The 72,089-nt window shown below is 34.9% G+C and overlaps 4 protein-coding genes across 7 annotated transcripts; 2 read left to right on the top strand and 2 right to left on the bottom strand.

The window, feature by feature from the left end:
* Nucleotides 1–942: 942 nt before the first annotated feature.
* LOC127260354 (nudix hydrolase 18, mitochondrial-like) lies at nucleotides 943–4,062 on the bottom strand. The gene is made up of 5 exons (XM_051288079.1): nucleotides 3,474–4,062; nucleotides 2,632–2,749; nucleotides 2,445–2,528; nucleotides 1,849–1,977; nucleotides 943–1,586 (listed from the first exon to the last, which is right to left on the bottom strand). The coding sequence occupies exons 1-5, from the start codon at nucleotides 3,560–3,562 to the stop codon at nucleotides 1,425–1,427; spliced, it is 582 nt and encodes a 193-aa protein (XP_051144036.1). The 5' UTR covers nucleotides 3,563–4,062; the 3' UTR covers nucleotides 943–1,424.
* Nucleotides 4,063–32,959: 28,897 nt separating this feature from the next.
* Nucleotides 32,960–37,400, top strand: LOC127260257 (uncharacterized). Its single transcript, XM_051287969.1, has 2 exons — nucleotides 32,960–33,259; nucleotides 37,272–37,400. Exons 1-2 carry the CDS (start codon nucleotides 32,960–32,962, stop codon nucleotides 37,398–37,400), a joined length of 429 nt encoding a protein of 142 aa, XP_051143926.1.
* Nucleotides 37,401–43,924: 6,524 nt separating this feature from the next.
* LOC127260299 (uncharacterized) lies at nucleotides 43,925–45,106 on the top strand. Of its 4 annotated transcripts, none has more exons than XR_007840695.1 (3): nucleotides 43,925–44,054; nucleotides 44,614–44,697; nucleotides 44,795–45,106. XR_007840695.1 is itself a non-coding variant. In XM_051288018.1 (2 exons), exons 1-2 carry the CDS (start codon nucleotides 43,976–43,978, stop codon nucleotides 45,034–45,036), a joined length of 321 nt encoding a protein of 106 aa, XP_051143975.1. In that variant the 5' UTR covers nucleotides 43,944–43,975; the 3' UTR covers nucleotides 45,037–45,106. The 4 variants fall into 4 exon arrangements, 1 of the variants encoding a protein (XP_051143975.1); XR_007840693.1 differs by having other exon boundaries at nucleotides 43,936–44,054; nucleotides 44,606–44,697; XM_051288018.1 differs by lacking the exon at nucleotides 44,614–44,697 and having other exon boundaries at nucleotides 43,944–44,054.
* Nucleotides 45,107–65,265: 20,159 nt separating this feature from the next.
* Nucleotides 65,266–68,308, bottom strand: LOC127260288 (glutamine synthetase). Its single transcript, XM_051288008.1, has 10 exons — nucleotides 68,072–68,308; nucleotides 67,249–67,288; nucleotides 67,054–67,157; nucleotides 66,806–66,961; nucleotides 66,620–66,707; nucleotides 66,371–66,499; nucleotides 66,166–66,240; nucleotides 66,021–66,074; nucleotides 65,721–65,918; nucleotides 65,266–65,649 (listed from the first exon to the last, which is right to left on the bottom strand). Exons 1-10 carry the CDS (start codon nucleotides 68,143–68,145, stop codon nucleotides 65,497–65,499), a joined length of 1,071 nt encoding a protein of 356 aa, XP_051143965.1. The 5' UTR covers nucleotides 68,146–68,308; the 3' UTR covers nucleotides 65,266–65,496.
* Between the last annotated feature and the right edge of the window lie 3,781 nt (nucleotides 68,309–72,089).

Genomic DNA, 72,089 nt, shown 5'->3' with positions numbered 1-72,089 from the left:
CTGGTCAGTTACAGCAACCATCTCGCCAACTGCATAACCCAACCAACTAATCCAGCGACTAACTGGTCGCTAGACCAAAAGACTCCTTGGCCGCCCCTACTAAGCGACCAAACTACTGTTCACTTAAGTGGGCAATCAATTACCAAACCTTACTTCGCCTGACCTCCGTAGCAGCCGACTTTACTTGGTCCGACCACGGACCAACCGACTACAAACTATCCGACTGCAAACCATCCGACTTATTGATCCGACCTGCTGACTATCCGACCTGCGGACCTTCCGACCTACGTACCGTCCGACTCGCATACTATCCGACCTGCGGACCTTCCAACCTGCGAACCAACCGACCAGACCAATCGACCGAGGACCAACCGACCTGCCTATCCGACCGCAGATCTTCCGATCTGCCGACCTGAGCGCAAATTTTTTCCTTTTCCATCCGACTTCGTGTCTAGTTTCCTTTAAAATTCTGCTATCCTTATTTTTATTATTATTATTATTTTTTGTGCGTAACAATAACATTAAAAGAAAATAATATGAACACTTTTTTTTTCCTATAAAATAATATGCATTTTTTGTTATTTTGATTCCCAAATGACTTCGTGTAAATTTAAATAAAGATATATATATATATATATTAACATATTTTGTGAATGGAGAAAATAGATAAACTTTTCAAATTTGGCCAAAAATTCTCGTCGGTCAATAGTATAGGATATTCAAAATTACATATTTAATATTTCACAATTTTATACAACTCTACAGACCAAGACATACACGCGGCTATTCACAAACAATAAGGGTAAAAATGAAGATTAGATAGTCATTGTACAATAATATATAATATATATATATATATATATACACACCCAAGCCAAGAATGTAGTGACAAAATAAACATTCATGGAAACGCATGAAGCAGCAAAGGAAAGGAAAGCGACAGACAGTAAACTATTATTATTATTATTGTTATTACTATATCATCTTGGGAGCATACAGGAAAATCCTTCCTTCCTAGTTTGCAACTTTGGGAGAAAAACAATCACAAAAGGCGGCATGAAGCATCAAACATTACATTGCACTACATACAGAGATGCATGCTAATAAATTAGAGGCTCTTCTCTATAAAACAAATGAACTACTACTACTACTACTACAGTACAGTCCAGTCCAGTCCAGTCCAGTCCAGATTATAAGAATAGTTATTAATTATGTTGCTGGCTCAAGTTGAGGAATCTTTGTCTCCTAACCAAACCACAATTACAATTACAATTACAAATGGTCACAAACAGCAGCCATCAATCAATTATTTGCCAGCTTAGCTTCTCTTCTCTTCTCTTCTCTTCCAGGACAGGACAGGAATTTTACTACTTTGTATCTACTTTTGTCAATTTCCAATCCTCACTCACAATGTTCCATTGTTCCTACAAGTTAGACTTCTTCCTGCCTTTTTGGCTAAGCGAACCAGTTTCTGCCTCGCTGCCGCCTTGCACTTTGATTTGCATTGTCAGCCGCTTCACCAATAATTCTAAGGCTTCCTTCATCCACCAGTACTGACAAACTTTTCTTGCTTCTCTTACACTTACCTGTCCCAATTCACACATTCGCATCATTCATATACAACTCAACATATTTACTTACACAAGACCATCCCATCCCAAATCTAAACCTCAATTTAGCGCCCTTTGAAATACAAAACGACAATATGTTCAAATAACTACTACTACCAGTATTTGTTTTTTCTGGGGATTTTTTCCAACCCTTCATACTTCAGGAGGTTAGTAGCAAGCAGCAGCAGCAGCAGCAATCTACCGATAATAGAATTACAACATTGTAGAGTATTCTTACCCATATTCTCTGGCGGGAGTTTTTCTCAGGCCATAATTCAAGTTGTTCCTTCACGAGCAAGGGGAACATGTGGCTCTCACACCACATGTCATTGTTTTTGCCGCTGAAAGTCCAGTCACCCAACTTATGCTGCATTCAACATAGTAACAAGACAATACAATACAATGTAAGGCCGGGGAGGAGATTGAATAATGACTTTGGCAACTACCAAACACCCTCCACTTTTAAGGTTTTCCCATTTAGCATTCAGCACATCAAAATCATCAATAACCAGCCAAAAAATGCATCTGCACAGTACTAATAGTTCTTTGGCCCGGAACTGAACTTACACAACACCACTCATGAGAGGCAAATCAAACAGTTCGTATATATACTGCCGAGAACTACAGGAATACAGTATTTTCTAAATGTCTTAGTCATTGCCTTTCCTTCCCACCTCCTAAAGGGACTAATCCTTTAAGTTTCTTCAAAACTGTATTAAATAAATCAAAGTAACTCTTCAAAACAACAGGTAAGAGGGTTAGATTCAAACACTTATTTTAATTCTGCAAACATCAGCACTAGCAAGTGATCAAATCAATACAGAAAACACTGACCTCAACATCCCCTACTACCCCGGCTTCCTCCACTGTTTCACGGAGGGCAGCATCTTCCATGGATTCATCTTTTTCCCAACCACCCTAAGTAAAATGATCATAGGACTGTAAGTTTCTTGCGGAAATTAAAGAGACTAAACCATTCAGTCCAATCTTAAAATCAAATTTGTAGTTGACTATGAACTACCTTTGGAAACAACATCCCTTTTCCTTTTCTCTGTGACGTGATGACAAGGACTTCGATTTCATCCTCATCCGATATATGGGGCGTCCCATTGCCACACTTATATCTGTATGGAATACATCTGCGAAAACATGATAAATAAAGTCACAAAAGAAAATGCTCCATATTATATAAAAGCAACAAAATATCGCAAAATACTTTGTTATCTAGGAATAATTGAGGAGGTCTTGATTATTAAGCTTGTCTCACTTGGATCCAAATCACATACAATAAATACAAGCATGACAGATTAAACAATCATGTTGAGAGAGGGATAATGATGATAACAACATATACTAAAGAAATATATCTATGGATGATTGAAACTTGGTTGTCGCAACGACTCGGAAGCTTCGTGGAATTGCACTGCACCGTCATTTATCTAGTCAACATGGAAACCGACGTGGAAAAGCCCTTGAGCACACTTGCCTTGCCAATCATGTTCTGCTGTCGTACTAGTCTTACTCTACTCCCCACAAAATTCATTTTCTAATAAAAATTTTGAACAAGCAAAAACAATAACATGTTGATGAATATGCAAGAATTACAAATTCCCACAAAAATCTGTGTTCATCCTCTCCCCCATCGCCTCATAAATCTGGGCGGGGCGGGCGTGTGCGTATGTATGTTTATCAAAACAAATGTAGAATTTCAGGAGCAAACAAGCAAGCACTCCTTTCTTCCTCAATATCTGACCAAGTATACATGAAATCGACTCGAAAGCTCCGAATTACTAACAAAGAAAGAAAGAAAATTCGAGAATCGATCGTCCGTGCAAATGGCAAACCCATTGGAGACTTACTTACCCTACAACTTGACGGTGCCCCAGAAAATTGTAGCGCTGCATATGCCTTCCAGTGCGGGAAACGAGAGCAATCATATTCTTCAATTCCATGAATTTACCAAACAGCTAACCGATGATCACTCGCACACAATTACAAACACATGGGAGGCGAAGAGGTTTAGGTTCAAAAATAAAAAGAAGTTGCAGCAGAGCAGAGCAGATAAAGGTTAGCCTCCAAATTGTGAAGGAGGGATGGCTGGGCTATATATAAATACAACTGCAGACTTGCAGCAAATGAAGTTGAAGTGAGAGAGAGAGAGACAGACAGACAACAATGGCAGTTTTAAAGTCTCCTGGACCGGGACAGCCCCACAGGTTCTGAGGTACCCCACCTCAACCATCCCACCCCACCGTGAAGGTCGGGCCGGGCCTAGCAGGTCAGTGAGTCAGTGAGTTCATGAGAGAGAGGGTAACGAAACGTGTAGCTGACGCGTCAATTGTGGAGAGCATTTGCGTTGCGGCTGTGGATAATGATTGATGAGTAGTTAGGGACGGCAACAGGACGGGTTTGGGTCGGGTCTGATCATAAAATATATATGGACTCAGGATTTGGAACAGATCCGATTGGATCCGGAGCTAATTGAATCCGAATTTGATTCGAAATTATTTGATTGGATTCGACAAATCCGACTGGTTCGATAGTTTTAGAATTTTGAATATAAACAGAATTCGGATCTGGATTATCAGACCTGCCTAAATAATTATTTATTTATTTTAAAACAAATATAAAATAAATAACAACAAATAATGAACAACAACAACAATAATAATTCAATTAAAAAACAAATAATAATAAAATTAAATATTGCATATTATGATATATAATAACCAAACATGTAATCTTTTGTGCATTCATAGTAAAAAATCTAAACACATACACAAGTCATCAATCACAACATAAAATAATAACAATCTTCATTGTTTATCGTCATCTTCTTCTTCATGGTCAAATGCTATTGAGCATCCGGAAGTCAAATTGCCACCTAAAATAATAAATTAATAAATAATATAAGTCTTACAATATAATAAAATATAAATATATTAATTAAAAATATATTAAAATTAACTTACAATTTGCTTCATTCCATAACCAATGTCGAGCACATACTAATGCTTCCAAAGTAGAAGGATTAAGTCTACTACGCAGGGTTAATAATTCTTCCACTATTACTGAACGTAGATTCGGAAGCAAAAGTAGAAATCGGAATAGCCAAAATATCATTTCCCATCTTCTGTAAGTAAGGATACTTGACTCCATTCGTCTTCCACTAACCCAATATATCAAAATTTTGTGTCTTCGGTAAAAAGCTTTCTTCCAAATAAATATCCAACTTCGACATCATAGAAATCCTAGAAGAATCATTCATATTTGCCACAAATTGATCGTATTTCTTCAATGGATCTAGATCAAATGCATAAGTGGAAACAACATTGCGAGTCATCGCACCCCCCAAATCCAATATTTCAACATCAACCACCGAGCTCATATCCGTAGAAGACGTGGCTCTAGATTGGTAATCAATTAACAAATCTTAACAATTTTGACGAACTTGATTAACTTTGATCTCAGTTTCATCACCATATATCAAATTAAAATAAAATTCAACCAACTTCAATTTGTACCTAGGATCCAATACAATAGCAACCCCAACATGATATGGCAATCACTATAATATTTTTCATACGTTGTGTTGGCCCGACCAATAACAACACTTTACAAACATTTTTTTTCGTCATTTCTTGAACCAATACATTTGAACTCTTCACCTATTCATCTAATTTTGATTTTATCTCACATATATGAGCAAAATAAAAATTTGATGTAGGATAAAGAGTTCCAGAAAACAACTTTGTCACCTGATAGAAAATTTTCAACTTTCCACATATTTCAATTGCAATTTCCCAATCCTCATTACTTGGCTCGCTACTGTAATTTCTCTCTCGGCATTTAAGTCGTGGGAACACATCTTTATAAATAATAGTTGTTTCTAACATTAAATAAGTAGAGTTCCAACGAGTTTTGCAATCAAGAACTAACCTTCTAGAACAATTAATATGCAATTGACGAGCAACTTCTTCAAATTTCTCAATTCTAGAAGGTGAAGCATTCCAATAAATCACACTATCACGCACTTTTTCAATTGCACCACTAATTATTTCCAACCCATCTCTAACAATCAAATTTAAAATATGTGCAGAGCAACGCATATGAAGTACCTTTCCATCCATCAGCATATCTTTTGATGACATTTCCCCAAAATTTGTTGAATCATCGAATCATTAGTAGTACAATTATCAACCGTAATAGTTGATAATTTCCTATCAATATTCTAGTCCATCAAAGATAAAATGAGGACACTTGATAAGACTTCGGCGGTATGAAGAGCTGGTACATAAACAAACCTATGAAATAAAAAAATTGTTCGTAAGTTTCAATTATCTATACAAAAAAAATACAAAAATACCAAAATAAAAAATTATTTTTAAGTAAATATACCTCAAAATGACATTCTTCAAATTCCAAAAGTCATCAATATAATGTCTAGTAATTGACATAAATCCTTTCTTATTATTGCTTGATGTCCACATGTCCGTTGTGATAGCAATTCGACTATTAAACTTGTCAAATATCTCATAACACTTGCTTTTTTCAATCTCATAAATCTTAAAAATGTCACATTTCAAAGTGTTTCTTGTAATCATGTTAAAACATGGCTGAAGATTACCAACAAATCTTCGAAAACCAATATGATCGACCATTGTCAATGGATAATTATGCAAAATTACCATTATTGCAAGATCGTGCCTTGAATCTTCTTGATTAAATATACGGGTTTCAAGTGCTTGACCTCCACCAAGTTTTTTGCTTCCCATCATCATAACACTTTGTCGAATGTCCATTTTCCTTGGTCTTTTTTACAGACTTTTTAAAAATGTTTCTTCAAATTTGTCGTTTTATAACCACTCGGTGCTTTGAGACAGGCTTTGCAGTAGTTGCTTTCTGCATATATCATAGTATCAATCTTTTTCCTTTCAAAATGATCCCACCATTCCGATGTCCTTTTTCTTTTACAATCGGTAGAGTCATTAGTTTCCAAACTATCATTGTTAGTATTTTCTTCCAGAGTTTCTTGTGTATTCATATTTTCCTGAATACTGCTAACCGACGGAATAGAATTGTCAGCTCATTCGAAATCCATCTACAAAATAACAAAATAATGCACTTGAGAACTATGAATTATCAATTAAGTTTTAAAAAAAATTGCATAGGCAACAGATAAGACAACAGGCACCACAGAATTTGAATTCAAGAAACACTACATTTGAATCAATTTCTAATTTTATACCAAATAGATTAATAACATTATGAAATATCAAATTATCAATTTTGTTTTATTATCATTAAATGGTAAAATTGCTTATAACTCCCATGTTGTTTTAAAATTCAGCGTAAAATCTCCCTGTACTTTAAAAATTGCATGGTACCAACGAAAGAATAATAATAATAATAATAATAATAATAATAATAATAATAATAATAATAATAATAATAAATAAATAAATAAATAAATAAATAAATAAATAAAACACCATCATCTTGATTCAGTTTTGAATCGACCGACAAATAAAAAAAATTCAATCACCACCCTAGATTTCGAACTCAACCTGAACAAAATTTTCTTCTTAACAATCGTTGCTGCAATTTAGAACTCAAAATGAACAAAAAAAAAGTTATTTTTTCATTCATGTACTTTTAAGTTTTTTATACCAAAAACCCAACAAATAATAGAAATCAAAATCTCACACACCAAGTAAAATTACACAATAACTTACCCTTATACAAAAAAAAATAATGCTTAATGATGAAAAATTGAGTTGGAGAAAGGATTAGACGAAGAAGAGATAAGAAATCGACCAAGAACTTGCCGTGACAGTGTCTTGCCTGCGTGGGGAGGGGCTGTCGTGAGAATAAAAGAGGGGAGGGGGTTGCGTGAAAAAAAAAAGAGGGGAAGAGGCAGTGCTACTAGGTTTTATAAGGGAAAATACAATATAATTCAGTTTTTTTTTAATTAAATGGCTGGTCGGGTTCGGGTATTGGTTGGGTCTATGCTCGGACCCTGGACCCGACCCGACCCTTAATTTTTTTTTTTAATCCAGACCCAGACCCGACCCTGGACCCGAATATTTGGACCCGACCCCAAATAAATGGGTCGAATCCGGGTCGGGTCTCGGATCTACCCGGACCCATTGCCATCTCTATTAGTAGTAATTGTAATTATAACTAGAATCGTAATCGGAAAAAGATGTATTTTTTTTAGGAAAAAAAATGATTTTTTAAAAGCATTTTAGGAATTTTTTTTATATTTTTGTGTGATAAGAACATATTTTTATCTATATATTTTGTACGAAAGTAAATCTTTTATAATATTTTTAAAAATATAAAGAGGCTTGCAGGAAATTTAGGGTAAGTTTTGAAATTACATTGCAGTTACAGATAATTTTGCCTAATTGTAATTATGAGTTTGTACTTAATGACTAATGTATTTTGTGAATTTTGACGATGTTGTAGGCAAACGAGAAAGAAAACAAATAAAGAATATAGTGGTTCGGTGACAGTGTTTCAACTTATGTCAACGGACAAGAATCGGAAAGATTTTATTATACTGATTCAGAGAATTACAATCATTGTCATACGGATCCAATGCATTCTTTTCGATCTTCTACCCCCTTCCTGTCTTATTAGGAACCATAGTTGTTTATTTATAAGGACTTCAAAACACCCTAAACCCTAGGCCTATTTATAAGAGAAACCCTGTCAATTTAAACAGTCTTTTCGCTTTGATTCCAGGTCAGGTAGACCGCTAAATCCAAGTCACATTTCAAAAATTTCCATCTTGACTTAGAATTTCTCCAACCGCCAAAGGTTCCTCAATATTTCTTTCAGTCGTCTCCTTTCTACCAGATGCCCTGAGGGGACTTTACCTCCTGCGAATATTCACCAAGTTCAAGCAGTGCTCGAACTTCTCCGTTGGTAGCGCCTTTGTCAACATATCAGCTGGATTGTGTTATGTAGCTATTTTCTGAGTAGAGAACCTGTCTTCCTCTAGAACATCATAGATAAAATTCAATCTTACATCAATATGTTTGGTTCTTTCGCGATACACCAGATTTTTAGTCAAACTGCAAACACTCTGACTATCACAGGATAACACTGGTTTCTCCACCTTCAGACTCAAACTTTCCACCCGACCATGTAGCTAGATACCCTCCTTAATACCTTCAGTCATTGACATGTATTCTGCCTCAGTTGTCGACAATGCAACCGTAGGTTGTAAAGTAGACTTCCAACTTACTACACATCCAAACAGAGTGAAGATGAACCAAGTCAGTGATCTTCGTTTCGCCAAGTCACCCCCCGTAATCAGAGTCTGCATAGCCAACCAGGCCATCACCATGGCCTTTATCATCATATACCAGACAAATATTAGACACTCCTTTTAGATATCGCAAGATCCATTTTACGACTCCCCAGTGAGCGTTACCCAGAGTAGCCATAAATCTGCTCACCATACTAACAGCATAAGCGAGATCCGGTCTCGTACATACCATCGCATACATAAGAATTTCAACTGCACTTGAATATGGAACCATCTTCATGTAGCTAAACTCTTCATCTATATCCGGTATAGTGCTTCGATCAAGTTTAAAGTATGCCGGCAAAGCGGTACTTACCGGTTTGGACTGATCAACAGAGAATGCCTACAAAACTTTCTCAATATACTTTTCTTGAGAAACTCATAGCCGTCCTGCTTCTCTATCATGCCAGATCTCTATACCCAATATTTTCTTTGCCGCACCCAAATCTTTCATCTCAAACTCACTCTTTAGTAGAGCTTTCAAGTCATTAATTACATTCATGTTTTTAGCTGCAATTAACATATCATCCACATACAACAACAATACACAAAGGAATCACTAGAAACTTTCTTTGAGTAAACACAGTTATCAAACTAATCACGAGTATAACCATTAGACACCATGAAGGAATTAAATCTCTTGTACCACTGCCTCAAAGACTGCTTCAAGTTATATAGAGATTTCTTTAACAAGCATACTTGGTCCATTTTAGAACTTTCGAACCCCTCCGGTTGAGACATGTAAATCCGTTCCTCTATATTAACATGAAGGAATGTTTTTTTTACATCAAGCTGCTCCAGTTCCAAATCAAAAGCACCCACCATTGCCAAAAGAACCCGGATGGTTTTGTGTTTCACCAAAGGAAAAAAGATTCCATGGTAATCGATTCCTTCCTTCTGTAAGAACCCTTTTGCCACCAGTCTCGCCTTGAACCTCGCAGCTTTAACACTAGAAATTCTCTCATTTCTTTTAAAGACCCACTTGCATCCCACTGGCTTCACCTCTTTGGATAGAGCAACGAGATCCCAAGTCTTGTTCTTTATAAGAGACTGCATCTCTTCATTCATTGCTATAATCCAGTTTTTGGCATCTTTACTCGCCACAGCTTCTTTATTATTTTTTGGCTCATCAGAGCCAAGATCATCACCAACCGCCGATGCATAAGCCACATAATCCATGTAATATGAATGCACATCCTGCAAACCTAGCTGGTTTCTGAATATTCCTCTTTCCCTTTCTAACTGCTATGGAATCTTCAACCCCAATACCAGTGTCATCAGCTTCCTTCTCAACCGGTTTCCCATAAGGTTTTGACTGATCTGGTTGATCTGATTGATCAATAGTATTATCCTGCTGCTTTACATCTAACACAACTCCGTCATGAGTCTCAAACTCCACCATTTGGTCAGCACCACAATCATTTGTACTTGCAATACTTTTACAACCGCTACTCTGATCAAGTATAGCAGATTCATCAAATGTTACATCTCTGCTAATAAGAAATTTACTAGGATTTTTACCTTCTGTAAACCACAGTCGATAATAACCTTTGACTCCTATTGCATACCCTAGAAATATGCATTTTACCGCCCTCGACTCCAGCTTACCATAATTCACATGAGCATATGCAGGACATCCAAATATTCTTAGATTAGAGTAATCAAAGGGTTTACCGGACCATACCTCTTGAGGAGTCTTTAAGTCAATTGCAGTTGATGAAGATCTATTAACCATATAGTTAGCAGTGTTAACTGCTTTAGCCCAAAATTTCTTAGATAAGCCAACAAATATGTGCATACACCTAGCACGCGCCATGAGGGTTTGGTTCATACACTCTGCAACCCCATCAAATGGAGCGTTGCAGAACTCCAACCCATTATCAGTTCTTGGAGTCTTGATCTGTTTACCCGTCCATTTTTCAACCATGGTCTTCCACTCCTTGAACTTTCCAAACACTTCATCTTTAGTCTTCAGAAAGTACAACCAGACTTTTCTTGAATAATCATATGTGAAAGTGACAAAGTAAGAACAACCGCCATACAATTTCACCATAGAGGGGCCCCATAAATTTGAATGAACATACTCCAAAATTTTTTTTAATTGTGATGACTGGTACTAAACCTCACCATGTGTTGCTTCCCTTTTACAAAAGCCTCACAGAATTGAATTTTACTTGTCACATCCCCACCAAATAAACCCTGATTGCTCAACACAGACAACACGGCTCACTCATGTGACCCAATCGAGGATGCACAAATTTGTCCTCTCATTACGTTTATCCAAGGACTGGGATACCGCCGCCGTTCCCATCACTGAACTGCACTATAGAAAATAATTTCTATGCTGCAGTTTTTCCTTCATCATCACCAGAGCACCTTCCAGGACTTTCACCCACTCATCTTTACCATGATATTTTAAACCATTCTTGGTTAAGGTGCCAAGAGAAATCAAATTCTTTCTGAGTTCAGGAACATACCAGTAGTCAAATTTCCTAACGGTCATGCAATTTTATCTGCACTATCCCGCTCCCCTTTATGGCTAGAACCACATCAGCACCTAACTTCACCGTTTCATTCCACTCATTGAAAGAAGTGAGTAGATCACGAGAGAGCATCACATGGTGAGAAGCACCGGTATCCATAATCCAGGTATCAACAATACTAGCACTACACACTGTCAGAAGTTCACCAAGGGCCCCATAATCAGAGTTGTCTTGTACCACAACAGCACTGCCACTGTTACTCGACTCAAATTTTGTATTTCTCTTCTTCTGTGAACAATCTCTTTTAATGTGCCTCTTCTCCTTGCAAAGATAACACTTAACTTTGCTAGAGAATTTTGATTTTGAACGTGACCTCCCATTCTCATTACTCATCTCATGTGGTCTTCCTCTACCTACAAACAAACCTGAACCAGAACCCTCTTCCAGAGAAACCTTTCTTTTCAATTCTTTGGACATAAGAGCATCTTTCACATCATTAACAGAAATTTTAGTTCTACCATATAGCATAGTATCTACAAAATTCTCATATGAACCACGTAGTGAACATAATAAAATTAGGGCTTGATCTTTATTATTTATTTTTACCTCAACCCCTTGAAGATCAAGAATAATACGGTTGAAGGTATCAAGATGATTCTTTACCTGAGTACTTTCGGACATCCGAAGAGTGTAAAGTCGTTGCTTCAGATATAGCTTGTTCGTGAGAGAGTTGTTCTGGTACTTATCAAACAGTTTATCCCATAGCCCAGAAGCCGTCGTCTGATCTATAACCTCCCGTACACCTCATCAGTAACTGACAGCAAGATCACAGAATAAGCCCTTGCCAAAATCTTCTTCTTCATCTCATTCTTTGTATATTTAGGAAACTTGTCTTTCTCTCCAACACAACCGCACATCTCTGTTGAACCAGAAGTGCCCTCATCTTGACCTTCCAGAGCGTGAAGTCATTCGACCTATTAAACTTTTCTAGATCAAACTTATACGAGGACATCTTCAATCAATCAGATATGACTCTGATACCACTTGTTATGAGAAAATGAGAAAGAAAACAAATAAAGAACATAGAGATTTTACGCGGTTCGATGACGGTGTGTCAACTTACGTCCACGGGCAAGAACCGGAGAGATTTTACTATATTGATTCAGAGAGTTACAATAATTCTCATAGGGTTAGGAACTATAGCTGCTATTTATAAGCACCTCAAAACACCCTAAACCCTAAGTCCATTTGTTATTAATTAAGATGGATCCAAGAGGAACTCTGCCAATTGAAACATTCTTTTCACTTTGATTCCGGGTTGGGTAGACCTCTAAATCCAAGTCACGTTTCAACATATGACATAAAAAAACACGAGTTTACTTTCAATTATGATAAATCATTTTTTTCAAACTCGGGCTGGAAATCCAACCGACGTATAGAGATAGATGCATTTATTTGTGTTCCCCAATAACTTAGGATAATTTTAAATACTTCATCCGTTTCGGATATAGTATGTTACTGTACACACATAAATTAAGAAGAGTTATAGTTAGTAAATAATTAAGAAAGTATTAGTAAAAATAATTATAATATAATAAAATAATTATATATTAACATTAAGATAACTAATTAATATAATTAAAAATTTTAAAATTATAAATTTAATATTTTAAAATATGATTAAAGTGTGTAGTATTTTTTCAAAAAAAGAAATTGACGTTATACGTGGGACGCACGGAAATGGAAAGAGTGACATTATATGTTTTATAAATATTATTGAAAAATTATACTCCATTCGTCCACCTCTAAGGGTCACATTTACTTTTTGCGTCATTGTACTTAACATTAAAAATATCTTTATATTTGTATATTTTTTTTTTTACAAATAGCCTTCTATTAGTATTATAAGACACTAATGGAAGTATTTTTGCAATCTTTTCTTAATTTGTACTATGTTTTGATATAATTATTAATATTCAAATATCAACATACAAAAAGTAAATGAAACTCTTAGAGCCGGACGGACGGAGATAATAATATACATATTAATTCAATATAATAAATATATTTTTTTATTTATAAAATTATTTTTTATTTTATCAATACAATTTATCATCGTATTTAACATAAAAAGAAAAGGAAAATCATCTAAAATAAGAAATGAACAAACTTATAATCAATTTTTTTATATAATTATTAGTAAAACATTGATTCTATTTACCTACGAAATTTTTTATATTATTATGAACAATAAGGCTCCCAACACAAAGTTTTGAATTAAAAAAAAAAACTTAAAATATAATGTGATATTTTATAAAATAAAATTATATCTTATGGGATATTTTTGTAAAAACTACTACTATATATTAATCGTTAAATGTTAAAAAAAACGCATGTACAAATAGAGTTTAATTTTTTCAAAAATTATGATTAATTTTTTCTTTAATCTCACACAATATACTATCAAATAATTTATTATTATTATTTTTAAAACTTCAATCTCATATTAATATATATTTTATATTTTGTGTTGTCACAAATTGATATAGTCTTACTAGACCCGTTCCAAGTTTTCTTTAAGCTCGGAGCAAAATTAAAATAATACAATCTAAAATATACAGTGTTTTATACTTCATCCGTTTCAGCTATGATGTCCACTTTACTATAGATATGAGAATTTAGGAGGGGTAAAATTAGTAAATAATTAAGAATGCATTAGTCAAAATAATTATTGTATAATAAAAATAATTGTAAATTAAGATTAAAATAACTAATTACTCTAACTAAAATAGAAAAATTAAAAATTTTAAAATAAGCTTAAAGTGTATAATAATTTCCAAAAATGAAAAATGATAAAATAAATGGGACAGACTTAAATAGAAATGTGAACATGATAAGTGAGACGGGTGAAGTATTAACATAATAATAAAATTATTTTTTTATATATTAAAGAATCAAAACATAAATATAATTAATGTGATATTTTTAATATAAAATTAATTTTTAAGTATAATATACAAAAAATTTTATTTAATAATTTTTAAAGAAATTTTTTTATAAATAATAAAAGCCTTAAAAAATATTCTCCAAACAAAAGTATTTATTTAGTATTTTAGAATACATAATTTTTTTTAAAAATATTACCAAAAAATGTAGTAGACTATACAAATGTAAATATATAAACATTAAAATAAAAGTAACAAAAAATATATAAAATATTACTACCTATAGTATCTTCATAATTTTACATAGTTTACGACAAAAACATATAAAATTATAAAATTAAACAAGCACACTAAAACATATAAATAATGCATCATTAATAAAATAATTAAAAAGTAATATAAAAAAATAAATACAAAATAAATTTTTGTATTTAAAAACTTATACATCATCTGCCCATAATCTGCCCCACATATTATATTACACTTTTTATTTTCGTCAATCTCATATATTATGTCACTTTCTATTTTTGAAAAGTATTTTAGATTTTAATCATATTTTAAATTTTATAATTATAATTTTTAAAATTTTTATTAAACTAATTAGTTATTTTAACGTTAGTTTATAATTATTTGTTTTATAATATAATTAATTTTACTAATATATTCTTAATTAGTTAGTAATCATACCCTTCCTAAACTCTCGTGTTTACCGTAAACATGACACCATATATGGGATGGAGAGAGTATTATATATTTTATAAATTTTTTTAATAATAATAGTTGTTGAGTACAAAAATAAAATTAGGCTTTGAGCCTATGTAGGATGAATGGGTGGGCCCAGTGATGGCCTAGTGGTGGGCCATATCCATTCGGTTGGGTTGATTGCTGGGCCAAACCGACCGGACGGTTGGTCTTGCAGACCGTAAACTTATCCGAACTTGGGCCTTGGGGCGGTTGGTTGCAAAGGTCACTGACATGGAAGTGGTTTTGGACAACTTAGAGTGATAATCGACATAGAAACGGTTTTGGACGGTTCAGATTGGTAATTGACGTGGAAACGATTTTGGACAGTTCGGATTGGTTACCGACATGGAAGTGGTTCTGGATGATTTAGATTGATGCATATATTAGCAACTCAAATGAGAAAGAGCAGGCATCTTCAATCAGACATAATTCCAAGAATCTCATTGAGGGTCATATTTATTTACTGTTATTTTACACTTTCTTCAACTCTTTGTTTATCGCTTGAGAATTTATAGTTCCAGGCTTTACTGTTCAAGTTTGAAATATATTTTCAAATTTTAATTTTTATTGTTGAAATTACCATCAACAATTTGGCGACCACAGTGGAAGTTCAAAGCGAACTTATTGATCCTACGTCCAACAAGCATTTTATACAACTCCGTTCTGGTCGAATAGTCACTAAGAACCTCATGGTGGGTTTCCAGTCTCAAGGCCTTAGTACAACCGTTGGGGCCACTTCGACAACACCAACGACTATCCCCACCATGGGGGTCTCTCAAATACCATCTGAATAGTTAAATCATGTTCAACAAATGAACAATCAACAAACAAGAACAGTGCAGATAATGTTGCAAGAGCAAAAAAAACTTGATGCGAAACATGCTAGATCAAGTCTTGTCGAGAGTTACGCTTCACTCCGCGCCTTCACCTCCAGGATTGTCTCCTTTGCACCTTCAGACAAACTTCGTAGGGTTGTCATTTGTGGACAACACCATTCCAAGTGCTACAGCCCCTACTAGGACAGAGAGAGGAAAAACTCCCCTCACTTTTCCAAACAATATTCTTCTGGGGACTCGGCCTGAGTCTTTTCTGACAAGTTTATAGTGGTCATCCTCATGATCCCATTCCAGTTCCGGATCATCATCTGTTCAGACTGGACCCGGACGAAATCGCACACATTCTGAGGGTCCACTTCATTATGATTCCACAGGTCACCAATCAGCCCACATATCAATGATCGTTCCCTGAGAGAATCATCAAGGAACATCCTATTCCCATGAATTATCGACCTTCCGACTTTCACGCATTCTCGGGGGAGGATGGTTCATCTACTATTGAGCATGTGGGACGCTTCACGGCTCAGTTGGGGGAAATCGGTAATAGTCCATTTCATAAGTTGCAGTTGTTCGGTCTATCCTTGACCAAGACAACTTTCTGTTGGTTTGTCAACCTGCTATATGGGCAAATACACACATAGGAAGGATTGGAGACAACCTTTCATGCCAAGTTCTTTAATCCTGTTCCGACAGTGTCTTTAACATATTTGTTGGAAATGAGACAGATACCAGAAGAATCTTCTGCGCAGTTTATAAAAAGGATATGTTTAATGAAGGGTAGATGTCTGACTGTGATAGAGGAGAAAGAGATGACCAATCTCGTGGTCTGAAACATGCATGGATAACTACGATAAGCACTAACCGCCCATCATGCTGAAAATTTGGCTAGTCTAGCTTCTAAAGCTAGGCGTTTGGAGTCATTATTTAGGGAAAAAAAATCATAATTTTGATGCCACAAGGTTCAACAGATGGCTAGCATTGAAGTAGAATCATACATCCCAGATACCGATCCAATGGTCGAAGTAGAAGAAATGGCAACATAGATAGTCAGTGGGAAACCATATGTTTTCCAAAAATTGAAGCATATGCCGGGAACAAAGGGAAAGATCAACCAAATTTTGATAGTACCAAAGCAGATGAGTTCTTTGATATCCTCTGGCGGATGGGCAAATTTGAATTCCTAAAGGACATCGATTGGGAACAAAAGAAAAAATTAAGGGAAGGTCTTACTGCAAGTGGCATAATTCCTTCATTCATAGTACAAATAAGTGTACACATTTCAGGAAGGAGATTCAAAGGGCTATCAAAACTGGACGTTTCAAATATGTCACATTGGAGGTAGAGCAACAACTGTTCCCTAAAGTGACAATGACCACAATTGGAATTGCTCCAGATGAAGAATTACAAAACAAGGCAAGTCCGGAGGAAAACCAGAATAAAGAATTCAAGTTGAGTATAGACTGAATTGCAAAGAAGTGGGATCGCCCCAATGGAACTTATGAGGTAGAACTCAAAGTTCAGGTTTTGGTACGAGACTGGCCAATGAGGAAACCCTGTCCCGTTAATGATAAATAGAGTTGAAATAGGAAGGCATTGCTAGTTAATATTAATCCTCAATTTCCAGGTATGAATCATACTCAAATTCGGAATGCTAAACATAGATATGCTGCCAGACATGGTCTTCGTACCAAAGGAAAAATGACCCTTACTTCGGGGTCAGAATTTGGGGTCCAAACAGAAGTTGAGATCCAAAAATCTTTGGATATTCTTACGGAACATAGAACTATCAACCAAATGAAGGATCAAGAGAGGCCTGTCAAGAAAGTGAGGTGTTACAGACGTCAATATTGTAACATAATCAATATTGATACAATTATAAGAGACGCCGCCAAGGAAGGCCTGTGTATCTAGTTTTTTTAATTATATATTGTGTTCTTTTTTAATAGTTATCTTTTTCCTTTTTATTGTATATTTATTTATTTTTCTAATTGATTTGATTTTATTCTATTATAATAAATTTTTTAATTTTTAAAATTATGTCCGAATTTTGAGACTTTTGTTTTAAAAGAATATTTAGAAAATTCATACGAAAAATTATGGTGACTTTTAATATATAAATATTTTATTTTTATTGTAATATTTTCATTTTCATTGTGTATGTATTTTTTTAATTGCGTATAATTTTTTGGTACTAATCAATTCTTTTTTGTTTCTTCCTATTTTGTATGCATATTTCTAAGTAATTTGGTTGTATATTATATTCTAATATATTTTTCAATTTTGGTAGATTATCTTCGAATTTTGAATTTTTTTATTTAGATAAATATTTGAAAAATTGATACAGAAATTTAGGGTAAATTTTAATATATAAAAATTTTATTCTTATTTTAGTACTTTCGTTCTTATTGTATATATATTAGGGAAAAAATTATTTTTGGTCTCAGTATAACTAAAATGTATTAATTTTTGTCACAATATAAAACCTCATCATTTTAGTCTCATTATAAACAATTTCCATTAATTTTGATCTCACTGTTCAAAAATTAACGAAAATCGCTGACGTAGACGTAACAATATTGATGTGGGAGCTAACCTAGAAATAACATGACTGTGTACAATTGTACACGCCCATGTTGTCACACGGTCATGTACAATTATACACGTCCATATTGTCATACGATCATATATTTTTTGTTAGAAATATAATATAATAATTATAATTATATTGCAAGAATAAAATTATCGAAATAAATTCGATATCACAATAATTTTTACCGAAAAAAATTCGATAATCAATTTATCAAAATAAATTCGATAATCACAATAATTTATTGAAATAAATTTCAATAATCAATTTATCGAAATAATTCGATAATCACGTCGAGTCGATGTAGAACCTCTTTCTCGTAAAAACGAATACACCTCGGTAGTGCCTCCGGTTCGTGACACAACGTTCCCAAAGATAAAACGACATTCGTCGTCGAATTAGGTGGCATCCCAATATTTCGGAGCTCCGGCGAACTAAAATAAGACGAACTAATACCGTTTCGGAAGGCTCAAAAAGGAAGGAAAGAATAGGCCGAATGCAACCGGAATATCAATTAGAAACACACCGGAAAGGTCACCAAAAATAATATATATTAGAGAGAGGAGATGAATAATTGTTGTGTATATAAAATAGAAGAATGAGCACCATTTTTATAGGCAAACCACATAAGTAGGGAATTACTACTCCTTTAAAAACCGATGATTGATTTTTAAGGTAACCTCCAAATTAAATTTGAGTAATGACCACCATTCAATCGTATGTATTCAAATTTTCAAAATCATGTAATTTAGTGCATGATCATGATCCAAATTTAATGCATTATAATTTGTAATTGCATTGAATTTAATGCATGCATGTAAGTAATCATGCACGCATGTCCACACCAATTTATGCAATTTTAGCCGACATAAGAAGTACAATATAAATATTAAATATAAATTTCAAATATAATATATTTCTTCCGTCTGAGCTAATTATGCCACTTTGTTTGGACATAAAAATTAAAAAATAATAATATTTAAATATAAAAATGTGATAAAGTAAAAAATTAAGTAAATGTATTATAGAAAATTTATTAAAAAATTGATAAAAATGATAAGACAAGAAGAAAAAGCGATAAATTAGCTATAATTTGTTAAAATAGGCTTAATAAAATTGTGGGTAAATAAATTTGTTTACTATTAATGAATGTATAAAATTATAACAGGCAATATAAAATATAAATAAATTTAGTTTGGTTCATTTAATTGAAAAAAATAGTAAAAATTGAAATCAAATCGAATTGAACAAATATTTAATATACATGTAACCCACAACCCAAAATCAGCCTAAACTTGGTGAAAAGCAACCCAAAGTTGGCCTAACACCGCAGTTTCTAAAAGGTCAGTTCGTATGAAAGAATCTATTGGAAAGAAATTGAAGTTGTTAGAAAGGCAGGCCTAACGTAGGTGCAGTCCAAAGACATTTGCGACCCAACATACGGCTCAAAGTAGCAAACGGACCTGTTGACCCGTCTGGTCCATTGTTCAAGGAAGATCAACTTGACTTGGAAGCAGCCCAACAGAGACAGAGAGGTCAAAGAAATTGTTAGAAAATTGTTGGAGTTGTTGAAAAAAAAAATTATGGATAAAAATTTTTTCCAAACAAAATTGAAGATTTAAGACTAGATAAGATCAGATACGACATTCATCATTCATTTTCTTCTTCATAATTTCTATTTTTCTGTATTTTTTTTTCTTTCAAGAACAACATTAACTTTGACAGCTTATTTAATTAATTTTTAGCTTTCTTTTCAGCTGTTTTCTTCCCATTATTAGTCTTATTTTTTTACCTTCCTGTACCTTCAATTATTCGATGATCGTGAGATAACCTGGATTCTTTTTTTAGGAGGCCGAGGAACTCTCAAACAAATTTATTGTGGCAGACTTTTCCGATGAAACCGCCGGAGGTGATTTTTAACAACAACAATACAATAAGTGTATTTGAATTGAATTTCTACCATTAACTCAAAATTCAATTCAATTCAGTTCGACTCGGGGGTTCAAAATTACTTATGATTCCATTTGGAAATTCTAAATTCTTTTTCTGTTTAAAAATTATATGATATTTTCTTTGTGTTCTCATAATATTGCACAAGATCATTTATTTAAAAGATTATATGCAATACTTTTAAATATAAGAAAATTTCATTTAACTTTTAAAAAATTATATATAATATTTTTTAAAATATAATAAAATATCGTTTAATTTTAAAATTATGAAGTATACTTTTCAAATTATATATAAATAAATTATAAGTAATTTTATCCCCTCTCTCTCTCTCTCTCTCTATATATATAACACGTGTGATGTGATCTTTCTTTTCGCATGTGCGTGAGATTTATTGTAGGGAAAAAGTTTGTTCACCATAACTATCATGCTGGCTTACAGCTATAGCACTAATTTACACTATGAATTTATGATAGTTCAGTTAAATAATTTATTTAAGCAAAAATTAAGGTCATCCACCTAAATAAGAATAATAATAGTTCCTCGGTCCCATAACTATCTAACCGTGTGCTTTTTGTGCGAAGTTTTAGAACGTAGTAGGAATAAAGTAGAAATTACTAAAATAACCTTATTAGTATTGTGTGATATAAATGTGGTGGTATTTGTGTAATATATTGTAATTAGTGAGGGTATTTGTAACGTTAGGTAGATAGTACAATTACTAAAAAAAAGAAATGAATACTTTTTTATGAGACGGATAAAATGGAAACATGGATAATTTGTTATGGGACAGAGGAAGTAATAAAATAGACTGTTGTGTTTAGTTCTTTCTTTTTTATAAAAAAAAAACTATTTATTAATTTTTTCCAATAAAGAATTAAACTAAATTCATATATTTTTTTTTTCATTTGGATTATACTAAAGTAAATTTTATATTTCAAATATCACGTTAATACTTTTTTGTTTTTTTTTTATATTACATCAAATAACTATTGAAATTCAAACATATTATTCAATATTCAAATTCAAAATTCAAACCTGCAATCAAACATTATACATATTTTCTGATTAATATTATAAAAATATATAATATATACATATACTCACACAATGTATATGTACATGGTGTGGTTACTTCCCGTCCCAGATCATACGGTCTCTTTGAAGTTTTGTAATACATTAATAAATAATAATATTTTATTGGTTAGTGAAAGTGTAAGATGTTTTGACATTTGTGTCATTTGACTTTATGTATAAGATAATATGTATGTTTAATGATATATTTGTAATTTAAATAAAAGTTAAAGGTATTTTAATATTAGTAGACGATTATTTTTTTAAAATAAAAAAAATATACTTTGAGTGGGACATAAAAAAAATGGTAAAAGTGGTACTTGGGATGGAAAAAGTATTATAATTTATAATATTATTTTAATAAATTATATAATTATGAAACTAATTAATATCATATTTATTTGATTAAATATAGGATAATATTAATTTTTAGTACATATATTAATTGAAATAAATTAATTTCATCCAAGTAGGATTAATTATCCTTAAGTAGTGTTGAGCCCTAATTTCGAATTTTTGGATGCGGCCCATAGGAAGGCCGGCCCAAAGATGGCCAAACCTGTGGACGACCTGATTGGATGCAGAAGGATTGAATGGAGTCGGCCACAAGCCTTGACATTAGTGACTGAAATGGATCGGGTGAAGTTGAACGTTATGGTATTAGTTTCCGAACTACTTCGGCAATGAGTCGGTGGGTTTCAGAAAAGGGACTAAACACAACAGTTTCAAAGTCGTTGCATCTGTTTTCTGAATTTGTAGGCCACGGAATGGAAAACTTCCAGCAGTTAAATACACGATCAAAGTAATCGAGCGTCTGGAGGTTGAGAACGGTTCCGAGATGATGCCTATTTAAAGGCATCACTAGTAACGGAGACGGGCATCTTCAACTCAACAAGATTTCAAAGGAAATTCTATTGGGGATCATTATCTTATATATTTTTCCATATTTACTCGCTTTATTATTTTATTTAAGGGTGGTACTTAGAGACATATCACCTCAAGCCCAAAACATAGAATTCTAAATTATATTCAAATTATATATTTATTTTGTTGAAAAATCCTACACAACAAATTGGTGACCACAATGGGAGTCGAGACAAGATTATTGATGTTATGTAGAGCTGGCAATGGGTCGATTTGTATTAGGTTCGTGTCGAGTTAAATACTTTAAACGGGTTAAATTACTCAACCATAACCCGGCCTATTTATTATCGTGTCGGGTTTGTGTTGACTCGTTTATTATCATGTCGGGCTTTGGTTGACTCATGTTGGCCCGTATATATAATTAAGTCAATTTTATTTTATTCAAATTAAATTATATTTTGTCGTGTTGTCATTTTACTTTAGTTTGTATTGATTTGAGCGTAATATGTACAATGAATTAGGTTAAATTATTTGAAATCGAACTTAGTCTAAATTAATTTATGAATAAATTATTAAATTATAATTATTTTACATATATAATAAATATATTAATCAATATTAATATATTATAATCGGGTTATTGTGTCGGGTTTGAGTTGAAAGCATCAACTCTAACCCGACCCGTTTATTATCGTGTCGGGTTCGTGTCAACCTGTATACATAATAGGGCTGAAATTTTTGACCCAAACCCAACTATTTTGTGTCGGGTTCGTGTCAAATTCTCGTGTCGGGTAAGTTTTTGCCAGCTCTAATCCTACGTCTGACAAAAATTTCATATGTTTTCGGTCCGACCGAATCATTTGAAGGATCTACATGGCAAGTTCCTAGTCACAGGCTTCCGGCGCTTCAGTTGGAGTCTCTACGTCAATAGCTGCACCAACCATACCAACTCTACAAATAGTAGTCCAAGTACTTGCCGAATGGTTAGCATATGTTCAACAAATGAATAATCAACGAACGACAGTAGTGTAGACTATGTTGCGCGATCAACAAAACATGATGCAGAATGCTCGATCAAGTCTTCTCAAGAGTCACCCTGCAGTTTGTTGCTACACCACCAAGGTTGTCAACCTCCCGACTTCAAGAAAATTTTTTCGGTCCATCCTATGTGGATAGTACTATCCCAAGTGCTACCGCCCCTAATAGGGTAGACATATGAAAGAATCCCCTTACATTTCCTTAAAATATCCCATTGGGAGAAAGATCGGATGTTGTTCCTCTAGGGTATCTTCGAGAGGAGAGATCAAGAGGATAGACCCATGATCCTATTCCCATTCCCGAACATCTACCACTAAGAGTTAATCTAGAAGAAGTCGCGGAAATTTTGAGGTTACATTTTGAAGTGAATCCCCAAATAGCAAACTGACCAGCCTATCAAAGGCTATTCCCAGAAAGAATCATCAATGAGCATTCTCTCCTAAGGAATTATAGACCATGTGACTTTCATACATTTTCTGGAGAAGACGGTGCTTCGACTATCGAGCATATCGGGAGGTTCACAGCTCAATTAGGAGAAATTGAAAATAATTCCTATTTCAAACTTCAACTTTTTTGGTTGTCTTTGACGAGAACAACATTCTCATAGTTCTTCAACCTATAACCAAAACAAATACAAACATAAGGTCTAAAAGCTAAATTCTACACACGGTTTTTAATTCTACCCCAACAGTTTCCCTCACTGACCTTTTGGGAACCAATCAGATGCCAGAAGAAAATGCTCCTCAAGTCATCGAGCAAATTCAGCTTATGAAAGGATGATGTCCGATTGCCATCGACGAATGAGAAATGACCAACCTCGTGGTTTGAAACATGCATGCTCGTCTGCGGGAAGCTCTCACCATCCACAATATTGAAAATTTAGCACAATTAGCCTCCAAAGCAAGTTGGCTAGAGTCATTATTCAGGGAGAAAGACCAAAATTTCAGGAAAGGAAAGCTACAACATATGGCAAGTATAGAGTCTGAGATACATCTTTTAAATTCGGACATACCAACCAAAATAGAAGTAATGACAACTGAAATCCTCAAAAAAAAGCCATACGTATGCCCTAAACTCAAGCCTATCCCCGGGATGGAGGCCAAGAAAGATCAGCTCACTTTTGATGTATCCAAGGCCGACAAAATCTTTGACATACTTCTGACAGACAGTCAAATTCGGATACCCAAGAGGAAACAACTGGCAATGAAAGAAGAAATCAAGGAAAAACCTTATTATAAGTGGCATAATTCATTTACACACGGCACATATTAGTGTACATCCATTTTCGGAAAGACATTCAAAAAGCTATAAGAGAGGGATAGTTAAAATATGTTCCATTGGGCGTGAAAGAGCAACCGTTCCTGAAGGTTATAGTTGCGGTTTTGGGTGCCAGGGTAAGCCCAAAAGATCAGAAGATCATGGCTCAAAAACTCCAATGGAAGAAAAAACTCTGGCCTCGTGTGGTTCGAGTGACCGAAAATTCCAATCGCATTGTGGGAACTGCCAATATATGATAGTCTCAAGTATTCACAAGATTTTGTTCATTATTTGACGTGGAAGGGGAGAGAGAACCATTTTTCAAGGATAAGAAGCTTAGAAGTTTTGGGAAAGTTCACGTGGAAACTATGAAGGGATTGTTGAAGAGAGGGAAAGTAGAGAACTCAACAAAGAATGTTGCATACACTAATTATTACGATGTAATACCTTTCATCAATCTGACTGTCCACTATTATCATAAGATTTAAATAGCAAAGGGGCACATACTGGAATGGGGCTTTGAAGCCCAGTACTTCAATGAAAAAAATCCTCCAGTGGGCCTATAATGTTGGAATCTTACAATTGGTCACCCATTCAACAAAAATTCAAGCACGGCCATCGTCAAAGAGTTCTACACGAAATACTAGGCCGAGAAGTAGATTGACCATTTTTTTGTTAGGAGAGTAAATGTGGATATGATCCCGAAAGCAGTCACATCAAATATGTCGCTAAAATAAAAATTACCAATAGGCCAATCCCTGAAGGCATGTGAAGGGATGGAGAAGGCCTTTGACGAAAGAATTATGACTTTATTTTTTATCTTTTCAAAAAATTTGATTTTCATCAATAGGAAGCTATTCGAGAAGAGCATTCATGAGGAACTGAAGCCATTTTTTAAATAGGCCATGGTGTGAATCACTTGAACATCGCATCTGACCAAAATCAAGGGAAAGTATGTGTATGTAATGGTGAAGATCCTCTACAACCTGTTAACATCGCAGAGATCATCATCCACAACATCACCACATGATGAGATACCTTCATCAACACCCTCTACCATGGCCATTTGATAGTCAAATGTCATGGCCATTTGATAGTCAAATGATAACACTAATTTCAGGCATGTTCTCTTAATGATTTCTCATGCATGCCATAATTTTTAACTAAATTTGTGCTTAATGAAGTTTAAGTATATTGAAAAATATGTTTTTAATCCCTTTCTATATCATTTGATATGTCTTGGTACTTTGAGATTTTTTTGCAATTAGAGGCATACAATGAGAAAAATTGCTTTGCATGGAAAATAGTCTAACAATGTCGTATGTTAACCTATCACATTGTCAGATCATGAAAACCTTCGCACTTGGGTATGAATAATTAAAACTCAAATGCCAAAGAAAGTACAATGCTAAATTTGAAACTCGCCACAATCCGCATGAGAATAAATCTCTGCCATTGAAAGTAGCATCTGTTAGAATGGATAGCTTAGGATCGTTATGTAATACCCCGATTTTTGGAGTCTATAAAATAATATTATTATAGCAAATAAATATTTTTATAATATTTTGGAATCAAGAAATTAATATTCTGGAATAAATTTTATTCTTATTTTATATATTGATTATGATTGAAAAGACTGTTAAACGGATAAATATTGATGAGGATAAATATATAATATAATATATAATTTAATAATATAATATAATAAATAAATAAGATAAAGATGTTAATGATAATAATAATATAATATAATAATAATAATAATAATAATAATATAATTATATATATAAATCAACTTACCTGCAAAGCGAAGGAAGGCAGAAGAAGAACTGCGAAGGAGAAGAAGAGAAGGAAGAAAAGAAAGAAAGAAAAAGATTTAGCCGTTCGATTTTGATTTTGACTTCGGTATTGTATTATTTATTTTACGTAGAATTTAATTATAGATTTTTAATATGAATTTCTTGGGAATATTAAATTATAAATTCTTCAAAAATTCATAACCAGCTATTTGGCTATTTAATCGACGAATTTCTTCAGCTAATAGCCTATTCGTAGTCCTAGTATTACATTCTGAGAATTTCGTATCGATCCGAGCCGAATTGAAAACGGCAGTGTATTGCACCTGCCTGTTTATTCATATCTTTCAGTATTTTTATTTAATAATCGGGCGATATAAATATTATGAGGTATAAGAGTTTTATAGCTAGAATATCATAGTCTACTAAATATAAAAGTTTGAAACCCAACGAGCTAACTATAGAAATTAGCTTTTGAATAAGCAGGTAGCTCCTATGTATAAGTATATAACTCAGCTGATTTGAGTAAATAATAAGATAGGTGTACGTTGTAAGAGATTTGGGTGAAATTGCGGGAGCTAGGGAGTGTCGATAAGAGGTAAGCAGTAGGGAATTAAATCTAATTTTAAGAAATTAGGTATACATGTTGCATGCGATTCTGATTAATATGTTAATGTGATATTATGTGAATCATTTTATCAATGCATATATGTATTTATATATATGTGAGCGTATGCATGCGGGAGACTTCACGGTTTATGATATTTGATATACGTATTTGATCGCATTGGTGAATTTATGAAAAAGAGGATAGGTGAGTTGTCTCACCAGCCCTTTTCGGTAAATTCACTTATTTGGCATGTTGCACACATATTGCACAGTTTATCGGATATGATTTATGGATCTATCGTCTAGTCGTCGTGTGCGGTAGTGCTAGGCGAGGGCATCATCTGGGGTTAGGATATTCGACCCCGATGTACCGTAACACTTTGGCGATAGTGGGAAATAGTAGTCGGACAACTGGGTGACTTAGTCGCACGGTTATTCAGGGATTAGACCCATTGTAGTTGAGACGTATTTTGTCTAATCATTCGTGTTCGGTGTTGTTTCACTCATTGGGCTGGCCACTGGTGAGGTCTACCGGTAGTTTAGGATCATATGTCAAACTCCAAACGTGATCCCGTTAGGGCGCGCGAGGAGTAGAGTTTCCGGGTTTTCCTTGGGTGATTCCAGGTTGCACGGATTCTACTACATTACACGGGATAGGGCTAGTCAGTGGGGGTCCTATCTTCGCTATCACAGACTATGGGGCGTCTTGTGGTTAATGGCGACAACGTTCGGCTATCCATGTATTGATTGTGGGAGTCGTATGGTGGGTATATGGAAGTGACCGGATGACCGTTATATTATTATGGGTTTATCAGGTCCTTCCTTGAGCCGAGGATTTTCCGGCTATTTATTGATGATGGTTTAGTGAGCTTGTGATTACGGGGCCGAGGGTATTCCGGCTACTCACTTAGACAGATGTAGTGAGCCTATGATTATGGAGCCGAGGTTATTCCGGCTGCTCACTTTGGCGGATATATATATGTGAGTGTGCATTGCTGTCGAGTTTGATATCTGTATTGCATCATTTCACTATTGGCATGACATGACACGTATTTTATGATTAACGGGAATTAGACTTTATTTTAAAAAGGTGTGAAATGACATATTTCACGTTAGTTCTTAAAATGGATTTAATTCTGGACTGCTTCTAAGATAATATTTGTTTCAGGTATGCATGGCACATCCGAGACAGGGGACCTCTCGAGATATAGAAAGATGGGCTGAGTGAGTGAACTTACGTCTATTGTATTATATGTAAATTTTTAATCGGAAAAACCTCTTGTTAAGGGGTGTGTTTTGTAAATATTTATAAATCAGATTCTGTTATATAATAATGCGCTTTTATGGTAATTTTAGCCTTAACATTGTATTGTGGGGCCCGAAGTAGGAGGTGACGACCTCATGATGTAGTGTGGCGGTAGCATTTCCAGTCTGAGCCAACTGGGGGTGTTACAAGTTGGTATCAAAGCCTAGGTTTGGTAGATTTTGGCTCTTTGGATTGAAAAGGTTTTGAAAATAATTATGATATTGAATTGGTTTGGCGAGGTTTGGGTTTTGTAGGTGCATTCATGTTAACGTGGTTTATGCTTTAATGTTATATCTGGTTTAGTTGTGTTGCTGAATTGATATTGAATCAGGGAAGTCGGGGGGGAGGGGGCAGTATGTCAAATTCTCGAGGTGATGGGTTACGTAGGGCTATTCGAGGCCCAGAGCTAGATCCTTTGTCTGATGAGTCACAATATCCTATGCCAGAGCATGTACCAATAGAGGCACCTAGTCAGGATTTTTTCCAGCAGTTTATGGTTGCGATGATGCCTCAACAGAGGAGTTTTATTGATGTTGTGATGCAGCATAACCCGCCAACATATTCTGGTTCCGTAGAGCCTGGAGTTCTTGAGTTTTGGGTTGAAAAGATGGAAAAGATATTTCGTGTTGTTCAGGTTCCACCAGATCAACGAGTCAATATTGGGGCTTATTTCTTGGAAGGTCGAGCAAATCGGTGGTGGTTAGGTGAGGAAGCTACAGGAGTGGACCAAGTGGATATGAATTGGGATGAGTTTAAAGCAAAATTAAAAGCTAGGTTTATACCGTCTCATGTTCAAAAATCAAAGAAGCAAGAACTGCTGGACTTGAAGCAGGGTTCGATGTCAGTCGAGGACTATTTTGTAAAGTTCAATGAGCTGGAGATGTATGTTCCTGACTACTTTTCCTGTGAGCGAGATAGAGTTGATCATTTTGTAGATGGGTTGCAGCAGAGGATTCAAGAAGCTTTAGCTGTGTTGGATATCAGTTCGTTATATGAGGCTTACGAGCGTGCTGCTTGATTCTATCAGAAGCAAGAAGTCAGACAGAAGGCAGTGAGAAGGAAATGGGGTATCAACATCAGCTTCGAGATAAAGGAAAAACTAAGGTGGAGGACGAACCAAAGGGTAAAAATAAATGGTGGCAAATATTTAGGTCTGGGCCATCGTATAAAGGGATTTCGATTAAAGAACCGAGTCAAGAGAGGTTTCAATAATCGGTGGTTGTTTGTCGACGTTGTGGAACAAGTCATTCAGGTACCCGTTGTGATAAAGTTTCATTAACATGTTTTAAGTCTGGTGGTAGTGGTCATATTGCCAGGCTATGCCCAAGTGTGGTAACTGCAAGGGAGTTTCCAGAACCGAGATTTAGGCCATGGCAGCCGCCATCTTCACAGTCACAGGGGAGAGGATTAGGACCATCATGGCGAGGTGGTCGAAGCCAGTCACGTCCATCATCTAGGCAGCTAGGCAGAGGACCTGACCAGCGTGGCAGAATAAATGTGGTTACCCAAACAGAGGCTGATCATCACCCATGTGAGGTTTTAACGGGTAGATTTCTTGTTTGCAGTTTGTCAGCTCTTGTGTTATTTGATTCGGGTGCAACATTCTCATTCATATCTAAACGTTTGGTTAAAAGATTGGGTCTGAATTCATCGGTAGAAGTGGTAGTGGAAGTTTTACTTCCATCAGGAGAAGTACTGGAGTGCCGAGAACTCTATATGCAAATTCCGATTAGTATTGGGGGAGTTGATTTTGCTACTAACTTGTTGAGTATGAAGTTATCCGAGTTCGATGTGATACTGGGGATGGATTGGTTAATGGCATATCAAGCTCAATTTGATTGTCGAAAAAGATCAATTTCGTTGGTTGGAGCGATGGGTGAACAAGTGAGCTATGCAGGATCTGCAAGACGACCTTCTATGAAGGTAATTTCATCCCTATCATTTCAAGCACTTATTTGTAAGGGGTATCCGGTATATATGTGTGAGGTAAGAGATTTGAAGCAAGGGGAGCAGCGATTGCAAAATATTCCTGTGGTTCGAGATTTTCCTGATGTATTTCCTGATGATATTCCTGATATGCCACCAACTCGTGAAGTAGATTTTACTATTGATATTGTGTCAGACGTCGAGCCAGTATCAAGAGCCCCATATCGCATGGCACCATTAGAACTCGCTGAACTTAAATTGCAACTACAGGATTTACTGGATAAAGGTTACATTCGTCCTAGTACATCGCCTTGGGGTGCTCCAGTTTTATTTGTGAAAAAGAAAGATGGAAGCTTAAGGTTGTGTATTGACTACCGTGGGCTGAATAAAGTAACGGTAAAGAATAAATATCCTCTTCCGAGAATTGATGATCTATTTGATCAACTGAGAAGTGCAAGTGTATTCTCCAAGATTGACTTGAGGTCTGGATATTATCAACTAAGGGTTGCAGAGCATGATATTCCTAAGACAGCCTTTCGCACTAGATACGGTCATTATGAATTTACGGTTATGTCCTTTGGCTTGACCAACTCCCCGGCTGCGTTTATGGAATTGATGAATCGAATTTTTCAACCATACCTTGATCAGTTTGTAGTGATATTTATCGATGATATCTTGGTATATTCTCCAGATAAAAAGACACATGCAAAACATTTGTGTGTGACACTAAACACACTGCGTGCGAGGAAGTTATATGCCAAGTTATCCAAATGTGAGTTTTGGTTGAAAAAGGTTGCTTTCTTGGGGATGTGATTTCTGGTAAGGGTATCTCAGTAGATCCTTCTAAGGTTGCGGCAATCTCGGATTGGCCAAGACCTATCAATCAATCAGAAGTAAGAAGCTTTTTGGGTTTGGCAGGGTATTACCGAAGATTCGTTCTTGATTTTTTGAAGGTTGCGAAGCCATTAACTAAATTGTTGAAGAAGGACACAATGATTAATTGGGATCGTGAGTGTGAGTCTTCTTTCTTAGAATTGAAACATCGATTAACTTCACCATTAATCTTGGCTTTACCAGTAGAGGGTGAGGATTTTGAAGTTTATAGTGATGCTTCGAAAAGGGGATTGGGATACGTCTTAATACAGAATCAAAGAGTTATTGCTTATGCGTCACGACAACTAAAACCTCACGAATAGAATTATCCTACACATGACCTGAAGATGGTAGCAGTTGTGTTTGCTTTGAAGATTTGGAGGCACTATCTTTATGGTGTCCATTGTAGAATGTTTACTGACCATCAGAGTCTGAAATATATCTTCACCCAAAGAGAATTAAATTTAAGACAAGGAAGATGGTTAGAATTGGTGAAGGATTATGATCTCGAAATTGTATATCATGAAGGCAAAGCAAATGTTGTAGCCGATGCCTTGAGTCGAAAACCAATGCATAAGTTGGGTTATATGTCAGTTGCCGATGAACTGTATCAAGATTTAGCACGGATGGAAATTGAAGTACTTGGACGGGGCATGACGCGGGGATATTTGCAAATTATGCAAGTTGAGCCTGAAATTTATGATCATATTAGAGCGGCTCAAATAGAAGATAATAAGATGGTCGAGTTGGCTATAAAAGTTCAGTGCGGTCAGACTCAAAAATTTAATATTGCTTCAGATTGGAGTCTTCGATTCCATGGGAGGTGGTGTATCCCAAAGGACCGAAGCGATTTGAAGGAGAAAATTATGAGTGAGGCTCTTAATACACCACATTCAGTGCATCTAGGAGGGATTAAAATGTATCAAGACTTACGTCAATATTTTTGGTGGAAGGGCATGAAGAAGGATGTAGCCAAATTCGTTGCGCAATGTTTAAACTGCCAAAAGGTAAAAGCAGAACATCAGAGACCGATGGGGTTGCTACAGCCTTTAGAAGTTCCGCTCTGGAAATGGGATTCTATTGCAATGGATTTTTTGACAGGACTTCCAAGGGCGAAGTCGGGAACAAATGTAATTTGGGTGATTATAGATAGATTGACTAAGTCAGCAGTGTTCATCCTAGTACGTATGACTTGGAGCATGCAGAAGTTGGCCAAATTATATGTTCATCATGTGGTTAAACGACACAGTATTCCTGAGGTAATCATATCGGATCGTGATCCATGTTTCCAATCTCGATATTGGCAAAAATTGCAAGAAGCCTTTGGTACTCAGTTGCATATGAGTACTGCATTTCATCCAATGACTGATGATCAATCAGAGCGAACTATCCGTATTCTGGAAGATATGCTAAGAGCTTGTGCAATAGAATTTCAAGGAAGTTGGGAGGACCACTTGGATTTAGTGGAATTCTCATATAATAATAGTTATCAAACAAGTATTGGAATGGCTCCTTTTGAAGCTCTTTATGGACGAAAATGCAGGACTCCTTTAAGTTGGGATGACATGAGTGATCGACTGATATTAGGTCCAGAAATGATCGAAGAATCAAAAAATAAGATTCGAGTTATCAGGGAGAAGATGAAGGAAGATAGCTCAAGATCGCCAAAAAAGTTATGCCGATAGAGCCCGACGTGAAGGTCAATTTCAAAGTGGAGATTTCATCCTGATAAAAGTATCTCCAATGAAAGGTATTAGAAGGTTTAGAATTAAAGGAAAATTGAGTCCGCGTTATGTTGGACCCTATGAAATCCTCGATCGAGTTGGGGATTGGGCTTATCGGTTAGCACTTCCTAATTCCATGGAACGAATTCATAATGTTTTTCATGTATCGCAGCTTCGTAGGTATGTCGCAGATCCTTCTCATATTTTATCTCCGGATGAGTTAGAGCTAAATGAGGATCTTTCATATGAGGAATTGCCTCTTTGGATCATGGACACAAAGGTTCGAACTACGAGGAACCGAGATATTCGTATGGTGAAGGTAATGTGGTCCCGGCAAGGAGCAGAAAAGGCCACGTGGGAAGTAGAACAAGAGATGTTCAAGGCATACCCACATTTGTTTAATTAATTAGTGTTGTTATGCGTTTGAGTTTAGATTTCGAGGACAAAATCTTTCAAGGGGGAGTGAATTGTAATACCCCGATTTTTTGAGTTTATAAAATAATATTATTATAGCAAATAAATATTTTTATAATATTTTGGAATCAAGAAATTAATATTCTGGAATAAATTTTATTCCTATTTTATATATTGATTATAATTGAAAAGACTGTTAAACGGATAAATATCGATGAAGATAAATATATAATTTAATAATATAATATAATAAATAAATAAGATAAATATGTTAATGATAATAATAATATAATATAATAATAATAATATAATTATATATATAAATCAACTTACCTGCAAAGCGAAGGAAGGTAGAAGAAGAACTGCGAAGGAGAAGAAGAGAAGGAAGAAAAGAAAGAAAGAAAAAGATTTAGCCGTTCAATTTTGATTCTGATTTCGGTATTGTATTATTTGTTTTACGTAGAATTTAATTATGGATTTTAATATGAATTTCAATATTGGGAATATTAAATTATAAATTCTTCAAAAATTCATAACCGGCTATTTGGCTATTTAATCGACGAATTTCTTTAGCTAATAGCCTATTCGTAGTCCTAGTATTATATTCTGAGAATTTCGTATCGATCCGAGCCAAATTGAAAACGGAAGTGTATTGCACCTGGCTGTTTATTCATATCTTTCAGTATTTTTATTTAATAATCGGGCGATATAAATATTATGAGGTATAAGTTTTATAGCTAGAATATCGTAGTCTACTAAATATAAAAGTTTGAAACCCAACAAGCTAACTATAGAAATTAGCTTTTGAATAAGCAGGTAGCTCCTATGTATAAGTATATAGCTCAACTGATTTGAGTAAATAATGGGGCAGGTGTACGTTGTAAGAGATTTGGGTGAAATTGCGGGAGCTAGGGAGTGTCGATAAGAGGTAAGCAGTAGGGAATTAAATCTAATTTTAAGAAATTAGGTATGCATGTTGCATGCGATTCTGATTAATATGTTAATGTGATATTATGTGAATCATTTTGTCAGTACATATATGTATTTATATATATGTGTGCGTATGCATGCGGGAGACTTCACGGTTTATGATATTTGATATACGTATTTGATCGCATTGGTGAATTTATGAAAAGAAGGATAGGTGAGCTGTCTCACCAGCCTTTTTCGGTAAATTCACTTATTTGGCATGTTGCACACATATTGCACGGTTTATCGGATATGATTTATGGATCTATCGTCTAGTCGTCGTGTGCGGTAGTGCTAGGCGAGGGCATCATCTGGGGTTAGGATTTTCGACCCCGATGTACCGTAACACTTTGGCGATAGTGGACGATAGTAGTCGGACAACTGGGTGACTTAGTCGCACGGTCATTCAGGGATTAGACCCATTGTAGTTGAGACATATTTGGTCTAATCATTCATGTTCGGTGTTGTTTCACTCATTGGGCTGGCCACTGTTGAGGTCTACCGGTAGTTTAGGATTATATGCCAAACTCCAAACGTGATCCCTTTAGGGCGCGCGAGGAGGAGTAGAGTTTCCGGATTTCTCTTGGGTGATTCCAGGTTGCACGGATTCTACTACATTACACGGGATAGGGCTAGTCAGTGGGGGTCCTATCTTCGCTATCACAGACTATGGGGCATCTTGTGATTAATGACGACAACGTTCAGCTATCCATGTATTGATTGTGGGAGTCGTATGGTGGGTATATGGAAGTGACCGGATGACCGTTATATTATTATGGGTTTATCAGGTCCTTCCTTGAGCCGAGGATTTTTCGGCTATTTATTGATGATGGTCTAGTGAGCTTGTGATTACGGGACCGAGGGTATTCCGGCTACTCACTTAGATAGATGTAGTGAGCCTATGATTATGGAGCCGAGGTTATTCTGGCTGCTCACTTTGGCGGATATATATATATATGTGAGTGTGCATTGCTATTGAGTTTGATATCTGTATTGCATCATTTCACTATTGGCATGACATGACACGTATTTTATGATTAACGGGAATTAGACTTTATTTTAAAAAGGTGTGAAATGGCATATTTCACGTTAGTTCTTAAAGTGGATTTAATTCTGGACTGCTTCTAAGAAAATATTTGTTTAAGGTATGCATGGCACATCCGAGATAGGGGACGTCTCGAGATATAGAAAGATGGGCTGAGTGAGTGAACTTACGTCTATTGTATTATATGTAAATTTTTAACCGGAAAAACCTCTTGTTAAGGGGTGTGTTTTGTAAATATTTATAAATCAGATTCTGTTATATAATAATGCGCTTTTATGGTAATTTTAGCTTTAACATTGTATTGTGGGGCCCGAAGTAGGAGGTGACGACCTCATGATGCAGTGTGGCGGTAGCATTTCCAGTCTGAGCCAACTTTGGGTGTTACACGTTATGCTAGTTGGTAAAGTGTAATCGCCGAACTTCTAGAAGCTTTTCATGTGCCTATAAATAGGGTCAAGTTTGTAATTGGTAATAATTCATTTACTGTATAACAAAATCGTTATAGGAAGAGCTCAAGCTGTAAGAAGCTCCTTCAGAAGTCTAGCTTGGGTGGTTGATAGCACTTTTAATAGGAGTCGCGTGCTCGGTTCCCATCCCATTACGTTATGCACTTATAATAATTTACTACTTTCATAATGTAAATGCAAATGCAAATTCCTTAGTTAATGAAATATCATTTTCTCTATCTCACCATCGCACTTGAATGACATTAGTACAAGATAACAGTCTCGTGATGCGATAAGTATGAATTTTGGTTAAAAACGAATACAAGTCACTTGATTAATCTCGTTAGAAGGTTCTGAAAGGTTTTCAAACTACTAGGTCGATATAGGACCCATCGTGAAAGAAAAATCTTGACATAATTTGACTTAGAATAATTGAAAGAAGGTAGGGAGCGAACTAATCTCATAATAAATTAGTCATGAGTGTTGAGGATAACGACTTGCAGGACTTTTAATAATGAATTCAGAAATAGATCATTAGCTCAATAATTGGGGACTTAGTATGCCTTTTCCGTGATTACCTATAGGCCTAGAAAACCATTGTAAAGGCGACACACTTAGAAAATAGAAGTCTTATGCAATGACTCACACACATTACTCTATCACATGAAGTATATAAGTATATCACAAGCATATTCCTATTTCATCCAACCACCACTTCCATCTCCATCCCAGAATAATATATTTCTATCATCCACACACACTATTAAATATCTCACCCACCGCTACCATCGTGATTCCATGTAAATCCATCACACGCCACAAAAAAAAAGACCATCTCTCACTTCAACCATCCAATGACCTTCACTTCATATCTCGTCCATGATTTACATTTTTCAATTTAAATTCTTCTGTTAATGCAATTCAATTCCTAAATTCAATTTCATAAACGATTATTTGACTTAGTTTTTTCCTCATATTAATGCCCTGAGTTCGATTTGGCATTCACCGGTTAACATGGAAAAATTCCATTATTTGATGAAAGCTTCTGAACTACAACACAACGTTCCTTAAATTATTTTCAATTTTGTCTCTCATTTGGATTCAAATCAAGTAAAAAATGATTCTTTAAAAAATAATTCATTATCGAGCAATGCAAAGTGGCAGGGGTTGAAATTTTAATGAAAGAGCCACTCGCAAACTTGATCCTTGCATCGCCACTAGAGTTCCACCCAGATTGGCTGGAGATGATGGGATTCCTAGTAGTGAAAGCCTATAAAGTGATTGCAAAAAGATAAACTCCCATATCTACCTCATCCAAACAATCGCCCACGAGAAAAGCAAGGAAAGCTAAAATGCCACCATTGCCACCTGTTCCATAGAGAAGATTGAGTGACAGTCGAGGTAGCGCCGCTTCAGAGTCTGGCATAGAATCTGAAGACTTTGTCATGTTGTTTCAGCCTAACAAGAAGAGCCTGTCCAAGCAAGATAAAGGAAAAAGGAAGACGGGAGAAGAGAAGGATTTAAAAGCCAAAATTGGAAAGGTCGCAAGGAGAATGACCAAAGGGATCGCGAGCCAGGAACTATAGCCACAACAGACCAATCCCATAATTACAAATAGCGCCAAAAAAGGATGGCTTGTTTTCAATGAGAGAGGTAGGTTTTGAAGAGAAGGACTTCATGAAACCATAAAATTCAAGAAACCTCTAAGAAGCCCATGGCCAAACTCCGCAATGAAGTTATCATCATGGACTCTGACTAAGAGGAGGTGTCGTAACACTCAAAGGATGACCTGGAGGAGTAAGCGAGGTGACTAGAAGAGGAGGTGAGTAAGTTGGAGGAAGCTAGGGAAGCTGCAAGGTTGGAATAATTAGCAAGGTAGAAAAAGTTGGAAACAAGATAGAAAAGTCTGGAGGAAAGAAAGAAAGAAACAACATAAAAGAAGATAGGGAAGGAAAAAAGAGGAGAACAAGAAACGTGAAGAATAGGAAAGAAATAGAGGTGGCCCGCCGAAGGGAAAAAGCGAGTGAGAAGTAAATATGAAAAGATTGGATAAGATCGGGATCTAACTCATGGAGGAAACAAGGCTATGCGAAAACTAGGAAGAGCAATTGTGATGCGAGCAAGAAGAGGCCAAGGCAAAAGCTTACATATCATCGTATTGATATATATATCATAGATTCATCTCAACAATCAAAGGAATGCAAAGAACAACAATCACTACATCCACACAAGGTATTGATATATATATCATAGATTCATCTCAACAAGATATCAGACACCCGTTGCTACTATCATTGTTCCTTTGTAGGTACAATTGGATGAACTCTAACACAAGGTTTCCAGAACTCATCACAATATTCAAGAGTTGAGAGGAGAAATGAACACAAGATTCACACCAATCGAATCAAACTTGGTGGCTTTAGTAAGATATTTCAGAACATTGCCAATCGCTAATAAAGTTTGTAAAGAAATTAAGTTTTTTTTTTTTTTTGTGTGCCTACCTACATGACTACCTTTTTGATTGCATACTTAATTGTTTAATTATAAGTATGTGTTAAAACAAGATAGATCCTTATGTGTATTTTTATGCGAGCATGTTAGTTATCGGTTTTGGTGATCTTTAAACACGAACTGATTATTTTGAAACTAAAATTAGTCAATAATTATGATGAAACACAATGTAAGTAATGGATTGAGTGATTAAATCGTCCCATTTTTTTTTATATTTTTCCACTCAATAAAATTGCATGAAGCCTTTTTTTGCCTCTGCTAAGCTAGCCTGTGATAGCACCGAATCGATGCTCATGTGTGTTGATAAGAGAGAAAGACAATCAAAATAATGAGATCATAGAATATAAAATATCCATAATTTGACCATAGAAAAAAGAAAAGAAAAAAAAGGAAAAAATCGCAAAATCGAATAATGATCAAAAAAGAAAAGAAAAAAAAGACATCAGCACTAAAATGAATATCATACAAAAATATGTCTTAAAAAGAAGGATAAAAAAATATTTCCAAAAGATTAAACAATCCACCAAATCAAATGTAGTCCACATAGCAAACGGAGTTTGAATTGACCCGATGGTGTTTGGTCCACAGTTCTAAGAATCATGTTGATTTCTTTGAGATTCTTCTTGAGTACCATCGCAACACTTTTCTAGGAGGTCATTTATAGGCATAAAAATGTTTTGGTTATATTTTTGACTGAATTTACTTTGGGATGAACAAAGGTTAGTGTGAGTAGGTTTGATAACATTGATTTTGAGTATGTTCTCCCAATGATTTCCGAAAGAGAAGAAAACCTAAGTAAATACTATCGTAAGCACGATCCGATATCCTTCTAGCACCGAACCATCCTCTATGAAGACACCACTTCAGTTGACACTTTGGAGAGCTCTTTCACCTTCTCAAAATGCCACGAACTTGAGGCTTTACACTCGAACCCAAATTTTGAAACTAAACCTTATGAAGCATGCAATGAATTACATTTCATGAAATATTAGACTAAAAGAGAAGTATTGCAGTTAAGCATAAAAAAAATTATCATAAATGATCAAATATTCACTAAAAAAATATTTTTGCTTGGTATGTAATACAAAGCACCCAAGGGCATCTATTTATAGAAGTGGGGGAAGGGAAAAGTGGAGTGTTTTTTAAATGTGATATGAGTTTTGTATAAGTAATCTCCCAATGAGAGACACCTAGCCTAATGGTTCCCCATGCATGTGAGAGGCATGTGGGATTTCTTATTATATATATATAAATGGTTCCAAGGGATGGTCCCCCACTAATGCATGTGCAATCCTAGGTTTTATGTAAATTACATATTAAACCCTCTATTTTTGGATACTCCTAGGTTTGCACAACTTTTTCGTTAGTTGTCCGATTGAGGTGTTGCAATCTCCAACGTAACCTTCAATACCACGGCACTCGCCCTAGGCATTTCATCAAATACTCTTATCTTGTAACATAGTCCATCGGTTGGGCTCTAATTCTTCAATTTCTTTATCAAGCCTTGCAATTTTTCAATGCATGACTTCGTTCAAGCTCTCGAAACTGGTCCGATTGGAATACACAAAATTATAAGTCCCGACCTTTGGGCATCTAGGTCACTATACTCTTCAATCAACTTGTAAGATGATGTATTTAAATGCAACAATTTGAAATCATTTGCCGATCACAATAGGCTATAAAAGAAAAATTATTGGCTAATTTTCTCGATGTTCATCCTTTACTATTGAGTAAAAATTGTCCCATAATTTTCCAAACAAAGATGAACATCTTCAAATTAATCCACCATGGAGAATGTACATTGATTGTTTGGCATACAAAAATGGAGCCGCAACTAGGTAGTGTTCATCTCATCATAATTTTTTTTTTTTTCATACTTCTTCATTCTAAAAGAGAACTATTCAAATAATATGGTTTAGTACCAAAAACTCATCCTTGGCCTACCAATGAAAGTTGACATCAAGAAACAACAACTTCAAGTATATGAAGACTCAAAGCATGACATCAATCAAATAATCAGAGAATTCAAGTTAAAAATAAAATAAAATAAAATCTAGGGTTGTTAGTTTACTTGAAATATGAAGCAAGACTTATCAAATGGATTGGAGATTCCTTTATCAAATATTTCAAAGAAAGGAGAATGGCAAGTCGATTCACTGGCCAAGTTTGCATCTGCATTATCTATTTGAAAAAAAAGACACACATATTCTAGTACGTAAATCTGGAGTGGAATTTTTTTAAGTATGAAGATACGAAATATGATTAATAATAATAAGCCATTTCATTGAGTTTTTTGAAACTTAAAAAGAATAAGATTGATGAAAAACCGTTCTAAATTTCTTAAAATATGACAAATTTCCTAATAACCCACTAAATTGAGAAAATATCTGAAGAAGAAGTCATCTTATACTTTATCTTCGGCCACTCAACAACATGTTCCTTCGATATTTGCCAATTATGAAGTCAAACAAGCTAGAAAGAAAAATTATGCCAAAAAATTGTGAAATCCATCAAGCTAGCTTAAAGTTTTACTTCCAAATAAAAAAGATGGAATCTTATTAGTCAACCATTGTCAAAGATTCCATAGATTTTTCATAGAAATGTCAGCGCCGTCAATTTCATACTAACTTGATTAATCAACCACCAACTAGTGTACCCAGTTATTAATTTAGGACCATTTGATACTTATGGATTGGGCTATGATTTGAGCGTACAAAAATTTCAGATATCTCATTTATTATAATACTTATTTTTTAGTCCTGTAATTATAATTATTCTAATTAAATTAAGTGTTTATTTATCGGCTAATTAGCTATTCTTTTGGTGAGAATTGGTTAAAGGAAAAACTCGTTGATACTTTCAGATTAAAATTCTCAACCGTAACAATTAAGGTGCTCCTCTCCATCTAATATTAAATGTGATATTTGATGTAAAAAATAACTTTAATATAATATTTAGATAAAACTAAATAAAAATGAATGTAACATGTTTCAGAGTTTTTTTTTTTTTTAATAAATAGTCCTCAAACCAAGATCGAAAATATATGTGAACGGAGAGAATCTCAATCATGTAAATATATTTGTTGTTTAGTGTTAACATCAATTTGGCGAAGTGAACTCTCCCTTTAATTTATATGGCAATAATAAAGCAAAACATTTGTAATGACGTCTTGGGACTGCAGCAACTTGCAGTGATTATCTACTTGCTTCTATGACCATATGTATAAACAAAAAAATAATATATATATATATATGAATTATATTTAAAAATGAAAAAAAAAATTGCCATTGATGTTTAACGAGAAACTACAAGTTGGAATTTCTTGTTTGATTTGTCCAAAACTGAACTTAATTTTCTTCTTTTTCTTTTTCTTTTTTTTTTTCTATTTTTTAAAAACATGTGGTTTCATGTGCATCATGTATATTGTTTGAAAATGACTTTGAAATTTAATTCGAGAGTGACATGAATCAATAAAGCCACATTACATTTATAAATTAAATATAATATATTTATATATACACTATATTTAGGCAAAATTACTAATAATTTATGTGTTTTGAAAATTCGGAATCATATTCCCGTATGATTTAGAAATTGCGCAATATTCCTTCCTATTTTTTAAAATATTACACAAAGTTCTTTAAAAATTGTACAAGACTCCCTCATATTTTTAAAATATTTCATAAAATTCTCTAAAAATGATTATGTGTAATATTTCAATAACACATTGTAGTCTCATGTACTTTTTAAATTATAACAAGAAGTGTGTGAACTTTTCAAATCACATATGTGTCATAAGTAATTTTGGCCTATATATATTACTTTATATCACTTGCCTATTTATTTAATATTTTTAGTTGTCTCCAATCAATATATATATATATATTTTTTCAGTTGTAGAAAACTACGAAAACACTTTTTGATGAACCTGTAAATGAAAATAGATTTAAATTTTATTTATTTTATTTTTTCAAATTATTGATAGAATTTCATCAAAGTATATTGAATACTTTATGTAATAAACAAAAACTTTATGTAATACCAAAAAAACTTTATGTAATAAACTTCCATCCAAAGTTTTTAACAACCAAAAAAACTTTATGTAATAAACTTCCATCCAAAGTTTTTAACAACCAAAAAAATGTTTTTGTCATTTAGGTATTGAAACTCATATTTTTCAATTCTTTTATATTGAAAATAAATGGTTTGATAGTAAAGTTTTTTTTTTTTTTTTTTTCATTAGTTGAAAGTTACTAATCGGTTACAATATGTGTATCATAATGTAAAAATGCACCGAATCATCAAGAAGAAACCCTCAGATCTTTTGGTCATTCAGTAGAATAATTACTTCCTAAAGCTAAACTTAGATATAGTTATTTCCAGTCAAATAGCAATTTGTTTGCTTATGCAACAAATCAAAGTATTATTCGTATAACAATTCATGTAAGATCAAATTATAGCTATTTGTGGCCAAACTTTGGCAAATTCAAGTGGATAAATTATGACAATAAAGATTACAGTGGAAATTATATTGATCCTGCAATCAATAATTAATATTATGGCTAATCATAGTCAAATCATTACAATTCGTCTACTCTACATCAAAAAAAATCATAATATGACCATTCAAGCTTATCGTCACTATAATCGTTACATTTTTAGTGTTAACATGACGACCATAGTGGGAGACGACTTCGGATCTCCTGTACCGCCATATTTCCTGCCCTATCTGCTTGCCCAATAATAATATAAGAACGTGATCTTTTTTTTAAAAAAAAAATTTTTTAAATAAATTAAATTAAAAAAATTGCAAACAAGACCTTTCTTACTTTATTTTCCCTGCCAGGGTTCTCATCATTCCCCTATTTTATTTTTAAAATGTTTTCATTTTCCTTCGATAGTGTACGTTCCTCTTCGCTGTGAAAATCATCGCTCCCATCAGGTCATCTCCAACAAAAAATGGGGGAGGGGCTCCAACCCACCCCCAAATCCCTTAGAGTGAAGTTTTTGTGGTGTTTTTTATATTTTTGATATTTTTTAGGTGTATTGTGTAATTTTAATTTTTTAGTAGATGATATATAATTTTATATTTTAAAAAGTTGTATGTAATTTTATTTTTTTTAAATAATGTATAATTTTATTTTTTAAAAAGTGATATAATTTTAATTTTTGGAAAGTAATATATAATTTTATTTTTTAAAAAGTGATATAATTTTAATTTTTGGAAAGTAATATATAATTTTATTTTTTAAATTGATATATAATTTTGAAAAAGTGATATAATTTTTATTTTTTTAAAAGTGGTATGTAATTTTTTTTTTTTGTAATAAATTGTTATGAAATAATAATATTACGTTATCTTTGTTTAATTATTATATCATATTTGTCTTGATAGTATTTATTTATTTATTTAAAATTATTTTATTTGTAATAGTTATTAATTATAAATGTTAATTTTATATATGTAATTTTTTTAAAAATAATTTATGTGTATGAATCTAATATAAAAATAAATTAAAATTGAAGTGTAATTTATAAATATAAAAATTTATATAAAATAATATAAAAAAGAAATATATAAAGAATATATTTTTAGCGTAAAAATTGAAGTTATGGTTCAAATATAAAAATTACCTTAACTAGTGCATAAATGGAGCGAAGGCTTAGAGATGGTGTCAAGCCCGTCATCGCTCATCTCATCCCGCCGATAGTTTTGTCTACTAGTTTCGGTACTGAATTTTGTATGTTTATTGATGTGGTTTTTTAATTTTCGATTTAGATTTCGTAGTTCGTTTCCTAAGTTTGAAGTTTTGATGGTTTTTGTTTCAAAGGATTATTGGAGATTGCAGTGATAGGGAAGAGGAAACATCTATATGTTCCAAAAATTGACACTAAATAACAATACTTGCGGGTTTAGATCTCCTGCCCACAAATGAATACTTTGAGGTTTTAGGAAAAATTGATATTTAGGATTTCCCCTTAGTCTTATGGGTAAATCGAATTGGGTTTCTGCGGACTGGAGCAGATGCTTGAAGAAACTGGGCAATTTTGTAGGCAATTGTATTTGTAGCTCAAATTGAAGGCCACCCAGTTGGCTTATTTTTTTTAATGATACATGTATTTTGTCTTCGATAATTGGCAATTGAAGGGACTCTGAATAAACAACGAGTATTTGAACAATTAGGTTGTGCTAAGGATCCCTTGATTTTTTGGTTCTTTATAATAATTAGAGTAACTGATGTGTGAAGAGGTTGCTTTGATAAGCTCTATCTTGTTGAAGTTGTGAAGTTTTTAGCAATATGTTGCTCGTGCTTGTATGTCTTCTGGGTATATAGTTAGTGACAAATTTAGAGACGTGAAGACGCTGCTTTGGTAAGCTCTCTCTCTTGTGGAAGTTGTGGAATATTTACTTGCAAGACATTGCCTGTCTTTGAACTTGTTTCATTTTTGTATTCGTAATTGTTTACAGGAAGTAGACAGCCCATGCCCATGCCCATGCCCATGCTACCAACATGGGAGAAAAACATTTGCAAAGTAGGAGGATCGTTTGACTGGGGCAAAGCAATTATTAAAGAGCTACATCATGCAGCATGGATGACGAAGAATGTAATAGCTGCCGTGCCTTGTTGGCCATTAATTCAGAGTAACAGGCTGACAAGGTCGATAGCAGCTGCACTTTTAACTGTGATGTTAAAATTCATGTTAAGCTAAAATTCATATGGTTTTGGCTTGAGGTTTAAGTAGCCTAATTATAATATAATAATTATTACATCGTTTCAAACATTTCCTAATTTTCTTATAATAGTTTTTTGGAATCTTAAAAAGTAAAAGTAGATATGAAAAATAAATGTTTGACCATTTAAATGATCAAATATTTAAAAGAACGCCACTATATGATTAATAATACTCCCTCCCTCCCATATCGATTTTTTCATTTTAGTCCGTTCCATGACAAAGTATCAATTTTCTGTTTTAGTAACTGTACTATCTACCTAACATTACAAATACCCTTACAACTTACAATATATTACACAAATGTCATTACCTTTATATCGCACATACTAATAAGGTTATTTTAGTATTTCTACTTTATTCCTACTAGATCCCAATATAATACTAATATTTCTAAAATTACGTGCAAAAAACAAATAGATATTTACTTATAGGACGGACGGAACGGAGGGAGTAATAATAATAATATGACAAAGCAGCAACAAATATTGATAAGTCAAAAATTGCACAAGCAGAATGCATCAAACACTAACTAACCAAGATAGAGATATAAACCATAATAAAATTTCAAGAAAAAAATCAAATTAATCACCATAACATTATTATCTTTTAGGATTAATATATATTAGAAAATTTTGAGGATTAATACTTCGTCTTAAACAGGCTACATCAATCAACTACAACATCAACAGTAAAATATTTGATGTTACCAACAAGGCAATAACAATTAAAATAATAATGAAATCTCAATCGAAAGCCTACATTAATATGTCAACCCAACCCAAGTGCATTGACAACCATATCCACTAATTTGTATAGCATTTCACATTCAAGTAAATGATAACAAAACCATCTATGATAAGACTTATTGTTGTATCCATTTGCTAATGCACCATAGCCTTCATGCTGCTTCAAAATCACCTAGCTGTTACTAAGTGGAGCAATAATGACGCAAAAAAATATTGCTCTTGAATGGCAAGATATCAACAAATTTTGAAAGACCTTTGAGACAGCAGGAAAAAAAAAATAAAAAATAAAAAATAAAAATTTAGAACATCAGTTACTCAATGAAATTCAAACACAAAAATATCAAAGAATTAATTCAACGAATCGGTCTTCCAACCTCGAGGCTCCTGCTGCCAACAAGACTATCAGATCACTTCTCAACATCTTTTGCAAGTACCTTAATAAACATAAGACAAGTTTCACTCCAAACTACCTAATGTTCCCCCCAAATCCACAAGTTAAATTGCACTAAAATAAAATAAAATATTAATGGGTATAAGAACTTAACAAATTACTACAAATCACCCAAAGATCTAGGTACACAACTTGAAAAAAATCCATAATCACAGGACGCTTGAACCTATATAGATGTAGGTATTAGTACTTGAACAAAAAAACAACAATTATTCTATATAATCACAAGATGCAATATAAAAAAATACCTCAATTAATTCCGTGAAATTCAAAGCGTAAGTCAAGTCATTGGGGGCATTGACAATATATGGTCGGCATTGACTTAAGTGTGCCCATATAATTAATAATATGAATTAGAAAAACAAAATATAACTATAAGCAGTGAATTACAAGCTCCCCAAAAAGTATAAATAAATAGATGAACATTTTGTGGGGCAATTTGATTGTGCTCTAATGCAATGTTACGTTCTTCAACACATGTCTTAGTTATGGATGATTGTATAAAAAATAAATAATTATATTAATATCAAGTAAAATAATTTAATTACAAATCAATAAAACTAATGCACATTTTTCTCAACTAATAATACATTTCTTTTTACCTCTATTTGTTTTTTTTTTTTTTTTCTTGGAGTTTTTGTCCAAACCACTTTGGGTCTTTTTCGGGAACGCATCTTTTCTTTCATTTTTATCCCTTTCACTTGTACATTTCCTTCTTTCCCGGAAATCTCTCCAATCCTTAGGCCTAAAGGAGTATCTCTCATAGATGATCATTTATCCAAAATATTTCTACTGTGTAAATATTTATTCATCTTTTCAGCAGCATTCAGAAACGACTCCTTTATCAATTCATACATTTCTTTGGTTTTTTAAGTCCTAATGACTAGTTTTTTGTAAAACAACCTCAAATCCTTATACCTTCTGCTCACCACTTTCTTCGGATCATCGACCTCATCTTTAGAGAGAACCACTCCTCCCACTTTAGCAAATTTTGTCTATCTTTTTATCACATATTGCTCTAGAATCTTCAAAACATTATTAATTGTGAGGACTTTCAACGCATGAGAGCATAACAACCCTCCAAATTCAAACTTCTTGCAGCTGCAAGAAACAATATCATCTAAAGAGTTAAATTTGACAACATGATACGATGATTTTCCAAGATAACTGACGTGGTATCCAACTATTGTTCCATCCGTGCTAGTAAGAACCACCACACAGTCATAAGTCTTCCCTAGTTCATTTTGAAAAACCTTAAAAACTTCAGGGGTATACACATTTGCAACATGTTTCAAGAGTTGAAAGGGCATAGGAAGGACTGGAGCACTTGTACTTTCTTTGAAATCGGCCGTCAACTCTTTATATCAGCGAGATTCAATCAAATTTTCGAACCGTTCATAAAATAATTGCAAAGGGTTCTTTGAACTTACATACCTTTTGATGACGTTTTTAATACTCTCACTACATTGTGTCATATTAATATCAGCACAAAAAAATGGACACCCATATACCAATGCCCATTTCTCTTTTACTCTAAACAACTTCTTAATCAATCATTTTCTAATAAATCATACTTCACTAACATTCATTCCATTCGTATAAAAACTCATCTTCTTCTTCACGATCATAAATGCATCTCCCAAAGTCACATGCAATCTTTATATTTTTCAAAAATTACACCCCAAATGTATTGCAACATTTTGATAGATGTGCCAAATACAAAACCTGTGATAAGTCTTAGGCCACCTTGTAGCCAACACATTCGCCATAGCATGATCTTGATATGTCAGAATAGTGATAGGCTTTTTTCCACCTATATGCTTGCGAAGGTATCAAACAACCTTTTAAATGAAGGTATTGTCTCATCATACAAGAGTGAAACACCAAAAATTATTGTTTGTCTATGATGATTGACACCAACAAATAATCCAAAAGGACGACTTTCTCTATTCTTTCTATATGTGGTGTCGAAGCTCACAACATCTCCAAAATCAGCATAATCTGCTTTCATTTTGTTGTCTATCCAAAATATATTAGTTATCAAACCATCTTCATCCACTTGAATAGAATATGAAAAATTCGGGTCTTTACTTTGCATCTCTTGCAAATACTCAAGAAATCCACCGGTATCTCTAACCTCCATATATTTTGTCTTAGTTGTCATATTCTTTAACCATAAGATCGTGCGAGACTTTTGGAGTAAGTCCCACACATTCTGCCATATCAATCTGCGCAGCATGAACATCATTTATGCTCCCATGTGACCTAAAGAAATGTGCTTTCTGATGACTTTTAAGATGATGCATATGTTCAGAAATGAACTCGACAACTTGAAAATTTGCATTCTCTTTCAAATAGATTTTCATAATAGCCTTGCAATCAAATCTTGTAATTGGCCATGGAGCTTTCACAGTGATACTTCTTCTATCTTCCCCCCGCTTCCCTTCAGCACTACGTGCAAATGACCTAGATGTTATCTTACCATTCTTATCTTTATATATTTTATGTCTTTTAATGCCAAAGCATGTTTATTTAGCATAAGCTAAATAATACTGATATGCTTCTTCCTTTGTGTCAAACATCATTCCAATTTTAAGAATTTCCGTCTCTGTTCTATTTACACCAATGCTGTCAAACTCCATATCGGTGAAATCTAATCTTCGAGATGATAGGGATTTGCTCACCCCTAATTCATCAAAATCCATATCATGTAAGGTGAATCACAATAAAATGAATGGTTCATCCACATACTATAACTGAACGAAATATAAAACTACCGATCTATTTAAGCTGACTCACAGATAAACACACAAACTACCATTAAAAGAATCTCAACCGCCTAGTGTTAAAAACCCCTCTATATGTTTGCAAAATAAAATTCAATCCCATAATATTAAAAAGAAAATATATATTGAAGATAAATTGAGTAAAATCCAAAATTAAGAAAATCCAAAATATAACAACATACATTAACTACAAAGTTTGAACCTAAACAATAAAAAGCAGTTTGAAATTACAAATGAATTCTAAATAATTAACTGCATACCAAGTGAAGAAGATGATGACAATTACAATGGGGGTGGACAACGATAGGTGGGATAGGCTGGGAGATGACTAACAGCCTGTGGCCGACGACCTTCGCAATAAAAATGCACACAGAGAACTAGCGAAAAAGAAGGAAAAACAATTTTGCAAAAATTGAATTGAGAATTAAGAAAAATGAATGGGTATTCTGAGCAGGAAAATGAAATGGTGGAAGGACTTTTTTGTAATTTTATAAATTTTATGTAATTTTTTCTTTTATATTTTCTTTTTATAAAAAGAGGACCATGTGTTGTATTTTTATTAAGCAGGCAGAGAGACAAGGAAATATGGCGGTGCAGGAGATCCGAAGCCTTGTGAGACACATGGATATAGAGACTTAATTGACCAATATAAGTGATCAATAAATGGTTTTATTGAAGCCATGTTAAAAACCAAGTGCAATTTGAACCTTATGATGTGTCATGTTATGTTAAAAAAGATGGTCATTCATTGTTTGCGCATAAGCATTGTTTGCACATAAGCATAATGAAATGGAGTCAACATCATTAAAAAATTAATTTTTCAAATACAATTGATTTAAAGAATGTTCAAAAGAAAACAAGAAAAATATTATGGTAATATCTAAAAATCAGGATAGGTAAGAAGAACAACAAGAAGAGAATCAAGAAAATATTTTGATTGCATTTGATAATCAAAATCTGCAAGTCTCCACTCTCGAGGAGCAAAATAACTCACTTAAATAGAATGGTTGCACAGTTAGATTATCACGTTTTAGACCTGATAAAATTTCAGATATGGGGCAAACCTATTTGGCTTAAATGTAGATCTCACAAAGGCAATGACATCACTACAAACATTGGGATAAAATATAAAAATCATTACAAAAGATACGTCTTAAATTTTATAATTTTTTTGCGGAAATAAGGGAAATAGTAGATAAGGCTATTTATAAAACATTAAATCTTGATTATTCTCAAACTTCTTTGGAAGATCTTTTTGACACGCCAAAGGTAATGTAAAAGAAAATCTTAAAAGTATGGCATATGACCCTCCAATGGTTGTGATAGAAAGAAAATAATGCTGAGGTATTTGCTAGAAATATTTATTTTCCAACATAGGAAAGTTGTGAGGAAGCTGCAGAGAATTCAGATCGATTCTCTTCGTGAAATCTTGGGTGAGCTCTTTGTCTTTTCATTGAGTTTTCGGTTCTTTCCCTTGAAATTGAGCGACTATCCGAACTTCGAAATGAAATCTTGTTCGCTCAACTTCTGACAACTGAAACGCCCTTACCCAACTTGGATCAAATAAGTCTGGAAGCTTCCTTGACTAAAACCAAAGAATCAATTCAACAGGCGACTGGAAGAATGGAAGGCCTCTCTAACGCCAAAACGCAAATAGAAGAATCAATCCAACAAAAGGAGGCAGAATTGAGAGCACTTCATCAAGAAATATCTATCCTGGAAGGCCACATAAACGACGAGCAACGCCTGATTAAGCGGTACAAGAAAAATGAAGCTGACCTGGACCAAGAGTTAAAGATTCAAGCCCGAACCCAACTCATAAGACAGCACCAGTCGGCTGCCAACAACAAGCGACTCTCCAGGACAGAAGACAAATGGTCCTAGATTAAAATTGTTTTTGGGTTCCTTCTGTAAAATTATGGAAAATTTGACTTGGTAATTAAATTTTTCTCATTTTATTAAGGATCACTCTACACACTCCGTCCATCTAAGGAACAGATCCAATTCATTTCCCTTATAAACACTTGCAGTCCTTGCAAATCAACGAACAAACGTTTAACCATAAATTGAACCTTGAGCACGCCTGCAAATAAATATTAAAATGCCACACAACCCTTCTTTGTGGGTAATCATCCAGTTGGAGGCCATGCCGAGGACCTGTTATGCATACTTAAACAATTGGATTTCAAATTTAGATTTTCCCAACGAGACAAAAAAACCATTCGTCGTGTTATTCGTCTGATGGAAAATGTGCTAGAAGGATATTAGACTCTTCAGGATATACAAAATCGCCTTCCCGACATTGATCATCACATGGATTTGATTGAACACCATGTGACAGCCATACTCCCAGACCTTGGCTGGGATCATACATTCTCCAATCAGCGCCCAGTCCTTTCAAGATTACGCACTCTTGTTGATCGTGAGCGTCAAGTCGTGACCGACATAAAAGCTCGCACCGATTATGATCTTGAGAATATGCAGGATCAATGGGAGACGTACCGACCCAACTTAGAAGACCTCATTGATGAAGAACCAGAACTATTTCCTAATCACTGGAATGAAGACTCTGACTCAGAAGAAAGTAATCCTCTGCACGACTCAACATCTGATAATGAGTGAACCCTTTTTGGGTCCGAACCCTTGATAATTGGGTTCTGAATAAAATAACTGTTTCATGCTTTCTTGTTATCTGAAAAGGCAGGAAAATACCTATTCAGATATTTAGCATTAATACAGTCGTGTACCCTTTTACTTTCTTGATTTATAATAATATAGGCACCATTTCCGATCTCTTTCTGAATTATAAACTGTCCTTCCCAATTCGGAGACCACTTTCCTAATTGATCAATCTTCTTATATGTAGGAAGGATAGTTTTCCAAACTAGATCTCCTTCTTTAAATGTTCTATACAAAACATTCCTTCCATAAGTCTTAGCTCTGATTTCATTCTGCTTCACAACGTGATCAATTGCATGAAGTCGGTTGACATCCAAACTTTCCAGTTGCTGCAACATAATTTGTTGATATCCCTCAGTAAATTCATCAGTAGTAAGGCTTGTACGTCCAGATGAACTTGAACTTCGGCTGGCAACACAACATCTTGTCCAAAGGTAATCTGATATAGTGAAAATCCTGTGGCAGAACTTCTGTTATTCCTATGCGCCCATAAGGCTCGAGATAACAACAAATTTCATTTCCTTGGGTTTCCTTCAATCGTTTTCCTTATAATCCCAATAATAATCTTGTTAGTTGCTTCTGTCTGCCCATTAGCTTGGGGATAATAAGGCGAAGAATGATTCAAATGAATACAAAACTCTGCCAAGAAGCTTAAAAACTTCTCCCCAGTAAAGTCCAGACCTTGATCGGTTGTTATTGAATGAGGAATACCATACCTATATATGATCTGATTCAACACAAAATCTATCACCTCCTTCTGATCCACATTTTTCAAAGCAACCGCCTCCACCCATTTGGTGAAATAATTTGTTGCAACCAAAATAAAGCAATGATTTTTGGATGATGGAGGATGGATTTTACCAATAACATCCATAGCCCAAGATTTAAAGGGCCATAGTTTTACCATAGCTTGCAATTCGGTAACTAGCAAGTGATTCAACTGCCCATGCTTCTGACATTCTTGACAACCTTTGGCGAATTGTATGCAATCTTCAAAAATCTTTGGCCAAAAGAAACCCAGACGATGAATAGCCCATCTCATATTCAAACCTGCCCGATGAGATGTCACTGTATACTTCTGTCATCACCTCCAGAGCCTGTTTGGAGCCCAAACATTTCAGGAGTAATCCTTCGAATGTTCTTTTGTATAATACTTCTTCTACCAACTGGAATCGCAAAGCTTTCAGTCGTATTCCAATCGGTATATTCGCTCTTGGGTCTTACAGATTCATGATGATTTCTGTTCTCCAGTCGGTTCCAGCTTCTGTCTCACGGCCGACCTCTGCACACATATCTTTTGGGATTCCCTTACAAGCTTTTTGATAGCAACCGACCTACCATATCTCTGTATCTACGTAGATGGGGATAATTGCAAACATATTGTTTGTTTACTTGGTTAATTACCAACTGAGAATCCCCTCTTATAATCACGGATTGAACTTTCCTGGCTATTAAAGCTTCCAATCCTAAAATTAAAGCCTCATATTCTCCTGAATTATGGGTCATGGCTTCTAATTGCTACTGCAATTTGACCCTTTGACCATCCAGTCCTTCCAACAAAACACCTGCACCCGACCTGTCTCCTGAAGTAGAGCCATCAAAAAATATTAACCAATTTCGGGTACTTACATAAGATATACACTCAGTCGGTTCCTGCTCACGACCTGCGAAGTCTGCCAAAAAATCTGCTATTGCTTGGCCTTTCACCGCCCTCAAAGGGGAATGATACAAATCAAAAGGCGCCAATTTAATGGCCCACTTCATAAGTCTGCCCTGCATAGTAGGTCTTTGCAAAATTAACTTGATGAGATCAATCTTTGAAATAACCTCAATTCTTCTGGGCAACATCTAATGTTCAAGTTTGGTGCATGCAAAAACCAATGAATAACACATTTTTTATGGCATAGTATAATTTAATTCTGGTCCTGTGAGAGTCTTGCTCAAATAGCAAACTGCCTTTTCCTTTCCATCATCTCCATCTTATGCCAATAAGCAACTGACCACTTCATACGTATTTGCCAAATAAAGTTTGAGGGGCCGACCTTCTTTGGGAGGTATCAACACAGGTGGTTGAGTCAATGCTTGCTTTATAGCTTCTAAAGTTGTCTGTTGGTCTGGTACCCACTCAAAAACACTTCCCCCGGCCTTCAATAATTTAGTGATTGGTCTGACCTTGCCAGCAGCATTGGAAATAAACCGTCTAAGATAATTTACTTTCCCCAAAAGACTTTGAATTTCCTTAACCGTCTTGGGTGGTCGGCTGGCAAGAATTGCCTTGGCTCTATTAGCATCGATCTCAATTCCCCTCTCATGAACCAAAAATCCCAAGAAACTCCCGGCTGAGATACCGAAAGCACACTTAGTTGGATTCATCTTAAACTTGTACTTCTTCATCCGACTGAAAGCATCTTTAAGATCTTTCAAATGTTCCTCAAAACTGGAAGATTTGACGATAACATCATCAATGTAAACTTCCATAGATTTAGCAATGAGATCATGAAAAATTGAATTCATGGCCCTCTGATAAGTCGCCCCAGCATTCTTCAAACCAAAAGGCATAACTGTCCACTCATAAATACCTAAAGCTCCTGGACATCTAAATGTTGTCTTGTGAATGTCTTCTTCTACCAAAAAGATTTGGTTATATCCTGCATAACCATCCATCAAACTGAGAATTTTGTGTCCTGTTGCTGAGTCAATTAGCATGTCAGCCATAGGCATCACATATTCATCTTTAGGAGTGGTCATGTTAAGATCTCTGAAATCAATGCATACCCTGATCTTACAATTCTTTTTAACCACTGGTACAATATTGGCCAACCAATCTGGGTAACGGCGAGGCCGGATGAAACCTACTTTAAGAAGTTTCTGAATTTCCTCTTTGATCTGAGGCAAGTCAGGACTCATACGCCTTGGAGGCTGCTTGTAGGGCTTAAAACCTTTTTTAATAGGTAACCAATGCTCTATCAGATTTCGCTCTAAACCAGGCATTTCTTAATAATCCCAAGCTAAACAATCAATATTGTTTCTTATAACGTCGAGCATCAATATTTGTTGCTCTTCAGACAAATAACCACTCATCCTGATTATTTTTGGAACCAGGTCGGTTCCTAAGATAAATTCCAGCAAAGGATCTTGTGCTGAAAAAGCTGGCTCTGTTTTCTCTAATAAATCAGGCCAACGAAATTGCTCATCTTCTTGGAAATGAACATCACGAATCTTTTTGATTTTTTCTACTTTTTTCAAAAGCTGGTCTAAATAAAAATGATGAATAAGTACACTACAATCTTGTAAATTTGAACCTTCTATAAAAGATATATTACAAAAAGTAGGTTTGGCTTCCTCAAGAGCCATACAGAAAAACTGTTCTTTTAAAAGAACATTGAGTTCTGGCTGATGAATTTAAAATCCTTCTTTGGGTATTCATTAACCATAAAGAACTGAGACATTGGGGGTACATGACCGGAATAAAAAACTGATTCTTCAACTTGTTCTGATGCTCCAAACGGGTTGTCATTTGCTTCCATTTTGAAGACCTGATTGCCTTCCCATAATATTAATTGTTGATGCAGTGATGATGGTACACATTTAGATGCATGAATCCAGTCTCGTCCAAATAGGATTGAGTATGTAGTATCCGCATCCACCACAAAGAAAACAGAAGAAATCTTTTTAGGACCGACTTCAATTGAGGCGACCATGATGCCTTATGGTCTGGTCGGCTGCCCTGTAAAGCTAGTCATCTCAAAATCCACAGGAGATAGATCGTGAATTCCCTTCCCTAACTTCTTGAGAGTCTTTAATGGCATCACGTTGAAGACGGCTCCGTTGTCTATAAAAACCTTCGTGATTGGTTTCCCACAAATATGAGCATTAACATATAGAGGCTTCAAATGAGATGCTGTGCCTTCTGGAATGGGAGGGAAGACTATTGGAGGAACCTCTTATTGAAAATCAGGATCTGAAATCTTTGCCCATTCTGGCTCTTCTATATAATCATCCACCAGACTTGCCCACAAGGGTTCTTCTTCAATTCGGTTGATTCCTGTCATTCGGCAGGGAACTCGTGGCCCTAATCGAGATTTGATAGACCTTGAATCAGCTCCCTGAACTTCGTCCCTGGTATCAATTTTGGGTTGAACTGTCAGAGATTGCAAACGAAATTCCTCCAGAGATGGATTGATGTTAATCCGCTCACAATACTGACATCTGAAACCTTCAATTCTCTCATCTGGTACCTCTTTACCCTTTTTTTGTATGGACCGACCTCCCTCATCGCACTCAAAGACGCCTTGCACATACTTAGGCTGCCTTGAGGAGGAGACTTTTATGGACCGACTTCCTTCATGATAATTAGCGGCACCTCGTATGTTGGTCGGCTGCTTTGACGAGGCGACCCCTATGGACCGACCTCCTTCCAGAGAATCAATAGCGCCTTGCGCATCATTCAGCTGCTCAAATGAGACGACCTTGATGGACCGACCTCCTTCAGTATATTTAGCAGCGCCTCGGATATCGTTCGGCTGCTTCGATGATGCGACCTTATCCCTATATCTCGCAGCATACCTGCGCTTGGCATTCCGAATCTGAGTACGATTCATGCCTGCAAAACGAGGATCCACATCAATTGGTAAAGATTTTTTATTTCGAGTCCATTTGCTTCCGACCAAGCCCGTCCTTCTGGTCAGGTGGTCCCGAACTAAAACTTTGCTCCTTTAACTCCCATTAAAAGAACTATCTTGGTTATCCCATTTTTCAGCCACTATCTTTTCACAGACCTTGAGTTTTTCTTCTGGTCGGCCACTGTTTGACGAGTTTCCTTTTCCCGATCTAGGACTTGCTTGTATATTAACCATTGTTGTGGTTACTTTTGGAAAAGGTTGTTGCTCTACACCCAAAGTAATATACTTGAGCCGACCTGCCTTAATGGCCTTTTGGATCTCATTTCGAAAATGAGTGCATTGACTTGTATTATGTGTGAAAGAGTTATGCCACTTACAATATGGTCTTCCTTTGATCTCTTCCTTAGTAGCCAACCTTTGCCCTTTTGGAATTCGAATCTGGCCGTCAGTTAGCAAAATATCAAAAATTTCATCAGCCTTTGAATTGTCAAATGTAGGTTGTTCTTTCCCTTCAGTTCCTGGTACTGGCTTTAATTTAGAGCACACATAAGGCTTTCCTGAAATGATTTCGGCCGTCATTTCTTCTGTTTGATCATAATCAAAGTCGTATGCTTATGTTTCCATACTTGCCATATGCTGAACTTTATTACGCCTGAAATTCTGATCCTTTTCTCTGAAAAGAGACTCTAAACGTCCAACCTTGGAAGCGAGACTTGCCAAATCTTCCACATCATGAGCAGTGAGTGCTTCCCTTAGGCGGCCATGCATATTCCTGACCACTAAATTGGTCATTTCTTTTTCATTGATTATAGTAGGACAACGTCCTTTCATCAAGCAAACTCTTTCAATAAACTGTGAGGCTGACTCTTTTGGATATTGCTTCAATTCCAGTAAATCGGTAAGAGAAACAGTTGGTAAAGGATTGAAGAATCTAGCATGGAACGCCATTCCAACCCTTCCCAAGTTTGTATTTGCCCAGGTGGCAGGTTTACAAACCATGAGAAAGTTGTTCTGGTGAGAGATAACCCAAATAATTGCAGTTTATAAAAAGGATTATTTCCAACTTCCCCTAACTGTGCTGTAAAGCGACCCACATGCTCTATGGTGGGGGATCCATCCTCCCCTGAAAAAGCATGGAAATCAGGTGGTCGATAATTCCTTGGCAGTGGATAGTCATTAATGATCCTTTCGGGGAAAGACCTTTGATAAGCAGGGCGATTGGCAGGCCGAAATGCACTCTTAATACTTACGCAATCTCTTCAGGATCCACACGAGGGTGTTGATGATCATGGATGAAAATGGGATATTGCACATGTGCTCCTTGCCTCTCTTCCCTGACAATGTTTGGCTGCAGATTGTCAACTCTTGGTCCCAAAGGAACATTATTAGGGAAAGTTAGAGGAGTCTTTCCCCTATCTGTTCGGTTGGACGTTGTGGCGCTTGGAAGTGTGCTGTCAACGTATGATGGCCCTGCGAAATTTGCTTGCATTCTTGATGGTGATATTCCTGGCGGCGTCTGAGTGGGTTGAAGAGTAACCGTTGATAAAGCTTGATCTAACATGTTCTGCATGAGATTTTGTTGCTCGCGCAACATATTCTGCATCGCTGAAGTTTGCTGATTGTTCAATTGTTGAATATAACACAACCAATCGGTAGGTGGTTGGGGAATCTCCCCTGGATTTGGCATGACGGGTGGTGAAATTTTTTCTCCCACCGGTGCTGATGATGATTGAGGTTGTGAGCCTGCCATACTAATTTTTCTGATGATTCGGCCAGACCTCAGTCGTATGGAATTCTCTGTTGATGTAAGATCAGCAATCTTGCCTTTCTCCCACTGTGGTCGCCAATTTGTTGATGTATTTTTTTCAACAATAGAAAAGTAAAATCCGAAATAGGAAATTATCTTCGAATTTGATATATTCAGCGCCTGAGATTAGGAATCTCTAAACCTGTACGGTACAGAAAATAAACTGGAAAGTAAAATACTAAAAATTTAAATGATGATCCCCGAATCACTGACTTTGCTGTCGTTTGAAGATGATTGAAGATAATTTGTCAGTTGCAAATCCCAATCCTTAAATATTCTTCAGAAACGGTACTTGGAACCGTCGCCCGAACTGTTACAACGCCTCCTCTCAACCGTTCGCTAACCCCTCTTTTGCTGACACGTGCTCTCGGCCGACCAAGCTATTATTCTCACTTGCTTTCTGCGGCATCCGACCTGCACAACAACTAACAATTCGCTCATCCAACTGTGGATCAACCGACTTACCTATCCGACCACAAACCAACCAACTTGTAGATCCAGCCGCAAACCTCCCGCCTTGCAGACCATCCGACTTGTTGGTCCGACCATAGACCTTCCGACTTGCATACCACCTGACCCACTGACCAACCGACTTGTTGGCCCGACCACAGACCTTCCGACTTGTTAGTCCAGCCGCAAACCTCCCGACTTGCAGACCATCTGACTTGTTGGTCCGACCACAGACCTTCCGACTTGTTGGTCCAGCCGCAAACCTCCCGATTTGCAGACCATCCGACTTGTTGGTCCGACCACAGACCTTCCGACTTGTTGGTCCAGCCGCAAACCTCCCGACTTGCAGACCATCCGACTTGTTGGTCCGACCACAGACCTTCCAACCTATAAATTGTCCGACCTGCAGACTTTCTGACCTGCGGACCTTCCAACCTGCAGACTTTCCGACCTGCGGACCTTCCGACCTGTAAACTGTCCGACCTGCGGACCTTCCGACCTGCAGACTTTTCGACCTGCGGACCTTCCGGCCCACCTATTTCCCTAGAAATACGTCTAACTCACCCGATTCTCGAAACACATTGAACAATCTAACAGACCCAATTATAGGCCCATATTTTCTTCTAACTTGGGCTTTTTAACCTAATTATAAATTTCATACGTAAGAAATATATCTTGATTATTTCGGATTTTCTTATCTAATTAAACTAACTTTAAATTGTGGCACATTATTTCTCCCATTAAGTCCATCACGTTGAGAATTTACGTGAGAAGTGGCATAAAAATTGTGGTGGACAATTTTTTTTTAATTATAAATATTTTTCACATACAGGTTACTAGATCTACTCTAAACAAATCATAATACAATATGGCTACTTGGAGTTCAAATTCTCTATTTTCATTTTCTCTATGCCCTCTATTCCATCCAATGAAATAAAGCCATTTATTGTCCCGTAAGGGATGGCCTGGTGGTGTAGGGGTTGGACTTGTGACCATGAGGTCATGGGTTCAAACCCTCGACGCCTCAGGTCACCTGCCACACATGGTTCGCCTAGTGTAACTTTCCCATCGGGCCTGGTTTGTAGGGTATTAGATTCAACCGGGGGTTTACCCAGTGCACACTTTTGGGTAACGGTTGCGGTTCCCACGTCATCCAAAAAAAACAATAATAAAGCCATTTATGATAATACTATTGTTGATGCCGATTTTCAACAATAAAAAGTAAAATCCGAAAATATAAATTATCTTCGAATTTGATAAAATAAATGCCTGAGATTAAGAATCTCTAGACACCGTATAATATATAAATAAACTAGGAAAAATAACTACATACTGAAAAAGTAAATGGTGATCCCAAAAGCCAGGTCGTGCCTTCATATCCGCTCGTCAGTTGTAACTTCTTCAAACCGCCTTAAAACTACTTCTCACCCGACCTGCATATCTTACTGCTATGTCTCTTCTTGCCCGTCTTCCACTCGTCCGACCTCCGTGTCTGCCGTCTCATCTTTCTTCGTCCGACCTTATTTCGTCCGACTTCGTGTCTGCCGTCTCATCTTTCTTCACCCGACCTTATCTCGTCCGACCTCCATGTCCGACCTTATCTTGCCCGACCTCCGTGTCTGACCTTATCTTGTTCAACCTCCGTGTCTGCCATCTTATCTTCCTTCGCCCGACCTTATCTCGTCCTACCTCCGTGTCCGACCTTATCTTGCCCGACCTCCGTGTCTGACCTTATCTTGTCCGACCTCCGTGTCTGCCATCTCATCTTCCTTCGCCCGACCTTATCTCGTCCGACTTCCGTGCCCGACCTTATGTTGCCCGACCTCTATGTCTGACCTTATCTTGTCCGACCTCCGTGTCTGCCATCTCATCTTCCTTCGCCCGACCTTATCTCGTCCGACTTCGTGTCTGCCGTCTCATCTTTCTTCACCTGACCTTATCTCGTCCAACCTCCGTGCCCGACCTTATCTTGTCCGACCTCCGTATCTGACCTTATGTCACCCGACCTGAGCACATATTGTTTTCCCTTCTTCGTCCAACTTTCTTCTGCCCGACCTGTATGTCACCCAGCCTCTTAATCAAAATTTTCTCCCGAGGAAACATTTCTCTTAGTAGCGCTTGGACTTATATTTGGACCCTTTTTTAAGGTCTCACTACTACTAACAGGCCCATTAGACTCTACACCAATTCTTAGCCCAATTTAATAGGCTCATTCTTAAAAACCCTACACATTGGTTTTTTTTCTTGCTCAACAACTATTTATTTAATTAATCTACTAAAATCCGGCTTTATTTCATCCATTCATTTATATGACTATTATACCCTTATTTTAAAACCTAGTATTTTGTTGATATAGAATTGTAAAATTAAAATAAAATCTCTGTTTTACAAAAGAAAATATACATGAAACACAATATTATTTTTTTCAAAATTTTTAAAAAATTGTAGAACATATAATATTTTTTTCTTATATTTTTTTTAAAATTGGTAGGACATTTGTTACAAATGTTATACTTTATTATTTATTCGTGAAGAAAATATCATCAAAATCAAGTCAAATTAAATAATTAATTTCACTCAAAAGAAAATACTATATGATAGAAAAAATAAAAAACAAATAGAAAAATAATTCAAATATAAAAATTTTAAATATGTTTTAGATCATGCACTTGTGTACAGTATAATCAAAATATGAAATAGAAAAATCAAATGTCATTATAAAAATAAAATAGTTATTTAAATGGCACCAGGTCTTCGCTGTTTAAGTGGTTTGAAGGTTGATATGTTTGAACCTAAATATTTATATTAAAAAAAGTAAAAATTAATATAATAAAATCTACTAACATGATATATATTACAAATAAATAATAATAAATAAATACCTGAAGCAATTCAGCGAATTTAACCGGATATTGTAGTCTGTCGGAAAAATCAAATGACCAAATTTGATTTATTTGATTTTGCACATAGTTTTGATATTGTAATATAAAATTTATAATATAATAAAAATTAAAGTATTACAAATATGTTTATCCAAATACAATGTAAACTAACCTGTTGCGGTTGATGATTTTGACGAAATATTTCAGATCCTTGTATTCGATAAACCATTTTGTTTGCAGACTGAAAAAAAAAATAGTATTTAATTCAATAATAAAATTATAAATTAAATATCACAAAAATATAAAATTTATACTTGTGAAGTGATCGAAATATAAAAAATGAATATATATTTTGTTGCACTTGCGCTTTGGATGGATGGCTTTCTCTTCTTTCCGGAAGCTTTTTATAGTCCACTTTTAAATCTGTTTTTCTGAAACAACTTTTGTTTTAACTTTTATTCCATTAATTTTACTCTGGTTTCCTCAGTTGTAGATGAATTCTTTTTCTTTTCCTTTTCTTTTTCCTTCAATTTCTGTAAGCTAAAGTTACCGGAAAAAATATTCATAGAGTTATTAGAAAAAATATTCATACTTTGCAACTTTTCATTAACTATTTCAAACATTTCCTTGAATCCCATCTCTTACTATTTCATATGTTTCTTTTCTAGTCCATCGTCTTAATATATATGAATCTGTAATTTTAATAATATTATGTATAGTAAAAACTTTCAAAGAATGAGAATACAGTATTCCACAAATTCAAAATTTCTACAAGTACAATGTATTGTGCTATTCAAAGAGTCATAGTTGACAACATGATATTTTTATTTTCCAAAAGATGTAATATGATAAATTAAAACACCTTCAGTTACACTAAAAACATTAAAACTACAATGATAAGCTTTGCATAATTCTTTTTGAAATAATTTAAATACTTCAGGAGTATAGATATCTGCTGCATATTTAACAATTGAGTAGGAAAAGATAATGCTGGAGTACTTATATTTGCTCTAAAATCATATTTCAACTCCTTATAATGAGGATTATCAAGCAAATTTTGAAAATATTCAAAGAATTGACGTAAGCTATTTTTGTAATTGACGTACCTTTTAACCACGCTATTCATACTTTCGCTTCTTTGTGTCGTAGTGATGTCAGCACAAAAATATTGACGACTATAAACCAATGCCCATTTTTCTTTTTTATTGAATAATCTTTCTAACCAATCATTATTCTGAAAGATTATATTTTTCAAATATGTTATTCCATTCAATTAAAAAATCATCTTCTTCTTCAAAATCATACACACACTTACTAAAATAATGTGCAAAATCTTTAAATTTATCAAAAATTCCACCTAAATGCTTAGCAGCATTTTGATATATATGCAAAATACATAACATGTTGTGTGTCTCTGGCTATTTAGAAGATAAGGCTTTGGTCATTGCTGCATCTTCATCGGTCAAAATAGTTGTTGGTTTTTTACCTGACATGCTATAAGAAAATAAATCAAATAACCATTCAAATGTTGCAGTAGTTTCATCGTATAAAATGCGCAACCAAAAATATCAGTTTGTTTGTGGTGATTCACACCAACACACAATACAAGAGTACGATTTTGAGAATTCTTCCCATATGTTGTATCAAAAGATATAACATCTCCAAATACAACATAATCAGCTTTCATTCTTCCATCTGTCCAAAATATATTAGTTATTGAATCATCCTCATCAACTTGAATTGAGTGAAAAAATTTTTGGATATTTTACATGCACCTCTTCTAAATAGTACTCCCCACATATCTTCAATTTTCATATCGTTAGTTCTTTTGAACGCAAATAAATTCTATAATTTTGTGAAGTAAATCCTAAATCATCACGACCACCAGCTTGTTTGATCATATAATCATGAGATGCTTTATGTGGAATACCTACACTATCTGCTCTTTCAATTTCAAGAGTTTCAGTTATTTTTTTGTATGATCTAAATAAGTGAGTTTGATCTGCATTAGATAAATAATGATTATGATCTGAAACAAATTTCACAATCTCGTATTTTTCATTTTTATTCAAATGTATTTTCATTTTTGCCAAACATCCAAATCTAGTTTCGGCACACGAATTTTTAACATAAACATCTAGCTTATCAGGTTTTTGTTTACCTTTAGTACAACAACAAAATATTCTATCAACTAGTTTACCATTTTTTTACGAAATGTGCTTTTTCTTAACACTATATCCAATCCGTTTAGCATATGCATGATAAAATTCTCCAACCAAATTTTTATTATCAAATTCCATACCTATTTGAGATGAATTTATACAAATCATGATAATTAAAATTATCAAAACCTTAACTACCTATAATAATGAGATCATCACTTTCTTTGTTGATAACATGAATTTCTTACAACAAATATTAAATTTAATTTAAAATAAATTGTAAAGCAGTTCAGTCAAAATAAAAAATACATTGAATATAAATATTTAAAAATTAAAAATACCTCATTTTTTTCTTCATTTGCATCAAATAAATTTGTTTGACATCTGATACAGAGAATCCTATTAAAAAAAATAATTAGTTTAATATCAATTTTTTTTTAAAAAAAAAAGAAGAATTCTAAACAATAGGATAATCATCATATAAATTACTATAAAAGTAATAATTTTTTGTAATAGAAATTCAAATTGTAATTAATTTGATATTTTTTATTTTTTCACATTCTATTCAAAATATTTGCAATATGTCTTATTTGATTAGTAAAAACAAAAAGCATCTAAACATAGAAATTTTAAGTGAGAATAAAATGGTACCCGAGGAAGAAGAGGTAGATGTCGACACACCAAAAAAAAAAATTTGAAGACAGCAAACAAACAAAAAACAGCTAAAGACAATAATAAAAATATTTAATGATAACAAGAGATAGTCAAAAATAACGATCTACAAGATCTCACAAACTTATAACTTTTTAAGAGTATAATGTCATTTAAATGAATGGATTAAATAAAAGTTGATTTTAATGAATTAATTAAATATAAAGTATTGTTATAGGTGGCTTTATTGAATTGGATGGAACAGAAGGCACAGACAAATTAGGACAGAAGATTTGAACCCGGCTACTTGAGACTAAGGGTCTCGCAACATCTTCTTAACATCTTTTTAGAGTTCCAATCTACTTATTACTTAAAAAAAGAATATTGAAGAACATATTTAATGTTAGCAATGATCGGAGATTTGTTTAATTATCGTATTCGCTTATGCTAGCATATTTGATTTTAAAATTATTTCTAATATAACTTCGGTACCGATTGAAACTAGCCGGCGGTCTGGATAGAAACACGGGTGTCACAAACGGCATTGTTGGATCCTTACATTTTAATTGCAGTGGATTGTTCAGCGCTCTCTGATGGTGGAAATTTATGCAAATTGCACATGGAGGAGGACCCACCTGCATCTATCTAACAAAATAATTAATAGACTAGTTGGTACGACCCATGACTGGGCCGGGCGGAGCCGAGCTGGGGCTGACGCACAACATTAGACTAGAATATTTTCTTCTTCTACAGACGAAGATTCCAGGCAAGTGCGTGCAGTGCAGAAAGAAAGATCAAAGAATATCATTCATTGACCCAGCCAGTGGTCACTAGCTTCGCATTAATTAAGGAAGATGATGCTGATAAATGTTGATTGAAAAACACCTACTCCTACTCCTACTACTACTGCTACTACTACTACTACTACTACTACTACTACTAATAATAATAATAATAATAGCAGCAGAGTAATATTAATGTATTTATTCGCAAGCAAGCAAGCATAGGCTAAGGTTCGAGAGAGAGAGAGAGAGACAAAGATAAACAAACACAAACCGTCCTTAGAAGGGCAGACAGCAATAAACAATCCAAATCCAAATCCAAATTCAAATTGAAATTCAAATTGAAATTCAAATCCCTTTCCTAACCTGCCCTTGAAACAAAGTAGTGATTAAGGAAGGATTCCATCATCACCACTAACTAGTTCTTCCCTAGGATGGTAGTCTCGGCAATCATACAAGTGACGACATAGGGGTCCATGTTGGAAGCCGGCCTCCTGTCCTCGAAGTAGCCCTTCCCTTCCCTCTCCGTGTCACGACCAACGCGCACAGATGCCCCGCGGTTAGCAACACCCTGCCAGCAACACCAAATTACATACATACATACTACATCATTCATTCTTCTAGATTGATTTGATTGCTTACCCATTTGAAGGACTTGATGTCCGCAGTCTCGTGCTTCCCTGTCAGCCTCCTCTCGTTGCCCTCACCGTATGCAGCAATGTGCTCCTTGTGCCTCCGCCCCAGCTTCTCAATCGCCTTCTTTATTACCTCGTACCCACCGTCGTTCCTCATCGACTTCGTGCTGTAGTTAGTGTGAGCACCAGCACCATTCCAGTCACCCTAGTCGATGGGGTTTGAAACCATGTCATGTCAGTCAACCAAAACACAAATTCAAACCCACAAGGATTAACACAACAGACACAGCCCCTCCCTCACGCTCACCTCAATAGGTTTGGGATCGAATGACAACACAACGTCCGCAATTTCAGTGATCCTCTGTCAATGTTGACCAGAAGAGATTGTTTAGTTTGCATTTAAGATTCAATATAAAAACCTGAGTCGAAATCAATACAGTTATGTTAGTTACCTCCAGTATGTAACGAGCCATCCACACCTCGTCGCCTGCTGAGATGCCAACAGCAGGGCCAACTTGGAATTCCCACTAAATTTGATACACATCATCATTACACGGCGCTAAAATAAATGTAGAGAACAAACAGGAAAATACACAAGAAAAAACAAACGGGTGATCTATTGTGTGCGTCCGTTCAAGATAAAAGACAAGACGATACCTGGCCGGGCATAACTTCCCCGTTGATACCACTGATGTTGATCCCAGCATAAAGGCAAGCCTTGTAATGCGAGTCTACAATATCACGTCCAAAAGCTTTGTCTGCTCCAACTCCGCAGTAGTATGGCCCCTACAGTTTAGATTAGATTAGATTAGATTAGAGTAGAGTAGCATAACACCGCCAAATTATAAAACGGCATATCATTCATTCTTCATTCAGTAAGTAGGATGAAGACAATCAATCAATCACCTGAGGTCCAGGATAGCCCCCCGTGGGCCATCCGAGAGGCCACTTGACATTCTTTTGTAAGAGAGTGTACTCTTGCTCAATGCCATACCTATTCGGAAATTAAAATAAGAGATGATGCTAGGAACAAAACAAGTAGTAGTATTAATGGCTGTTATGAAGTAAAAAATGTAGATTTAGTACTAGTACCAAGGCTCTTCAGCAACTACATCCGGATGGCTGAAAATTTTGGCTGCTTCATATCTCTTGTTGGTTGGGATGGGTTCACCAGCGGGGGTATAAGCATCACACATCACCAAGATGTTCTTTCCCCTCCTAAATGGATCCCTGAAAACTGCCTGGGGGCTGATGGATTGCATTTAAAATCAACTTAGTTAGTTAGTAGGCTCAAATTCAGTCAGCGAACTGAATGATCAGACAGACAGGCGTGCACTTACTATAGGATCACTTCGCTGTCTTCGCCGGGAGCTTGGCCTGTGCTCGACCCATCGTAGTTCCACTTGGGAAGCTTTGCTGGATCAGTCACATGTCCATCAATCGTCTGTGTTCGCCAAAACAGAAAATGCAATCGGACTCAAATACAACATTAAAAAATGATATAGGACAATAATGTTGATGACAACAACAAGTACCCTGGCTTTGCTCCGGAGATCCATTCCTGATCCGCCGATCCTGTTCACAAATGTTTAACAATAACAAACTTCAGAAATTGATAGGTCAACCAACAAGATAAAGCAGCAAAGTCTAAATCTATCGAAGCCGGGGCAAAATACAATGAGAATACAGGTGAACTAATAAAAGCTAAGTTTTATTGGCGACACAATTTGCTGTATGATAAGCACATCGAGAATATGAAATATAATCTTTTTGGCTTCGCGGGTTACTAATTGTTCAGATGCAATAAATATATGCATACAAAACTGCAAAAAGGAAAAAGTGAAAATATGTTATAACAAACAACCAAAAAGTGCAGATCTACACTAGAGAAACAGCGACAGCGAGCAGATGAAACCAAACATGAACAAACCAAGCTAAAATCTACGCAACAGAAATCAGTGTGACCTTGACGGAAGGATCTAACAAGCCATAGTTCCAAACATCTGATCCTTTCTTCATAACAGAAAAAAATAAAAAATAAAAAATAAAAAAACGGGGAAAAAGAGAAAAGACGAAAACAAAAAAGATTCCAAAAGTTGATATCCGATCGTCGACTTAACACTACAAAAACTTCAAAACGACAACTGATCTAGCTATCTACGGCGTGTGGAAAAGTCTATAATAAGAAATTTCGAAAAGTGAACATAACATCATGAACATCATGGACAGCAATCAAAGCTCTTTCCCAGAACAAAGCAAAATCTTAAAACAACGAGCAGAGCAGAGAGTAAGCGGTACCAACACAAAAAATAATAATAATAAATTTAAGATTTAGAGAAAGCACGGAAAACAACAGACCAAACATATTCAGCAATGATCTTGTTTGTGGAATCGGTGAGATCGAGATTGATGAGATCTGATAGCAGAGACATTTTCAGAAGACTGCAAACTCTTTTTCTCGGTGTTGTGTGGTGTCTCCTTGGCTCTTCCCCTTTTCCTCTCCCAAATGTCGATACAAAAGCGGATGGATAGTTGATTATAGGTTGCAGGGTGGGGCGGGGTTGGTGAGGTGAGTCTCCCTTTTATAGCGGCGGATTCGCCACTCGCACTGCCCTTCCGCAAACAGCGCATAGACCGTAGTTGTTGCTAAATACAGAAATTTAATTAATTAATTAATTCCCGGAAACAATCCAGCCAATGATACAATCGATGCTCCTGAATTTATTATTATTATTATTATTATTATTATTGTTATTATTATCAAGTTGCTGCGTGTGAGAGATAATATTGCAGCCAAGATTTTCTTTGAAGTTTGTTTCGGTCATTTTTGGAATAATTTGATATGTTATTAATGTTAGATTTTTGAATGGAAAATAGATATATATGGTAATACAAATAAATGTGGAGATTATTCAATATAAAACTGTTTGATGTATTTTTTCAATAATAAAAAAGTAAAATTCGAAAATAAGAAATTATCTCCGAATTTGATATAATTAGTGTTTGAAATTAAGAATCTCCGAATTTGATATAATTAGTGTCTGAAATTAAGAATCTCCAAACACTGTAAGGTACATAAGTAAACTGAAAAATAAATGCTACAGACTGAAAAATTAAAGGATGATCCCCGTCTACTAATTCCTCCTTTGCTAACACGTGTTCTCAACCGTCTTACCAACCGCATAATCCAACCGACCAAGCTACTGTTCTCACTCAATCTCCGCAGCATCCGACCTCCACAGCAGCCGACTTGCTCATCCGACCGCAGACCAATCGACCTATCTGTCCGACCATGGCCCTTCCGACCTTCTTATCCGATTGTGAACCAACCGACCTTCCTGTCCGACTGCGGACCTTCCGATTTACTTATCCGACTTCGAACCAACCGACCTGCTTATCCGACCGCGGACCTTCCGACTTACTTATCCGACTGCGGATCAACCGACCTGCCTGTCCAACCGCGGACCTTCCGACTTACTTATCCAACCTCGAACCAACCGACCTGCTTATCCGACCGCGGACCTTCCGACTTGCTTATCCGACTGCGGATCAACCAACCTGCTTGTCCGATCGCGGACCTTTCGACTTACTTATCCTACCTCGAACCAACCGACCTGCCTGTCCGACCGCGGACCTTCCGACTTGCGAACCGTCCGACCCGCGGACCATCCGACTTGCGGACCATCCGACTTGCGGACCATCCGACCTGTGAACTGTCCGACTCGCAGACCGACTTGCGGACCATCCGACCTGTGGACCGTCCGACTCGCAGACCATCCGACTTGCGGACCATCCGACCTGTGGACCATCCGACTCGCAGACCATCCGACCTGCGGACCATCTAACTTGCCTATTTCCTTAGAAGGACGTCCGTTTCAACCGATTATCTTGAAACACCTTTTAATTAGTCTAACGGACCCAATTATAGGCTCACATCTCCTTCAAGCTTGCGTCTTTTAACCTAATTATAAAATTCATACATAACAAAAACATATTTTTAATATTTTTTCAATTAAAAATTAAAATTAAATGTGATGTTTTTTAAAAACTTTTAATAAATAATATGAAAATAAAATAAAAATAATCAATTAATTTCTCACTTTCAACTACTAATGAATATAAATTGTAATAATTATATATTATATCATATTTTAAATATCAAATATATATCAGGATGGCAATGGGTTCATGTATGTCCGATATCCGAATCGAATCCGATCAATGAATATGAGATCGAGTTCAATTATCCGGATCTCGAATTGGATATGAATCAAGTATTGTATAATCTTATCGGGTCAAGATTGAATCTTAAATCTAGGGGGTTGACTCTATTCAGACCCGGACCAGATCCGATTAATATATTAATAACATATGAATTATATATATGAATTTTTTTTTCAACAATATAAATTATATTAAAATTATTTTTTGAGTTTAATTTTATTTATCATTTTATTATACTCCCTCCGTTCCGGCTACTGCATTTCTTTTACCGTAGACACAGAAATTTGAGGGATATAATTAATAAATAATTAAAATGTATTAGTAAAAATAATTTTCGTATAATAAAAATAATTTTAAATTGAGATTAACATAACTAGTTAGTCTAATTAAAATTAAAAAATATTATAAATTAAAATTTTAAAAATAAAATTAAAGTGTATAATTGTTTTCCAAAAACGGAAAAGTGAAAGAATAAATGGGAGAAACAGAAATAGAAATGTGGACATAGTAAGTGGAATGGAGGAAGTAACATTTTTTAACGAAATACATAAATTTTAATATGTCGGGACCAAATCCAAGTTTGGGTCCAATTTTATAATAATATTTTTTACCGTGAGTGAATTTCTTTCCTACTTATAGTGTCACTCTCACTTGCACTTCATAGCACCCTAGCAAAATAAATCTTGGTCAGTCCCGTAAAGGATGCCCGATGGTGTGGGGGTTGGACGTGTGACCGTGACCCCGACGCCTTAAGTCACCCGCCACATATGGTTCATCTAGTGTGACTTGCATGTCGGGCCTAATTTTCAGGGTATTAGGTACGACTGCGGATTCCCGCGTCATCAAAAAAATATCTAGGATGTAATCAATTTTTTCAAGATGTTTGTTAAATTTTTAATCTTTTTCGTGATCCTATTCTAAAGGATCTTTTTAGAGGAACTAGAATTTACTTTATTGAGCTCTATTTTTTTTGGGTTGATCGAATCGAGACTTTGTTCATAGAAGAGGACCCTAAGGATGGTGTAAAGAACCCGAAGGTAGATCATTCCTAGATATTCATACAAACATTTTATTTTAGCATCATAGTTCAAATCTTCTATGCATAGATGAATTACCAGAAAAATGGCAATTACCTTCGAAAATAAGTTTGAAAACTATTATGATACTATGATAATACATTTTAAATAGTATTAAATGAAATAACTTTGAAAGTCTGGACTCCATTCTGAAGCTAGTGTTTAGGACTCTGAAATTCCAAAATTTTATTATATTTAATATTTTTAATAGTTAATAAATACCGAAATTCCGAGTTCATTCCAAAACCGGTGCTTTAAGACTCGAATATTTCAAAACTCTACTGAATGGATCTCGAAATTTCCGAACATTATTATATGTAATAATTTTAATATTTAAAAAATATAAAATTTCGAGTCCATTCCAAAGCTATTTATGAGTTTCAAAAATTCTAAAGTTCTCTTGAATATAATATTATATATATAAATACAAATATTTTGTGTCCATTTGAAAGAAATGTTGCAAGTCTCAAAAATTCCAAAGCTCTCTAAAATATTATATTTGAATGACTTTAAAAAGTTTTGGGTTTATTCCCCGTCAAAGATATATTAAAATAATACTTTATGGATCTCAAATTAATTGACACATTTTTCTCTTTTGTCAATTTCACTTAACTTAAGTTTTTATTTTTAGTAAATTACACTTATTCGAAATATATTTAACAAACGGTATAGATTGGGTCCTATGTTAAATGCATTAATTCTTAATCATCTTAATTAAATTAATAATATAATTTATAATATAAATTGTAATTATTATTTTGAAGGTATTCAGCCGGTTTCAGCACCTGATCCAAACATTTTAATAAATATAAATAAACTTAATTAATTTAAAAAAACATGTACATTATACATTATATAAGTCTTATTCAAAACCTCGCGATTGCAATCTCTCTTTTTAATATTTCGTTTTTAAAAAAAAGTAAAACTCTTTATTTTATATAAAATTAATTTATGTTAATCATAAATAAATAAATATATTTTATTATTTATTTGTATTATATAAAATTTTATTATTTAAAAAATAATATTCATATTAAATACTCCATCCGTCCACACATAAAGTATACAATTAGTTT

The sequence above is a fragment of the Andrographis paniculata genome, unplaced genomic scaffold (assembly GCF_009805555.1).
Source record: "Andrographis paniculata isolate CXL003 unplaced genomic scaffold, ASM980555v1 Contig61END, whole genome shotgun sequence".
Lineage (NCBI taxonomy): Eukaryota > Viridiplantae > Streptophyta > Magnoliopsida > Lamiales > Acanthaceae > Andrographis > Andrographis paniculata.
This window is presented reverse-complemented; position numbering and strand designations above follow the sequence as displayed.

What these genes read in the sequence shown, in the direction of transcription:
- LOC127260299 (XM_051288018.1), top strand. Translation starts at nt 43,976, where the DNA reads ATGGAGCGAAGGCTTAGAGATGGTGTCAAGCCCGTCATCGCTCATCTC. An exon ending in AGTTTTGTCTACTAGTTTCG is followed by an intron (nt 44,055 to 44,794) that starts GTACTGAATTTT and finishes AATTGTTTACAG; the next exon opens with GAAGTAGACAGCCCATGCCC.
- LOC127260257 (XM_051287969.1), top strand. Translation starts at nt 32,960, where the DNA reads ATGAAAGGTATTAGAAGGTTTAGAATTAAAGGAAAATTGAGTCCGCGT. An exon ending in GAGATATTCGTATGGTGAAG is followed by an intron (nt 33,260 to 37,271) that starts GTAATGTGGTCC and finishes ATGTTGTTTCAG; the next exon opens with CCTAACAAGAAGAGCCTGTC.
- LOC127260354 (XM_051288079.1), bottom strand. Translation starts at nt 3,562, where the DNA reads ATGGAATTGAAGAATATGATTGCTCTCGTTTCCCGCACTGGAAGGCAT. An exon ending in GGGCACCGTCAAGTTGTAGG is followed by an intron (nt 2,750 to 3,473) that starts GTAAGTAAGTCT and finishes ATGTTTTCGCAG; the next exon opens with ATGTATTCCATACAGATATA. An exon ending in ACTCCCGCCAGAGAATATGG is followed by an intron (nt 1,587 to 1,848) that starts GTAAGAATACTC and finishes GAATTGGGACAG; the next exon opens with GTAAGTGTAAGAGAAGCAAG.
- LOC127260288 (XM_051288008.1), bottom strand. Translation starts at nt 68,145, where the DNA reads ATGTCTCTGCTATCAGATCTCATCAATCTCGATCTCACCGATTCCACA. An exon ending in GGGGCTATCCTGGACCTCAG is followed by an intron (nt 66,500 to 66,619) that starts GTGATTGATTGA and finishes TCTAAACTGTAG; the next exon opens with GGGCCATACTACTGCGGAGT. An exon ending in TGGCTCGTTACATACTGGAG is followed by an intron (nt 66,075 to 66,165) that starts GTAACTAACATA and finishes CAACATTGACAG; the next exon opens with AGGATCACTGAAATTGCGGA.